This window comes from Lepidochelys kempii, chromosome 12 (assembly GCF_965140265.1).
Source record: "Lepidochelys kempii isolate rLepKem1 chromosome 12, rLepKem1.hap2, whole genome shotgun sequence".
In the NCBI taxonomy this organism is placed as follows: Eukaryota; Metazoa; Chordata; order Testudines; family Cheloniidae; genus Lepidochelys; species Lepidochelys kempii.
In genome coordinates, this window is record NC_133267.1 from 11,914,753 (window position 1) to 11,986,841 (window position 72,089).

Sequence of the window (72,089 nt, forward strand, 5' to 3'; positions counted from 1 at the left end):
TCAACATTTCTGTATTATTTCTGTGAGTGTTGGGCTTATTTAAGCCCATATAATATGATCTTTACTCAGTAAAGGTGAAATTCATTGACCCTGAATAATGTTTTGAGAGTGAGATCCTTAGCTCCAGCCTGCTCCTTTATGCTGAAAAAAAGGGCCAGAATAACATAAATAGGTCCTAAAAGTCCTATATAGGGCCAGAGGAAGGTTCCCTCTATGCAGGCACTGTGAAAGTTAACCATGAGATTGTTCTCTGAGGATGTCCGAGGAAGCTGGGTTGCAGGGCGTGTGCTCGGGTGGGAGGTGCATGCCAGGGGCAGGGCCACAGTACACATTATTGTGACCCTAGGGCAGCCCGGGGAGGCTGCTGTAATTTAGATAGATCCCCAGAGGGCCACTCCCAAGCCCCTTAGCCTAGGATAAAAATGTGTCCAGCGTGGCTTAAAGCCACCTTAGCTTCCTGGTTAAATTCTCAGAATCTGCACAGAATCTCATTCCAGATATTCCAGGCTGTGTTTGATCCAACATCCACTGAAGTCAATAGAAAGAATTAAGTGGAGTAGCAGTCACTGTGCCTTCATATTGTTTGGGTGTGAGGGTAAGGATATCCTCACCTTTATCCCTGCACATGCAGATCTATGGCCCCTCCTTTGTCCCCACCCCACACACACACGCACACACCTCTGTAGCCTTCTGCACAATCCTAAATTATGCTGGCAAAAAGGGGTTCCTCGGGAAGCTGCCTGTGGTGATTGTGTTTGCAACCTTCACCTTATAATAAGTACAATATATGTTTTCTTTATGTGACAAGCTGTGGTTTCTTTGTTCCATGATACAGCCCAATTGTATTAATGTACCGGGTCTAGGGCCATATTCTGATGCTGCTTACTCACACTGAATAGCACCAAGCAGTCTCATTGTGTACTATTTAACGTAAGGGTAGCAGAATCTTATTTACTTTGATTTACAATACACACACAAGGCTATACACCTACCACAAGCTTCTGATGCCTTTGCCATAACGTTTACACATACAGGCGCTCCCCCTTCCCTCCAAACCAGGAAATAATTGACCAAAGTGAGAATCCTAGCCTAGCCAGTGTCGCTTCACCACCAATACCAGACCTTCCTATGCCCCCACATCACCAAAAGCCTGAGTAAAAAGATATCGAATTTGATTCTCCTTCCATTGACTCGAAACTGATTCTCCTTCAATTCACAGTGTAATCACAGCGGCTTCCGTTGAATTAGTCCCAGTCTGCACCCCTGTAAATGAGTCCAGAACTGGACCCATTATGTAGTTTTCTGAGACTGGAATTGCCGAATGTTCATAATGTAAATCAGTTCAACAAATGACCTATTGTATGCCTGGTTTTCTTCCTGTTGTAACTGATATTTTCTCTGGTCTTTCCTTCCATTGTTATTTCATACAATACTTAATTCTGTGTGATACATCAGAGGCAGAACCTTCTCTGGTGTATACCATCTGCAACACACTACTCTTGGGAAACTGGGACCACTTGTGATTTCACACACAAGCACCACTAATCTACAATAAATCTTATAAAATCAATAAAAATATAGGAAGTATATCATTTTTAAAGAAAAAATACACGAGACATGGCCATTAAGGGCATAGCCATTTTAATACCTGTGTCTGGTTGAAACTGCAATTAAAAACATGCCAATAATAAATCTACCTTCAGTCTCCTTTAATGCTTTTAACTTTCTTGAAAGTTCAAACTGGTATCCAAAAAATGTGCCAGGATTTTCACAATGTATTTTATAGACTCATAAATAAATACGGCAATTAATCTAAGCTATATTTCTATCATAGTTGATGACAATTTATTCTGACATTCACTCATTCAGTGCACAAAAACTCTAATGCACTTAAAATAGGATTTCAAACCAAGCGTTTTATGGGAAAATATAGTATTGATCATCCATTTAAAGATATCATGGTAATGATTCATAACCTGCTGTAAAAAGGATCTTAGGAAGACATTCAAAATGAATTTTGTCGAACAGTCCCGTCACAAAAATCAGAGCTACCAGATCTATAGATCTAAATGTTCTATATTTATTATTCACCTTTTAATATTTATATATATTACCTTTGTTGCCCATCACAATTATGTGTTTCAGAAATAAAAGTTTTAAAACTGAATATATAGAGGTTTGATTTTCTGCTCATTTAAACTGGTATAAATCAATTGAAGTCAATGATAAATGAATCTCATTCACTTCCCCTCCCCACCCCCAAAAATGATAGAGGAACATATTAAATCCTATATTCCACTTTGGGATGAGTACTACTGTTTGGGACATGCAAACTGGGCTGCCCAACCTTTGTGGATTTGCTACCATGCCCTGTAAGAAGGAAAAACTGAGCCTAGTAGTGATATGATTTTCAAATGGTATCCTTTGCTATTTGCACCCTACTGTACTCACAAACATTGTGGGGGCCAGAATGTTTCATTCTGCGTTCTCCCAAGGTTTTCCAAAGAAGAGAAGTATTACAAAATGGATCAAAGCTATGTAATTGAAGTCCTGTCGTTTGTAATAATTCAGCTATACTCTATAACATGAGCTTGGGTGCCAGAAGAAAGAAAAGAGGATTGCAGAATATTGCTTATGTTGCAAACATGTTAATATCCCACACTTATGTTGTACAGTGCTATGGCTAGGTTGGTATGTAGCAGAGGTTTTTCTAACCTTCATCATGATCCTCTAAGTGGAGTGCCACATCACAGTTAGTTTTGGGTGTGGATCAACTGTGCAAGTCCCATCTTACGCTGGCGCTCAGATACCATGGTGATGAACATGGCATAAAATGTGAGACACAAGGAGAGGAGGGCAGTAACACTAGGCTAAAAGAAATTTTAGTTATCCCTTCGAAATGGGGATACAGCAGCATTTGTGGAGTATTTCTGCTTTTCTCCATAATGAACTCCTCGGCACTCTATCTCACTGAATTCCCATTTGGTTTCCTAAAACCACTAACACACACCTTCCTTGATTTGAGCTGGGTAGTCTGTGGCCATTCTCAGTCTGTTGACACATTCACAGTCCCACAGTGCAGATTTCACAGGAGCACTTGGGCACTTGCTTTGGTTAATGGCAGTTGACTTTATATATCTTTTGCGTTACTCCTAATTTTATAATACCTTCATGTTAACCCTTCCATGCCTATGATAATGTTGTCATAATTATTTTCCAAATCTCCTGCTTTAATGTCAAAAACCCTGGATTGTGATACAAATACATGGAGGGAGAGAAGAAGAAAACAGTTAGTGAAGGATAAAGCATTTGTTTTAAAAATGGTCTCATTTATAAATCAGTGTTAATAACATATTTAAAAGCTCTCACATTTGCCTTTAATGAGTTTCCATTTTCCCCCTTGATCATTAAATTTTAAAATATTTTTCTTTACTGATTTTTTTCTATTTGTGTCCTTCCAGATTTCCTTTCTAATTCATAAGCTTTTATCTGCAATACTCCAGCGTGTTTCCATAGGATATATGCATAGTTTGCCATGACAAAAACTGCTATGCCATTAAACAGATTTCAAAGGAGCTGAAATAATTGTTTTAAAAGCATTGAAAATGCTGTATAATTCAGAAAAGGACATTAATTTTAATTAATGAATTTCGTTAAGTTAATTCACAGAATTGGTAGAATGTATTTTACTTTTTTTTTTTTTAAAGCTATGGGTAAAATTTTCAGATGCACTTAAGTGATGTAGGCACATACTCTCATTTTCATAAGGGACTTAGATATGTGGGACCCTAAGGTGTGGTCTACACCTAAAGTTTAGGTTGACCTAGCGATGTTGCTCAGGGGTGTGAAAAATTCACACCGCTAAGAGATCTAGTTAGGTCATCCTAAGCCCTGGTATAGATACCTCTAGGCCAACAGAAGAATTCTTCCATTGACCTGCCACCTCTTGAGGGGATGGATTTACTCCAGCCGTGGAAAAAACCCTTCTATGGCTGTAGTAAATGTTTACCCTACAGGGGCATAGCAGCAGCTGTGCTGTGGTGGTGTTTGTAGTGTAGACATAGCCTGAGTCTCACTGAAAGCCAATGGGACTTGGACTCCTAGGTCATGGAGGGTGCTTCTGCAAATGTAGCCTCTGAGGTTTGTTCCAGCTCTTCAGATGTGAATGATAAAGAAACCAAGATGAAGATGAGAAGGAGGGTTAGTTAACTAATGTTTTCCCCTACCTCTTGTATAAATAGCTCACATGTGTGCTTTGCAGGATTAAAAACATATTGCATCCCATCTCCTGTACTGTAATAGAGAAGACAAGATCGCACAGTGTCCATCCTTACATTCCTCAGGTTCCGTTTGCCGTTAGTGGGAGCTTTGGGTATGCCAGGATTGGGATCTATAGATAAAGACAGAAAGGCGACTCCATTGGCCTGATGCTAGGCAGGCACATACAATATCTATTACTAGAACTGAGCAAACAGAGGCAAATCCTGCCTCTGTGGCTGGGGAGGCACCTCCGGCAGCGTTGCTGGTGTGATTTCCCTGCTCAAGGGAAGACAAGATCCCAGGGGGCTGTGCAGCTGTTGTGTCATCCTCTACCGGCCAGAACTCCTCTCTAGAGCATCCCCCCATAATCAATGAGTTTAGAGGAGGGAAGAGGATGGAGGATCCGCAGGTAGGTGGGTCTTCTCTCCTATGTGAAGAGCTGCACAGAGGAAGTCATCTGCAGTGCACAGCAAGTCTTACTGGCCTTAGAACACCCAGGACTTGACTCTACATATTCTTGAGCATCATCTACTGGTTTCTTACCTATTTTTCCTAACTATTTACATTTACACAGCACTTCTGTAACATCCTCCTTTCATTCTGCTACCTACGGCCTCTGTGGATTGAATGCAAAAATTTAGAATTCAAGCCGTGTTACTTATTTGAGATGGATCTCGTTAGTCAAATGATATTGTTTTCTGTTCCCGTATTGAATGAGCCATGCAAGCACTTCTGGCACAAGGACGGGTACCTGCCTGGAGTGATTTAAGATTTGGTTTCCACATGTACCTACACCTCCTGAAATTCAATTTCATGAACATTTACACCAAAGACAGTAGCTCAAATCTTCCTGTAAAATGAATGCATAAGTGGCAGTAGTACGACTGATGCAAATCTGTTAAAAAAATTAAACAAATATTTATGGAAAGTAACTCCTAATTCCCTGAGGTGCTGTCAAAAAATGTCAAAGTCCTCCTGAAAGTCTCTGGAACTGGTACTTCTAACTCCTTCGGTTGTTTTGAACATCTCCTCCAGAAATTTCTTATTACATTATTTGGTTGGCTGTGTTTTGTTACTCAGAATAGCACTAACCACTAGGACTTTAAAATATATTCATGCTGTTTATTAATTCATTTCAAACAAGGATGTATTTGCTAGTTATAGACAATATAGATCTGATAACACACATTTATATTTACCTAAACAAGTGGTGTTTTAACTTCAAAAAATGTATCATCAAACAGAGAAAGGCGAATACAACGTATGTTTCTGCCAATGATTTTACATATAATTTAAAAGAAATATTATTTTCTTTCTAAGAATCTAGCCTTAACTACGCTTAGGGTCCAATTCTATTCTCCTTGAATTCAAGTGGAAACTTGCATTGACTTTGATCTAAGTAGTTTTGGGCCCTTAGAGAGTCTGGTTCATATCCTGCCCATTTTACAAGCCAGAGCTGGCCATCTAAAACAATCAGTTCTGTTGTTTTCAGAATGCATTGAGCATCAGGATGTTGTAGTTACCTCACCAAATGAAACTCTTAAGGAAATCAAATGGAATCTTTTGCAGCTGCAATGTCCGGTTTCTCTGGTATAACAGAGAGATTAATGGGAAATATTATTTGTATTGCAGTAATAACTAGATATCCCAACCAAAATTGTGCTAGGAGCTGTATATACACCAGAAGAGACGGTCTCTGCCTGAAGAATGTACATTCTATATGGACAAGACAAACAAAAGGAAAGAATGAAACACTAGAGTTTCTTAGGGAACCAGATAATGGCTGCTCATTAGTAACAAATCAGAGCTGATAGGAAGAACTTTAGACATTCAATAACATCAGTATGATTTTTATTAGAGTTTTATTACATTGTTGTCATTAATTTACTGTGTCTGGCAGGAGTTTATCCTCTTCTTAATTCATGCCAGCTAATTTTTTACCCTCAGTCCATTATTCATCTATGAATTCTTCATGATTTGTAAAATGGGAGACAAAGCGAAATATGAAAAAAAGAATAGAAATGGAAGTAGAAATCAACCACATTATGATTTTTTTTTTGTTTTCACAGGAAAGAGGAATATTTGTTGTGACCTATTACTGTTTTAATCACTACAGTGAACTTCTATTGCTACCATGTCCCTTTTGGCCACAGTATAGCTTCCTTGTCCTCTCACTTGTGCAGAATAGATACTGTCCTTTGAACAGAGTTAAGTCTAACACCCATTCCAATGGTAACAGACCAGATATATTTAAGAAATATTTGGGAGCAAAAGGATGACTAATCCAGCTACCAATGAAGTCAATGGCAAAGCCAAATCCAACTCCCATTGGAGTCAATGAACTAAATCTCACTTTCTTCATGCAAATAACCCCAGAATATTTGTCTGAGTAAGGGTTTTGTCTTTACCAGATGAGAATTGGGCTAAAGATCCTGATTCTGACCACATCTGGGTCCCAATATTCCATTATGGCTGACGTGCGCTCAACTCAGACATGTCAATGGGAAGGAACAAAAATGGCTTTACACTTCCCAAACTCAGGGGATTTGATTAGAGTAGTTCTAAGGACTGTTCTTAACCTGCACAACGGTACCATATCTGTCTTCATGCTGTTGCTGCAGCTCAGAACAAGCAGAGTACAATGCACATTTCTCTCCGTAGCCCACTTCCCTATTCCTAAGGCTTCTAGTGGCTTGATGTAGAATCATTCTGATAGCTCTCTACCGCCAGGGAACTCCCCTTATACTTGGGGTATTTGCCACAGAAAGAGATTTTGTCCTCGGTAGACTGGTGGAGTTGACAGAGCACATTTCAGGTTAGGTGGTGGATTGTTCCTCTAAGACAGTGGTTCTCAACCAGAGGTCTAGGGCCCCCCGGGAGGCCATGAGCAGCTTTCAGGGGGTCCTCCAAGCATGGTCAGCGTTAGACTCTCTGGGGCCCAGGGAGAAAGCCAAAGTATCACCGCATGGGGCTGAAGCCTGGGGCTGAAGCCAAAGCCTGAGCAATGTAGCTTTGCGGGGGACCCTGTTGGATGGAGCCCCAGGCAATTGCCCTGCTTGCTACCCCCTAATGCCGACCGTGGCTTTTATATGCAGAAAACCAGTTATTGTGGCACAGGTGGGCCAAGGAGTTTTTATAGCATGTGGGGGCGGGGATCTCAGAAAGAAAAAGGTTGAGAACTCCTGCTGTAAGATAAATGTGTGTGAGACACCTTGCAAATGTGGGTTCCCTCCATCTTCAGAACAGGGCAAGTTTTCTGTCTCTCTAACACTGTCACCCCCCACCCAGGGCTGATGAGAGTCAGGGAAAGGGGGACAAACTCTGGGAGGCCCCCAAAATTCTGTAACTGGAGTAAAATTGGGGTGAAATGGAAATGGGTGTGGCCCCAGTGAACATGTTGTCCCAGGGCCTGTGATGGGGTTTACAGGACCCCCCCCCCCAATAAGGTGAAAGGAGTGGTGGAACAGCATCAGGCCAAGCAGACCCTGCGCCTCAACAGCGGCAGGGCATGCTCTCTATGGTGGACTTGCTTAAAAAGGAGTTCTGGTAGTCTGGCACAGGGGAACATGGAGGAGAGACTGGCTGCAAGAAGGCAGACTGCAGCCACTGAGGCAAGCAATCTACAGAAGAGGGACTGGGACTGCGACGAAGACTCAGCCAGGATACCCTTTTCCCCTGGCTGAGGGGGCACAACTGAAGTCTGAGGGTGAGCTGGGGAGCATCCCAGCTGAAGCCTTGAATTACTGAACCCTTGAACTACTGAGACTGAGTAAGCAGAAGGCTGGGGCCATGCCCCAAACTACAGGGAAAATGGGGAAGATAGGAATGGCAGCCAGAAGAGATTGAGCTGGCCCTGATCTGGGAACTGGTGGAGAGGGATGACCTAAGTCCCTCTATCTTTCCCTTGTCTCTGGAGAGATCCCAGAGAACTGGGCAGGGAGTGGGAGGGGTGATGGACTGCAGCTTGGCTGCTGGGCCCCTGGACTGCCCAGGAAAGCAACTGCAAGGATTGGAGAAATTGTTTGGCTGTGGCCTGACCATTAGGCCTGCTGAGAGAAGCATTCTACAGGGCCCCAAATTTCTCTTGAGGGTCCTGTGATGTGTGAGTGTCAAAAAAGGTGATGGGAGGAGGAGGACATAAGGATGTGCATTGTCAACTCTGCCAATCAGGAGCAAATCTCCAAAACAACAACTGGATATATGACAACTTTTGTTCCAAGCCCCCACTGCACTCTGGAAGCCTCCTTCACATCTTAAATGAGGCTCTAGGAAGGTGGCTGAATCCCTAACATGACCATACCAGGGGAGCTGCCCTACCAGCGAGCTCAAGGGGAGGGTAAGGTGCCTCAGAGCTGTTGCAGGGGCCCAGGGTCTCAATGTGCATAACCCTACACCTCCAGTGAATCCCGCACGATCTGTGAACAGAACTGCTGCTTCTGTGGGGAAATTTGGAAGACTCTCCAGGAAGGGAACCTCAGAATTTTCTTTTCACCGCCTCACCTGTCTTGCAGTTAATGAACCTCTGTTAATTGCCCTGCAACTATTCTTGCCGTCAGTGAACCCTGCTGTTCTTCCTTTTAGATCCTCCCTCACTTCACTGTAGGCCAAATAACCCCTCCACTTTCTCAGGGAAGGAAGTGATCTGGCCCCAGGTTTAAGTTAAAAGGATTTTCAGTGTTCTCCTTCTCTCTCACCAACACGTTCCTAGATTGTCTGGAGGTGACTGGAGATTTATTGAATAGATCTGTGGAGCTGAAGTTCCTCTTGCATACCATTGCAATCACTGATTTGTGTTTCTCTTCACTCTCTGAATGGCTTCCTTTGTCAGCTCACTCAAAAAGCAGCTTTCCTTATGCATGTGACTAAGTTAGTGTACACAATCTGTGCATAAATAAAACAGAATGAAATGTACTATCCCACTGATAATATGAGCTGACAACAGAACTGGAAGTGCCTTTCCTGTCTGGGTGTGTGTCGTAAAAGGACTGCTGTAGGAAAGTTACATTCTGTAGCTTCTGTTAGGATATAATGGAAATAATTATGCCACAAACATACCTCAGCTAGTAGTATGGGTTCAAATCCAGATTAGGTCAATGGTGAGTGGATGTTACCATTTTGTGGCCGATTGATGGCTATGTGATAAGAGTTTGATTGCCTCAGTCCAGTTCCAAGTGGACAATTGTCATAAAAACCACTATCACAGCTGGCTGTCCACTTGGAAGTGAAGTCAAAGATCAAGTGGGTCATTGGGACTAAACTGCTCTCTCACATCAAGGCCTAGTGTACACTTGGAAACTGCATCATGCTAGGGCCACATGTTAACTAACACGGTGTTGAATACTCAGGGTGAAATCCTGACCCCATTGAAATCTGCCGGAGTTTTACCTTCGAGTCCAATAGGACCAGGATTTCACCCTTGAGGTAGACCGGAACTGTTGTGTTTAATGCTATGTTAGCTTGTCCGTAGTTAGTTCTAGGGGCCTCCACAACCAGCTCGTGTGATGTTAAATCTGACATAACTTGCTTATGCTGAGTGCTAAGTCATACGGAACACTGTACGAATTAACACATGTTCTAATCTTCATTGTAGACAGGCCCAGTGGAGAAGCTTACACCCCACTGTCTGCTCTGTAGAGGCTTCTGAGTCTAGGGCTTAGAATCTGGTGCCTTTCACAAACCCTGACATTCACACAGAGGAAAATATGGTATTTGTAAAGGTTGGTGGAATTTGTCTATCAACATACTCATTCAACAGGACCCTAATGAGCAGGCAGCGTTCACAGGATCCTGTAGCATGTACAACTATGCATCTGGCCAAGCTGTTTGGATAATTAGTGGAACAGTTTTTTATTTATTTATTTTTTATTCTCTAGGGCTGAGAGCCACATGGAAGTGGAGAGCACAAGCTTATCCTGACTGACCAAGGGGTGGTACTAGCTCTAAGCACCATAGCTTGTGTTTTTGAGACAGACTTTTAGAGTGTTTTGCATTTTAATGAATGTGAGTGACTTATTAATGGTCCTGAAAGTGAGGGACTAATAAGTATGGTTCAAGCAGACTTCATTCACAGCCTTAGCAAGGCATCCCACCTGTAACCTACAGTATCCTAGCTATTCAGAGCCTCTCTTGAGACAAGACTGTGAATTATATCAAATAATGTGGTGGATACGTGGTGTGCACCAATGGAGATTAGGATTCAGCCGACATATTCATTATCATTCGCGACCTAAATTGGCAGGACTCTTTAAATTAAAGTAGTCTCATTTTGGGGCCCGTACATTTTTCCAGTATCACCATATCATTCACAGACTATATAACCATACAGATTTTCCCTGCAGTACTGCAGAAGAGAGAACGTTTAGCATCAACAATGCATTTAATAGAATGATAGTGAGGAATGGGATTTTTATTTTATTTGTTAATTAGGTTAAAAAAACTGGCCAAAATAATGCAGAAACAGTTTCCTTTGTGTGGTTAGATGGGGAGAAAGGGTTGTGGTGAAGAGTTAAACCACTGCTTTTAAAACAAAAGGGCCAAATCCTGAACTTCCCACTCCATTTTTAGTCTGTCCTTACTCAGGAATAAATTGAATTGAATTGCCAGTTGTGGCTTTGCCTGTGTAAGGAAAGCAGGATACAAGGAAAATGTTTGGGATTTAATCCATAAAAAGGACTAAAAATGCCTTTTGCGTTAAGCAGAACGATCTGACATGGGCTAGCAGGTGCAGCTTGGATGCACATTTCCTTATACTCACTTGTATGAGAATCTGGTGTCTAGATATGGTGGAGACAGAGAAAAGAGCATTGTACAATGACGATATATATCATAGTAGATGTTAGAGTGGTAAGGAGCTGCAAGGGCTGATTTTTGGGACAGCTGATGGATAAAGAATTCTGATGGAAATCAGATTTAACCTGAGATATTTACACTCAAGATGTCAAATGAGTTTTTGGGCTTAGTCCCAGGAATAATATTCCTAATCATTATCTTAAATAGTGCTGTCAAGACACACAAAAGGCTGTGATGTAGCCAAGTTAATTTTTATATGAACTAAGGATGCCTTACTTTGGTATTTAAAAATCCTACTTTACAATGTTCGCCAATACCTAGTAAGTGTATCACAATAGGGATGGACCTTGTGAAGGGCAGCATGCTCTCAGATCCCACTGCAGCTAATGGGCATTGAGAACACTCAGCATGTCACAGACCAAGCCCTAAGTGAAGAAGGAAGGTTCATTCTTCACATGACTCTGGACAACCAATGTATCTTCGAGAATGCAAAGCATTGATGAAATTGTATAAATCAGTATACACAAGACATTCAGCAACACTGGTATAACCTCTGTCCAAATTCCTTGCACTATTTTTGTGCTGCTCATCCCTTTTCATTTAGTTTGTTACAATACTTTTCAATAAAAATGTTTCCCCACACATCTCTGCACCCACATGCATCTACTTGGTCATAGAATCATAGAATCATAGAATATCAGGGTTGGAAGGGACCCCAGAAGGTCATCTAGTCCAACCCCCTGCTCAAAGCAGGACCAATTCCCAGTTAAATCATCCCAGCCAGGGCTTTGAAGCATATAAATACATATGCAATTTTGTTCATACAAATACATATGCAATTTTGTTCATGTTGCTCCTGTTCTAACCCTTTTGGCCTGTGCTGAAAGAATAGCTGACAGCAGTGCTATTGTGGAAATTAGTCTCTAGTGAGTGATGCAACTAATAACCTCCGCAAGAGACAGGATAACTTCCCAGATGGACTCAGCTATTGTTGTGTGAGGTGTGGATAGGAAATATTCTTACTAAATCCTTCAGTGAACTCCTACATTTAGAGTACTACAATACTTACAAAAAAAAACCTCTGGGACATTTCAATGTATAAATGTAAGTGGCACATTTTCCTTTCTTCCACACACAGAGTATCCATTGGTAGCAGTCGAGTAGAATGTGCTTTTTAATATATCCCAAATGACCACATAAAAATAGGTGAAATGGTTCAGTGCTGTAGTGGAGTCTATTGTCTCTTTTTGTCACCCTGATCCCTTCAGCTCCAAAAAACCCGCCTAAATAAATAAGTAAACATCTGAAAGTAAGTACCGAGCTGATTTTGAAGTGAGCACATTTTATTGAATAAAAATAATGCATCCCAAAGGACCAAACACTACATTTAGCCTGTGCACAATCAACTCTATCTAAAATTAATGGATGTTGTCATGTGCAAACGTCAAGGTCCAAATCCTAGAATGATGTCAGTAAATCCTAGAATGATGGTCCAAGCAAGTTGGCAGAAGAATGCCCCTGCAGTGTAAAAGAGGATACCTTCCTTTGGTAGAAGTTCCAGTGCAATTTGTCACTCATCCTTCTCGTGCCATCAACACTGCCCTCTTTTCCTGTCTGCTCCCAGCATCTACTATGCAGGGTACCTATTAATCACTCTGTGCCTTGATAAAACATCTTTGAGAGTAAGGGGGAAGTAATGGGGAAATTGGGGTTACTTGGAGGGTCTCTGAAAAAAACAGTTATGGAAAATATATGATTGAATTTATACCATATACCAAAGTTCACCATTAATGGACGATTGCCATCCCTACAGCTTATGGATCTTCTCTTTCCCGGCAATGTCTAGGATCACAAATCCATGATATGACTCAGTCCAAGAAAGTTGAATTTGGGTTTCTGAATCAGCATGAATGTTAACTGTGGCTCAGGTCAACACATCACATTGTCATAACAGCATGGCCAATTGTGACTTACATCAATGAGAGTCATTGTAAGGTCAATTGTGAACCACATCCTTAAAGTCAATGCAATTATGCAAATATTGACCTTTCTATTAACACTTTTGCCCTAATAGCTTTATTGTATATTTTACAAATGAAGTTACTGTCACATTTCATTATGCTGTTTACTGACCCATTGCTTAAGAGGCACTATTATAGCTATCCGAACTGGGTCTTTCCATCCTGATGCTGCAGTATACATTCCCACAGTTAAACCAATATAATTCTAGAGTAAGTGCAACTGCCTAACAAAATCCTTTTAACTTATCTGTATAGCTGTTTGACATGTTTCATTGTAGGGAGTTATATTTATATTGGCAAAAAATATATTTTCTCCTAAACATTTAATGGTGAAACGTCACCAACTTTCAGGAACTCTTCAAACCCTTCATGTTTTCTTTCCTCTCAGTGTTTTCTCTTTTTGATACAATTACAAATTAAGGGGAAAAAAAAGGAATGATTTGGGGAGTACAGTGGGAAAGCAGGTGACTGAGAGTAGTGGGCTTAACCCTGGATGGAATTTGTATACAAGGGAAAAACATTTATCAAATTTACTTAATTAAATTTGCAGCTATACATTGACTGAATTAATCAGTGAATAGTATTCAACTAGCTATAGAGATGGTCAAATACTGCCTATAGGTGCTGGATTAAGATTTTGTATTCAACAAATAATGCGAAGATCACTGCATAACATATTCAAAGAATACTCTTTAACCAGGTTGGCTAGTAGGTTCTAATTATGGCAGCAGGGATGGAAGGGTAGGGCAAACATCAGAACAAAAACAATGGTAAGGCAATCAGTGGCCGAGAGACAAGAAAATGTGTAGCGGTTGGGTCTGGATAAATACCTAAAGCCTTGATCTTGCAATGAGCTCCACTCAGGAAGACCCCCTATGCCTGGCAGAGATCATTGCAGCTTGGGTCTGTAAAATAGCCTGAAAATATCAAATAGTCTCATGATCTTTCTTGGGCTTTCTGTTTCTGATCAGACAAAATGTTTGGTCCTGCAGCAATAGCTGCTTTCCATTTATTTCAGCATTGCTGCTTTCTATTTGAACCAGACTTGGACAGTGCAGTGGAACACAAAAAGAGGGTGGATCCACCCTTCCCTACAAGTAATAGCACCCAGTATGAAGTGATCTTGTATCCACAAATGTATCTGATGCATTGCTTGGGGGAAAATGATCAACCACTGATGAAATGGAAGAATATCATCTATCTGACAGCTAGCATAGGGCCTCCACATAATATCGTTTTTAACAGTGTAATTAACTAATGTAACTACTGAACATGTCATATATTTTTAGGAGATGACTATTATGGTAGTTCTTCCGTTCTTGATAAACTTTTGTTTCTGAAAGTCTTTCTGACTTGATTATAGATTTTCATTATCTTTCATTATAGATTTTGTATAATATCCAGTTTGCTTACCAGCTCCAGAAATAGTCAAGCAAGCCCTAATTGACTTCAGTGAGGGATTCCTGCATAGAAGGCAGGAAGCTGCCCATGTCACAAGGGTCAGAAGTAATTGTAAGGAAACTTCTAGGATAAGATTTTTCCAAAGTGCTCAGTCTTGGCCAAATGCTGATTCCATTTAAGCAATGAGAATTTTACTACATACAAATGGCCATACTGGGTCAGACCAATGGTCTGTCTAGCCCACTAGATGTCTTCCGAAAGTGGCCAAAGCCAGATGCTTCTAAAGGAACGAACAGAACTGGGCAATCATGAAAAGATCCATCCCCTGTTGTCCCAGCATCTGGCAGTCAGAGGCCTATGGATATCCAGTGCATGGGGGTTGCATTCCTGACCTTCTTATCTAAAAGCCATCAATGGACCTATCCTCCATGAACCTAGTTCCACAGGTAGACTGTGTGTTGTGTGAAGAAGTACTTCCTTATTTTTGTTTTAAACTTGCTGCCTATTCATTTAATTGGGTGACCCCTGCTTCTTGTGTTATGTGAAGGAGTAAATAGCACTTCCTTATTTGCTTTCTCCACACTATTCATGATTTTATAGACCTCTATCATATCCCCCCTTAGTCGTCTCTTTAAAGCTGAATAGTCTCAGTCTTTTTAATCTTTCCTTATCTGGAAACTGTTCCATATCCTTAATCTTTTTCATTTCTAATATAACTTTTTTAAGATGAGATGACCAGAACTGCACACAACACACAAGGTGTGGGTGTACCATGGCTTTATACAGTGGCATTATGATATTTTCTGTTTTTATTCTCTAGCCCTTTCCTAATGGTTCCTAACATTCTGTTTGCTTTTTTGGCTGATGCTACACATTGAGCGGATGTTTTCAGAGAACTCTTCACGATACCAATTACACTAACGATAAAAGACAGTCTGTTTGAATCAAAATCACTTGGGGGAAGAAAGGTACTGGAAGCTGCCCTGGGATAATGCTTGGGGTATGCTACAGACCCCCAGGATCCAATTTGGATATGGATGGAGACCTCTTTAATATTTTAATGAAATAAATACTACTGGAAATTGTGTGATTATGAGAGACTTTAATTTTCCAAATATAGATTGGAGGACAAGTGCTACTAATAATGGTAGGGCCCAGCTTTTCCTGGATGCGATAACTGAGAGATTTCTTGACCAAATAGTCATCAAACCAATAAGAGATGATGGCATTTTAGATTTAGTATTGGTGAGCACTGAGGGCCTTATAGAAGAACTGGTTGTAGGGGACAACTTTGATTTGAGTGATCATAAACTAACTCTGTTTAAACTAAATGGAAGGATAAATAAAAATAGGTCTGCAACTAAGGTCCTTGATTTCAAAAGGGCAAACTTTTAAAAAAAGTTAGGAAATTAGTTAGGGAAGCGAACAGGACTAAAGAACTCAAGGATCTGAATGTGGAGGAGGCTTGGGATTAGTTTCTGCAATTTTGACTTGAAATATCTGAAACCTAAAAGCAAGGGGAAAAATGGTATGGAAGGGTTGCAGACCAAACTGGATGAGCAAGCATCTCAAACAGGTTATTAAGAGAAAGCAGAAAGCCTGCAAGGAATTGAATATGGGATAGATCAGCAAGAAAAGCTAGTGTAAATGGTGGATTTTCTGTAACTTGAAGTCTTTAAATCATGATTTGAGGACTTCAGTAATTTAACCAGAGGTTAGGGGTCTATTACAGGAGTGGGTGAGTGAAGTTCTGTGGCCTACGATGTGCAGAAGGTCAGACCAGATAATCACAATGGTCCCTTCTGGCCTTAAAGTCTATGAAAGAGATCTTGGAATCATTCTTGAGCGTAACAGCTAATTTAGACCCAATCGTTTTGTATGCATAGTTGGGATTATGTTTTCCAATGTGCATTACTTTGCATTTATCAACATTGAATGTCATCTACCATTTTGTTGCCCCGTCACCCAGTTTCATGAGATCCCTCTGTAACTTTGCAGTCTGCTTTGGACTTCACTATCTTGAGTAATTTTGTATCACCTGTGACCTTTACCACCTCACCGTTTACCCCTTTTTCCAGATCGTGTATGAATATGTTGAATAGGACTGGTCCCAGTACAGATCTCTGATGTCACTACTATTTACCTCTCTCCGTTCTGAAAACTAACCATTTATTCCTACCCTTTGTTTCCTATCTTCTAACCAGTTACTGATCCGTGAGAGGATCTTCCCCCTTATCCTGAGCTCTTCTCCTTTGAGTATCCTTATTCTACCCTATGCTCTTGCAAATCTTCCCCTGACCATTTTGAACCCTTGGAATTCCAGTCATTGGGGTGGTCTTTGGCCTTCTGATAGGTGAAAGCATTCTTCCAGCCCCCAGGATAAGGGAGACCCCCTCCACGCTGCACTTAGGGGAATCCTAGCCCCAACTGTGCTGCAACAGGAATGGGGCTTTTCTCCAGAGAAAACCCTGGTACAGACAAGTAAAGGTCAATTATACCAAATTTTTGGTAGTTCCCTTTACCAGCAAATATTAAAAATAGAGAACTTTAAATCACTACAAGCGGAATTGTCTCTACACTAATATTTAACCGCCTTGGAGTTTCAATAGCACTAATCTCTGAAAATAGAAATATCCCCATCAAAACACAACAAAACTTGTTTTAAGGCTAAAAAACCCTGGAGCAAACCTAAGCAGAGCCTCAGCATTCATTATTCATTACAAGGCACGTGCTCCCACTGACGCATGTAATCCAAGTAGTACCCCACAGAGACACTAAGTCACACACGGAAATCATTTGGTCCTGATTCCCATGCAGTCCAATATCCCATCCAGTGCTGTAAAAGGCTGGCCTATAAGCAACCGGCCCGAATGACTTCCAGCTATTGGCCCACAGAGGTCCATTGGCTCTGACAGGATTTTATTTTCACCTTGCATTTCATCACTTAAATAATATTTGGCTGTATCTTTAGGATGATAAAACAATAAGTTAAAATGCTAACATTTTAAAGTAAAAACAAACTAGCTAGGTTGAACTAAGCCCCAGAGAGACTTCACGTGTGGGTCAGTGTAAGGAAAAAACTGTGTCAAACTTCAGGCCTCAATCCTGCAATGAGCTTTATATGGGAGGACCCTTTAACTTTAACTTTAGTGGGGCTATACACTACATAGGGTTTTGTCTGCATTGTTGCAGGACTGGGGACTATGTGTAGTTTCAAATGAGGTGCTAGATGGGTGTCTTATAGGCAACTGTGGATGAACACTGCCCGCAAGACCTTGTCTATAAGACAAGAGTGACATTAGTTTCAATCGATTTTAATTTGAAATTTAAACCAATGCAAAACCCTTATGTAGATGTACTTAAACTGGTTTAACCTTTTTAAATCCGTTTGACTTACATTGGTAACTTAGGGCATGCCTACACTTGCTATGTAAAGCAGAAAAAGTCTCTTGTTTGTGCTAAAACCGTGGGAGCATCTACACTTGCCAATGACTTTTTGCAGTGAAACGCAGAAGTTTCACCACAAAAAGAAAACCACCTCCACGAGAGGTGTACAGCTCTTACCGGAGATGCTTTTGCAGTGATGTGCAAGTGAAGACACGTTCTTCCTGTTTACAGAGCTTTTAGCCTCTGCAGGATCTCCCACAGTGCCGAGGTGACCACTCTGGCCAGCAGCTCTGATGCCAGGTAAACAGACATCTGACCCTCCCTCTGTAAAGCCCGGGAACTTTGAAACTCCCCTTCCTGTTTTCTTGGCAAGTGCTCACTTATCTGGCCAGGTGACAATGGCTGCTCCGTGGAGCAAACGATCCCCTGCTTGCAGCAATGCTGAGCTACTGGAGTTGATCAGTGTTTGGGGAGAGGAGGCTGTGCAGGGACCCAGGATGCCCTGCGATCACCTCCCATCCCCCTTCCTACAAGACCCATCATCAAACTGGAGAGAGCTGCACTGTGGGATAGCTGCTCTAGAGCACTGCTCTCATCCAGGATGGAAATGCTGCTAACGTAAACGCTATCTGACACCTGAGGAATGAAGTGAGTACACAAACCAGCACTTTACTTTCACCGGTTCCCTATCACCGGTGAAACTTACTGCGCAAAAACTCTGCAAGTGTAGACATAGCCTTATTTAAGCGAGAGTTAAACCAGTTTAATTGCGTCTACAGAAAGGGTTTGCACCAGTTTAACTAAGTCAATTTAAAATTGATTGAGTTAAACTGGTGTAACAATCTCTTATAGATGTGGTCCAAGAATTACTGAGCCCCCATTTAGCAGTGATGCTATTTGTACCATCATGAGCTCGTCACCACTATACATTTATTACTAGACCCTGAGCACTTCGAGACTCTGTTTGAATTCATAAATCAGGAGAAAAAAATAAAAGCAGAGATTCATGTAAATAGCAACTCCCTTTCATGAATCCAGCCCATTGTTGAAAAGCACATCAAACTGCTGGTAGATAAATATTTTTCTGGAGTCAAGAACAGAGAAACGTGTGACATTTCAATTACCAGTGTACGTATTTAAATATAAATAAGTGGCTTCTTTCTTTACTCTATAATTCAACAAACCTTATAATTATGATCTTCTTATGATATTTTCATAGCACTTGCAACAACATATGGCACATCAATGAGCACCCAAGGCAAGAAATGAAATTGAAGAATTTCTGTGATGTTGTTTGTGTGTTTGTGGCTACATTATAACCTCTTTGTACTTTAAATAACTCATTTCTTAATTTACCCATTTATATAATTGGAATGAATTTACTTTATATCCAATAGTTAGATGATCATGTATATCCTAAATCTGATATAAAGATTTTCTGCTATTAGAGTGGCATGCAACGAAAAATATGGGATGGCCAGAGCTAAAATACCACTAAGAACTGCATTGGTCATATTCCTCAGTCGTGGAAAATTCGTTTAGTTGCCCACATTTATTGGTGTATGGAACAAAGTGGTGATGAGGTCTCAGAACTTGCTGATCTGTGCTGAGGCTATGAAATTTGATCCGACTGGTGACTTTTAAAATTATTTCTCAGAGTCTATGAATCAATTCACTAGACCAGTGTAATAACAAAGCTTGAAATGGAGGATGTGGTACCAGAACATACAGGCCCCAATTCAGCAAAGTGCTTAAGCATCTGTCTAACTTGCGGCATGTGAGTAATTGCATTGGAGGCACTACTCACATGCGCAATGTTAGACATGTACTTAAGCACCGTGCTGAATTGGGGCTGCAGACATTAAATGGGCGAACTGAACACAATAACCTAACATAAATATATTAATAACGCATTTACCAGCATCAGAGTCCACCTACCTCGCTCTGCTATTGTTCCAGCCCAAAGCAGCTCATTTTAGATCATGTGTTTCTCTAGTTAATATATAAATAGCAATGATCGCTTTCAGTGAAGTAAAAGACAAAGGATGTGATATACCCCGGATTGGGAACTCCTAAGGGTGGTGATGGTCTTTATACTGTGTGACTGTACAATGCTGAGCCCAAGGGGACCCTGAACTTTGATTGGTGCCACTAGACACTTCCATAATACAAATCATATATAATGAGGACTTTGAATAACGTTAAAAGAATTTGCAGATATCTGTGTTTGTGACTATTGTGGCAATAATGTTGATATAATACTTGGAGCTGTAATTTTGTCAGAGAAGTAAAATCTGGTCTGATCTGTGATGCTGGTAGACAAGGTACCAGCTCATGCCAAGGCCCCAGGTCTCACTGAACATTGACCTATGCATAGCTGGAAACCAGTCTGGCTCACCTATGTGTTAGCACTGTTAAAACAGATGTTAAGTTGATAAGAATGTGCTTAGTGTTTAGACTTTGTGAAACACTTGTAGGATGCTGCATGTATTGATCTCAGTCATAACAGCTGTATCCCATGGTAAAACGTTATATTGAGTGTTTGCATTGTAACTGTAATTGTGTAACTCACCAAAGAAGCATTAGTTAAAGTAAAGTGCTAATCCCGTACACAAGAAGGCCCATTGAAACCAAATGAACCATTGTGAAACATCACGTTAGAAAGACTTTGTGGATTGCCCCCCACCCAACTTCACCCCCACCCCCACCCAGGAAGAAGAGATAGGCACTGCCACTTATTCCACCAGTTTGAACGCTGTGGGAAGGGAATAAAAATGCCTGACCAGAAGGAACTGTATCACGAGGTTGTTTGAAATTTGGAGAGGGCAAGCATAAGCAAGGGATCTCCAAACTGCTTAGCTTGGGTTAGCCTTAAAGGACATAGAGAGCTTGCATGTTACAACAGCTCTGATTATCTTTTGAAATTTAAGACTATAACTCATTTGTGTATGTATGTTTACCAGCTATAATTTTATAAATAACTCTCATGTCTTTTTCTCAGCTAATCTTTAGTTAGTTTATTGTAGGATTGGTTACAAGCATTGTCTATGGCAAGACACCTAAGGTGAAATTGACCTGGGGTAAATGATTGATCTTTTGGGACTGGGATTAACCTGAATACTGTTGTGATTTTTGGTGTAAGGGACCATCTGTTACAAAGGCAGGCTTGCCTAGATGGCAAGATAGACTGGCATATCCAAGGGGACTGTCTGTGACTCCATATTAAGGCTGATGTAATGTTTGAGGATTCACACTTAATACTTAGTTGCTGAAAGCTAATTATCGAACATACAACCAGTTTGGGTTTTGTGCCCTGTGTCTTAACAACTTTCCCTGAAGTTGGCAGCCATGGTCGTGAGCCACTCTAGGCCGCTTGACACCATCAACACTTTAAGGGGGCATCTTCAAGACAAACCAAGATACAGCAAGGAATGGTAGTACGGCTATGGTAGATGGCACTCTTCTTTCTGAACCCACGTCCTGGCACTGCACCTCGAGGGCCCTGGACTGCTGATGGTCCCACGTTCGCCATGGGAAGTGAAGGTGAGGTCTTGCTCACGATTGAAACATCCCATGGTACTTTTCACAAGATCGCAGCGTTCATCTAGGTGTATTAGCCATATTTTAAATCCCATAATTGTTCAGCTAATCACTCACCTGGCAGTTTCAGTTGGATGACTTTTCAAATGACTTTTCTGGTTTTTTTACAGTGTTGCTGTGCAGTATTAAATAGCTGTGAAATTGGAGATGGATGTATTTCTGTAGTGAGTGAAGGGGTTCTTATATGTACAGTGTGTAAATCAGTTTGTAAAGCACTCAGAAATTTAGGTGAAAGATGCTGTATGATATAAAGTTATCATAATACTGGGGTAAAACATCAAACAATGATCCGTGTTGCTAAGTAGGAAGAAATTATATGCTTCCAAACCTAGGTTTGAGTCATGGCTTAGGAGAAAAGACCTTTATTCTGTTAAACAGTCCCGAACTTTTAACAATATAGATACATTTCTTGAAACTGCAAAATGGAGAAAGAGAAAATGTGCAGATTAGATGGCTTAATGGATAGTCAATAGGATACAGAGTCTTTAATCTCCAGGCTACTCTTTCAAATCCTGGACAAGTTATTATTGACCAAAAGTTGTCATTACCTGAAAGATGTTCAGTAGCTTGTGTGAAATGACTTAGTAACCTCAGTCACATACCTGGTGGACAGGTCTGAAAACTTCTCTTACTATCCATACCACCATAACTTACTAATTGGCAGTTTCACAAGACAGGCCTATGAGCATAGAAGGTGAGCTGCTTTCTGTACCTTAGGCTTCTGCCGAACAGTGTTATGGTACAACGTGGGGAAACCAGTTCTCTAATACCATCCCTACCTTGTGGATCTATTTAGAAGACTTCAGTTTCCATTCCTTTCATAATTGGTAAAATAATGTTAAAATTAAGATTAAAAAGTGTGTGTGTGTGTTTCTGTTTCTCAAATGAACTGGTGATTTTATTTCATACAAGAGCTTGTTTCTTGTAGTGCTTGTTTTATGAAAATGATCATTTAAGGGGTCCTGTTTTCAGGCTTTTGTGTGTGTCTGTTGTGGGGTCAGCCCTCTGAGACCCAAAATTACCACTCAATTTTTCAGCAGTGCTTCTTGGTTTATCCCTTCTTTTTCGGTAGCTATTGAATATAGAAGCTATAATTCAGTTGTGTTCCTGATTAATATGACATGGAGGAAATCAACTTGTGAATAAAAGTGAGTGTTACGATGATGAAACGTACATCACACAATGTAAATTAGTGGAATAGGATAGTAAAATTGCTACAAAGCTTCCAGGAGTACAATATTCTGTAATACAGGCTTTAGATTATGATACAGTGTTATAGTCTTACAGATGCTTACAACTTGCAGTGCATTTGTAGTAGAAACCTGCTCACACTATTTCATCGTGATACTCAGTGCATTAAGCTATTCTATAACTAATGAGTAATGTTCCAAAGAATTATACGTGCACTGATGCTCAAGTTCAGACCCAGAACTCAATTCAAGTCCAACTTTTCCCACATTCCTGGGGACTTAGATCTGAAGTTTCAAGTCATTCTTTGCAAAGAATGGCATTAAATGTTCTTATTCTGAAGGGGACTGACTTCATAGTTGCTTTTGTTCTTCTTGTCAAGGCAAGTGTTGTACATGATATATGAAGTACAGTGTAAATAATTTAACTAGCCTTTGAACATGAAAATTGCACATGATAAAGTAGCAAAAGATAACAAGTTTCTAGCCCAACATAACCCTGACTAGATGCTCTAGCTAAACCAAACTAAATTTCTTCACAAGTGAAATTTATTTAAATAATCCATCTTTTTACAAAAATAACTTCTGTGACTCTTTCCTATAAATTTCATTCAAAATGATTGGTGCAGAATGAACAACTTTTTTGGCTGCAAATTCTCAATATTAGAGCTGGTCAGGAATTTTCTGACAATTTTTTTTTGTCAAAAAATGCTAATGGATCAAAACCAAAAAGCTTGTTTTCAATGAATTTCCCGTTTTGAACAATTTTTGGAGGAGAGTTTCAAACTGGTCATAACCCCTCATTTTGACATTTTTGAAATTAAGTCCCATTTTTTCCGTGTGAAATGACTTTTTGTTTAGAAATTTAAGTTAATTTATAGTAAAAAATGTAAAAAAAGAAAAAGTTTAAAATTGAAATAAGTTTGATATGATCAAAATGAAAGATTTTGATCGACTCAATCCAACTGTTTTATTTCTGCCTGTGAAAATTGTTAATATTCTGACACTTCATCCCAATTCAGGATGAACACATTGTTTGAAATCTCAAACGCTCTTGTGAGACAGGAATGCTCTGTATGCTGCATGTTATCCTCCAATTCCAGGCAGAAAGTAAAGTTGAAAAATCCAGTGTTCTTCTCTAGGAGGATGTTTTTTTTTAATGATAACTTAATTTGTGAACAAATCAGACAAAATGAAAACTGCTGCAAGTTTATAACTGCTTGAATGGTGAAGCTGATAGCAAGGCACAAGAAAAAAAGACTCCTCTTTAGAGCCAAAATCTCAAGGAGGTGCCTTTGTGGTGCAGATCTCCATTAAATACATCTTGGTTGAATTGTCACAAGGATTCTTTGTGTATTATCCTGAAAAGCCTTAGGCACAAGATTATGTGTTCTCGCACATCTTATTTTAGGCATCGGCAGCAGTGTGTACGGAAGGCAAATTTACGATTAGAACTATCAATAAAACATGTTGAATTTCTGTCTGTTAAATTAGTAATCATGAAAAAAGCTCCCAAGGATTTTTTTTTTTTTAAATTATCACAACGCTACTTTTTAAATCTTGCCTTGGGTGAAAAGGTAGTCTCTAAAGACTGTCTATACTTAAGTATCTCTGAGGTACCTTACGGCCTTATCGTTGGCCCACAGTATCAAGGGAGACCTAAACTAAAATCTAATAATGGTTAAGTTAAATGCCTTCAAGTACTGTTTTGGGCTTGTTCAATCAAAGACGTCCTTCATGGGAAGCATATTTTATCAGAAAGCTGGGAGGGAGGGAAATAAACAAAAAACTTGTTTCATCTATTCATACACTCTTGTAATTTCCCTGCCCCCAGCTTGCTGATAAAATATGCCTTCTATGAAGAAAGTCCTTTATAAAACCAATTTTCAACACTCCCTTTATCTACCTCTGAAATAATCTCATCTTCCTGAAATTTTGCATGCTGCCTCTCTTCCAGGTATTTTTTCTGTGATGTTTGGTAAAAATCAGACAAGAGTGTTTTTAAATGATGATATTTTGAAAATGTTGAACTCCCTTGTTTGCCCTAGAAACTCCAGATTTGTTTTGATTGGCTGGTCTTGCTGACAAGAAGGGTGTTTGAATATTCTGGGGATGGGATATGAGCATTAAAGAGTTATTTTTAATGTGTAAAAATTATCGTTTATATTTTAAATGGTTAGAAATATAAACTGAGCTTCTTCTGACTCCAGCTGCTGAGCTGAGTCATGGTAGGTGGGGAGACAGAGAAATATGGTGGGACAGGAGTCTGGGAAGGAGGTATCTGAGGAGGAGGTCCAAGAAGGACGCTGACTGGGAGGCACATGGAAGATTAGGCATGTTTCCTGGTCTTGGGCATGGGTGGCACAGGCAGGAAACTGGTACTGCATGAAGTGGTGGTGACCAGTGGTGCAAGGGACCCCGATCATAGAAGGAGGAACAAATCGATGGCATGGGACTGACACTTGACTCTCTCCTTCTGCAGCGTATATACAATTTTAACACTAGACTACGCTTTCTTGGATACAGAAACCAGATGGAAAGTACAATAATAACAAACTGCTGATCATATTAAAAAGAATGAATTCAAATACACCCCAGCATGTTGATGCAAATAGTGAACCACCCCAAGAATTTAAAGGGGTCTATGTGAGGGCAATGCTCATCTCTCACATCTTCCTGACTTAGGCCCCAGTTCAGCAAGGTACCTAACTTTGCAGCATGCAGCACTGGTGTCAAGCCACTTTGCTGGGACGACTCTCAAGCTTAGAGTTAAAACTGTGCTTTGTCAGCTGGCTAGTTGGCATCGCTGTGAATGACACTCGTAGGGTTGTGGGTCATCATAGACTTGATTTCTCATGGTACGAGGCTTAAAATGAACCTCATGGTCATGGTGCTCTTGGTGTCCAATGGGAGCCCTCTGACCTTTACTTGCAGTCTGCTTCATTCAAACAACAAGAATGTTATGGAAATCTTGAAGTACAAGTTATTGTTCTCTTACATAAAAGTGCCTGGAATGTCAGTGTTCGCCAGTGAGAATCCCAGTCTTGGATCGGATACAATCACAGATGCAAGGCACATTTATTTGTTGTAGGTAATTTTCTTTTTCATGTTAACTCTCTTTCTGGATAAGGTATTTGAAGCGCATATAGAATGTGACTTCTGATGTCTAATTGCTATGGTGATTGATCTCATCATATTCTGGTTATGTAGTAGGAATGGAGGGTGATGATGGCTGCAATAGACTTTTAAATGCAGAAGGTTAGATAGTGGCAGCAAAGCCGCAGGCCCATGGCAGCAGAAGTGCAGAGGTGCTTCATCCCAGTGCCAGGATGGGTCAGGTCAGTTAGTTCTGCCGGTTGGTGCAGAAAGGAATATGGGTAAGGCTTTGCCTTCACCCCCATCCTGCTTCCTGAGTAGGCTAGCTCCACTGTCTGCACTCGCCTGGAGCAGTGCATGGGAATTCAGGAAATGCAAGATCAGTTTGATTGTGACTAAACCCCACCGGGACACCTAGATGGGAAGGTTTCTTTGCTCCCTTATACTTGGGCCTCTGAGCATGGCCTCGCTATAATTTAGCTCAGTGGAAATGAACCATGTATGGTTGACCACAGAATAGATTTCAGAGATCATATTGATTGATCGGGGATAATATATTTTTTAAATTTGTCAGCAATGCTACATAAAACTTATTGCTGCTATGCTTTAATAGAAACTCAGCTGTTTGCTGATCAGCAGTGACTATTTAAATTGACCAATCTACCTCACGCTGGCGGGAGATCAAGGGATCGGCACTTAATTTCATTCCTTGAATAAAGATTTTTTATATATATGTCTGCATGGAAATATCAGAACATGAAAGGTTAAATCAATATGGAGTTTTACATTGCTTAAAGGGCATTTGCATCAAAGCAGCCATGAATGCAATTCACTTGTTTAATGAATTTTTTATGCTTATTTAATGAATTTCACAAAGGTTTGGTGTTTTTCATAAAATGGATAAGGACTTCCAGTTTTATGAAATAATAAAAATGGAACTGAAGTTATGAAATGAGCAATCTCATTAGTTAGGCATGATATATTCATATGAAAGTGTACATGTTTCTGAATTATTGCAATGTGGTTCCCTTGCTATAACTGTAACTTGTTATAATAGTATTGCAAATATGCCTTTAGTTAAGATATCAAGAAGTGACAGAAGAAAATTAAATTTTTGATTGCTAATAATGATATAATTAATACTTACTGTATTTAACATAATTATAGGTGCATTGTTTCCTTAGAGGATGTGTGCTGGTATACTTTAACAGTAATTGTTTAGTGAAGTAAAATGCTATTCTCCGTCACCTCCTTTTTCTTACAGTTCTAGCTTAATTTTGTGTCTGGTGGCCTCTGTACCCTTCCAGTTTTATTATCTTGGTGAACAGAGGAAAATATTACATTCATCTGTCAATGCTAAGAACATGGCTTCTGTTATAACTTCCTTTGGTACGTCTATAATTTAATTTACTCTTTTTTCAGAATAGTCTTCTCACTGTTAAAAATTCTCCAAATTTGGTGACGCTTCAGGAATGAAAGGAAGTTGTGTGAGCATCTCTTCAATTTAAGTAACTTTTCTGGGTCACTAGTTACATTGTTGCAATGTCAGTTGCTTGTGGGAAATTCCGATCGGTTTCCTTGTGGTTTGAGTTCTTGAGTCCATGTGCAGGCTCAGAGTTTAGGAACGTGTCTTTCTGCTCCTACACCACTGTTTGCTCTTCCAGGAGCAGCAGGAAGAAGGTATTTTCTTTCCTGTTTAAAGGAAGGACATATAGATTCATTCATTTAAACGTAAGTTTCTCTTTCTGAAGCCTCTATCCTGACCTTGCACACAGGAATAGTCCCATTAAGTGCAGTAGCATTACTCAGCTTAAAGTTATTCACGTGTACGTGCGTGCAGGACCAAGGCCGCAGGCACTGCTCCTGAAGGTAGCTCTGGATTGACTGCCCTTGACTTCAGTGAGGTTCTGCATGGTCATGAGGGACCACTGTTGGCTGAATCTTAAATTGTCCGGTTTGAAAATGTACTTCAGTTATATTAATCAGCCAGATCTTGTGGAATTTAATCAGAATTTTGACTGAGTAAAGGCTGTAGACCATACCCTATTTTATCCCCCTACCCCCTGCAATGTATTACAAACAAATCCGCTTCTTTCCATTTCCTCTTAGACATTTTGGGATGTTATGTGACCACTATATACAAAATACAAAATAGCTTTTAACACGTCATATCAATAATGCTATAAATAGTCTAAAATCAATAAAGCACCTTATACAGGACCAAATTCATCTTATCTTCTCGACCCTGTTAGTTTACATTCTGCATGCTCTGCCAAGGCAGCATGTGATGATATTGCAGTAATAAAAGATAAAGTGGGACTTTCAAAATTAATGATCTCGCCTCATTAGGGAGCCACTGTACTGTGCTTTTATAACTAATCTTGTTAAGTATACGCATTAAGACACAACAAGGCATGCAACATGGTGGGATAATGGTCCATTGTCAGTGGTTATTAGAGGAAAAGAACAAACTAAGGCCTTTTTACCTAAGAAGTGTCATTGTCCCACTGTTAAATGTGCTCTGAAGCATCCCTTGGGATCAGGAAATTAACCAAATATGATACACTATTATAAAAAATAAACAGGATTTGCAAAGACTGCAAATAAAAAGGATTTGGAAAGACTCAGGGTGGATTCTAAAAACAGACACAAAAAGTACATTGGGGTCATAATTATTAATTTGTCTATCAATATATTTATTGACTAGGGATGAAATTCAGTCCAATGCAGAGGGCCCTTAGTACCAGTGCCACCCTAAAGGGTGCTTAGGGCCTTGTATAATTTCTTTGCATTGGGAACAATTTTATTCTGGGTGAGCAGCAACCACAATCATGTGGTCTAAAGGCGTCTGAGGCAAGGAGGCTTCAGGGGCGGGTGGGATGAATGAGAAATGTGGCAGGTACAAAGCTATCTTGTACTATGGGGATCCGGGCGGTAGGCTTGCTGTGCATGGAGACTAGAATGAATGTCATTTACACTGAAGGATAACACCATGTTTGGCCACACAATTCCAGAGGTTACAGAGAATGGGCAATCTAGTTTTTTTCGTGAGATTTGCTCATTTGAACCCATGGTGTTCTATTGAGTTCCCAGGCAGGATTACTTATTTATTGGCTTTCCCAGGGTGCTCTTTACTTTGGTATCTGACCACCTCACATAGATCAGTCCACATCCTTGTGAGGTCAGGTAATATTGTTATTTCCATTTTACAGATAGAAAAGTGAGGCATAGAGAGATTTATTGACCCTGTGTCAGATACAAAATCTGTGGAAAAGGTGGGAAGAGAGCTCAGGTCTTCTGAGTCCCAGTCTTTTGAGACCCATGATTGCATATATGATTATTTGTGATTGTGTGTAAACTGGGTAAATGCCCAGAAGGGGACTACATACATGCACACAGATTGTGAGGTGCTTAGCACAAGCATTGTGGTAATTGCACCCACAATTGTCACACACCTTTTTTGCCTGGAGACATCTGACTTTAAGTTTTGTAAATTTGATCCTGATTTTGTAAATTTGATCCTGATCCTGTAAGTCCGTTGTGAGCTAGAGAAGAATTTTGTAGAATAGGCAACTGAGGCATGGAAAAATTAAGTGATGTGCCTCTGCTCACAGCAAGTCAATATGTGAGCCAGAAAAGGTACCAAGGACTCCTGAAGCTATAACAAATGACTGATGGAGCTCACCAATTTTGGGGGTCAGGTTCAGATAAACATTCCAAAGTTTAGATGCTTATCCAGGCTTGAACCTCTGAACCCACGAGATAATCAGCATTTATTGTAGGTACTACGGCTATCTGAGATAGCTACTAACGGTCAAAGTAGGTTTAATAAGTAGCTGCTATTTAATTTGAAGTATAGAGTAACTGCCTTTTTGTATCTAACATAAACATTTATTTGAGAGGTTCAAATGAAAATATTTGCCAGCCTTCAAAGCCTATCAATTCCTGATCCAGGTCTGACAAAGGAAGCTTTAAGTGATTAAATTCATTTCTAGAAATAAAATTGCAATTTTCAACACTAAGGGTACTGTGATTCCAACCACTTTTCCTTTTCCTTTTATTGTGTTTGACAGCAACTAGCCTCTCAAGGTAAGTGGTGGAATATACTCTTATGTAAAGGTAAGGCATAAAATGAAAAGTGGAGGAAAGAAAAACATTTAAAGTAGGAAATTAGAACAGTTATTGAGTTCCACACCATGGTTAATGAGAGTGCAGAAAGAAAACACCTCCTTGGCCCAGTGAGCTGGAGCATTACAACTGTTGCAACACTTCTTCTGTTTTTGGAAGGAAATAAGTAATAACCTCGACACAGGGGAAGTCTTCAGTTTGCATTTTTTAATGCCTCAGGGGAGTGCAGTGTTTCTGGTTTAAAATCTGTTAAAATTTTCTTTAAAAGGATGGTTTTGTTCTGATATAAAAACAAAAATTAACATATTAAGAATATAAGTAGGTCAGGAGCGTACTGGAGAGTGTTCAACTGCTTTCCTGGGATGTTTTTGAAGAGTTAGAGAGAAAGTGAAAATTATTGTCATCTACTGAACTGGGTTCATGTCAATCAGGATTTATGTTTTGTTGTCCTGGACCTAATTAGAGCCAGGTTGTAAGTGCACAAGCAGGAAAGGATTCCTCATACAGAACTCTCCCCCACCATTGAGCACCTACAATGGTGCTGGGCATGATTATCTACCTTATACTCTTGATCTAAGGACTTAAGATGGGCTAACACCAAGAGTCTCCAGACAGCCATGACTCACCCCCTTTGTCCTGGCCAGCAGATCTGGTTTTGCTTGGTAAGGGAAGTATACACGACATCCTCTTCAATCCAATTTATTTGAGCATAAGCTTGCATCCGATGAAGTGAGCTGTAGCTCACGAAAGCTTATGCTCAAATAAATTGGTCAGTCTCTAAGGTGCCACAAGTCCTCCTTTTCTTTTTGCGAATACAGACTAACACGGCTGCTACTCTGAATCCTCTTCAATGTGCACCTGAGGGTTTTCTGGAAGGCCTATGCCTGTTGTCAGATACCTGGGCCTGATTCACCACTGCATTCTCCAGTCTTAGCTGGTGATTGCAGTGAAGTTGCACCAGCATAAGACTGGAGTAATGAGAGAGGCCTATGTTTATGGCCTGTAGAAATCACCCCATTTTAAAAATCAAATAGTTTGTTGGTGTGTATTGAAGTTATTTATATAATGACTTTTAACACTAGTTTACCGTTTCCTTATGAATGAATAAAAATAGTCATCAAGAGAAGAGTAGTAGTTACTTAGAGCTGAAAACCACGGCCTTGTATTCTGTGGTTCCTAACAGTAGAGCAGCCAGCTAGCTAAGCTGGACTTGGGCCTGCAGTCCTTCTGCACTTTGATGTCCGTGGGGTTTGTGCATGGAATTACTTCAGGACAGGGCTGATAAACACTTCACTAAAGAGACCATCTTCCATTGATTTCAGTCTATGGCCAGCAAAGACCATGGATGTTGGATCATGCTTCTGAAAATAGAAGGGGAAGGGGCGTGTCTAGAACTCGTTTGATGTGAGTTCTGGAATCCAGTTCCTGTTCCTTTTCGAAGTTACTGATGGGTATACTCTGTCACTAGTGCATACTGTGTTAACCAGTACATTTCACCTGCAAGCATCAATAGAGAAGGTGTTGTAAAATGATCTAGGCAGAGCACTGAGACAAGGAGAGGAAAAGTACAATCAGGAGTCGCTGCTTTATCATTTAGATGCTTCAGTAGTAGTATTTCAGACCCCTTGTCATGGGAAGATATAAGCATTTTCCTTGAAAATCAACCCCAGATGCATTTGGTAAGCAAGCTGACACAGGGCACCTTCGAGTGAGTAGTTCAGGTTTTACTTTTGCTTGGATAATAAGCTCCATAGCACACTACGGATCCTCCATCAGCCTGAAAAGTGTGAGTCCCAAATCCCTTTACAACCCAGTCTCTCCTATTAACTATATTCTGTTTTCCTCCTATGTAGGATATTCCAGACAGTTCAGAAATATTGAAATAATTGCGCATACGTACAACCCTTGGCAGCTCACAAACATGAGGGCTATTTTAAAGTTTACATCATTCTCGTTTCAAGGTTCAGCTTAAAGTTGAACAGTTCAACTCTGGATAGCGTTTAGGTAACATGGGTTTGGGTGACAGCCCCTGCGATGTCCATAGGAAATGCATCCTTGTGGTTAACCCAATCAGCCGTTGTATGCTACTGCTGTTCCACACAATCCCGGCATTTTTTCTGCAGTAGGAAATCTGAGTCCCAATAAGAAGTAGGCTGCATTTGAACTGCTCTTGAGAATGGTTTTACTTCTGGTGTTTAGACAGATTTAAAACCAGAAGCCAGGTTTACTTTCATTCAACGCTGAACGACAGCAGTAAAGTTGGTTACTATTCTGTACCATAATTTGTCAGTTTTTAAGTATCGTGAGGTTCCAATAAATGAAATAGCACAGAAATAGCAAACCCACAAATGTTAGTCAAAAACTGAAATCAAACCCATACGAAAGCTTACTTTTTTTCAGGAAAGTTTGGTTAATTTTCTCTTTGTGAATCTGCACTTCCAGATTGCCAACTCACATTTTTGGTATGCTTTGGATAAGCCTGTCTTTTGTGTTGTTTGTACAGTGCCCAGCACAATGAGGTCCTGATCCAGGACTAGGGCTCCTACTTGCTATGGTAATACAAATAAATAAATATTAATAATAATCATAATTAATAAGCTGCCAAGCTTCTGGATGTTTATTAAAAATGAATGTCTGGAGGTTAACCCACAAGGAGCAAATTAAAAAAATGAAAAATCAACACTGTACCAAACGCTGCCCACAAACAAAACCCTGCCAACTCGAGACACAAAAACAACACATACCACTCAGGGTAAATTGTGCAGATCTGCATAGTGGGTCAGATTCTCCACTACTTCGCATCATTTTAGCAGGCGTGTAATACTGCTAGCTGAAATAATGCAGTGGAGAATCAGGCCCATTGCCATGCCTTCTCCTTTCTTGTGTGCTTTGATCAGCAGTGAAAGGATTAATAATATTGATAAATAAACTGTATCAGCATTAGGCTCCCAAAGTTACCACCACGTTCACATGGACAAGGACAGGTCAGACCTTTCAGAACTGTTGTTTCAGGCTATCTGCAGACTCAGGCAGATGTCACTGCCCTGGTTTACACTTAGTTCACATTTGTAAGATTATTTCTCTAACCACAAGGACTGGCAATGTTTTTAGAAAACCTAAAATTTTAGATTCTTCTGTACAAGACAGGAGCACCCCCAAAACTACTGTTTGCCAAACTGTCACAGACTGACCCAGTAAGATTCTTGTTCATTACTAATTACAATTAGCTATTGAAATTGGAAAAAGGCCTGTTCAGCAAACTTAGCATCTGGATGTATCAATAATTCTACATAGTACCCACAAATATCAGTGCCCTGAACAATAAACAACCACCAAAAGCAGCAGCCACACATATCGGACAAATGACATAAATTAACCGCAAATGAAGTGAGAAGTTACCGTCTTGTTGGTTTAAATGCAAATAACACGAAGGAGTCAGTTGCACAGATATCTGCAGGGACTGAGTTCAGCTAAACTGAGGCAACATGAACAAGAGATCAATATTCAGAATTAGTGGATTACAAAATATGGGCAAGTTAACAAAGGGCAAAAAAAAAAAAAGAGAGAAGGGACAGGGACCCAAAACATATCCTGCTTGTGTGATATTCTCATACAAACTCTTAGTCAGGGACCATCTTTTTGTGCTGTGTTTGTACAGGGCCTAGTACGATGACATCTTTTCACATGTAAACCAAACGACTACTGTGTCCTACAGTAATGTGGTATGTTGCACTATATTTTGGTATAATGAGATGCTACCTACCCCTCTCCACCCACACCCACACACATTTCGATGGACCCAAATGGAATTTGGGGGGGCAGGGTGGATTTTTAGTTCATGAAAATTTTTGAGATTTTTACATTTTGTCCCAATTCAAGACAGGAAAATATTTCAAAATCTGGAAAATTATCTCAGGATGGGAAAACTGTTTCCCACCAAGCTCTAATTTTTTCTTTCACTGTTCAGAGTGTGCAGAATAAAGCTCTGACTCCACACCCACTGAAATCAATAAGAATCTTTCCATTGATTTCAGTAGGCATTAGATCAGGACCTGACTGTCAAGCTCTGAGCACTGGTATGTGTTTGCTTAATGGTGGGGCCAATAGTTTGCAATGTTAGAATGTAAAATGTAAAGGCATTTGGATGTCACATAACATTAGCCGTTTAAAGCATGAAATCTCAGGAAAGGCTTCATCTTAATCCCCAATATGAAGAAATCTGAAGTGAACTTGAAACTGGCTGTTCAGTTTGGATATTACATTACAGGGGTCAGATCATGAACTTGAAAGGAATGGTACCTACCTTCTAATTAGTTTAAACTACACTGTGATGGTACAGATTTTGAAAAATCGACTTTTGAGGTTTTGGTGTTTTTTCTAAACAAACCTATTAAACCTACAAAAAATGAAAGAAGAGAGAACATAACATAAGAACATAAGAGGACAAAGCTTATTCACATTTCTGTGCTCCTGCTGCTTTCCCTGAGACATCTTCTGCTCAGCAGCCAGACTGTTAGTTTAGCTTTATCAATCCGCTTGAATTTGCCTTTCCTCTTCCTGTAGACAGATGAGTAATGGGTAAAGCTAAGTTTAAAAGGAGATGCTGTAGTTGAATCGATGGGCCTTTGCCGCTGCATCTTGTCATATTTCACTCTGGGCAAAATAAAAGTTTAAAATGTATTATTTTATAGATGGGGGAAATGTTGTTTTAATATGTATCTTTTTTTTCTGGGTGGTATTTTAGACTTTCTGCAATACTAAGTTATATAACAGAAGAAATGTACAGTATATGAGGGTTAGCAGTCATGGCTCATTGATCCAGCCAAAGAAAACAGCTTTGTTGGCTGTTATCCCCAGTACAGATCTGTTTTCACATTCTCATTAGCTGATCCATAGAGAGACAGGAATTACATAGTGCTGTATGGAATAGAGTGTATTCAACTGAGATGTTAAAAGGTGCTTTTAAACTGTCAACTTTGCCTACTTTATCCTTGAATTTGGTCTATCAAAACTAAAGATGGTTTTAGTTCTTGTAATGCCAAACCCTTCCATATTGGTCTCTTCCTCTAGCTAGGCTAATGCTTTCTGATAGTACCTATTATTTCAAGATGTCATGCTTGTGGCTGGGCTCTTGTCAAAAGTTCCAGATTCACTGGTTTTCATGTTTGTTGAGTTTTAAACATCATAGTCCATATTCATCCCCAGTATAACTCCAAAGGTGTCAAAACCAGGGACTGATTTGCCTCTGACTTCTGACAGTGGGAGTTTGTGGATGGATGGTTGGCTTGATGGAGAGAGAGTTGGATAAACTTCATCAACATCTGCTCCTAGATGGCAGACTCTGAGAATAAGAATTTGGTGACAATACTGGTGGTGAAAGCATACCCAATAGTGGATTCCTCACGAGTTAAATTAATGAAGGTGTTAGTAAAAAGGCATGTATAAAAACTGGAGGTCTGGGATGCGTTTTAAAAAGATCAGTTCAGAACTGTTCCCTGGTGTCACAGCATATGCACCCATCTTTTTTATTTGGTAGCAAAATGGGAAAATACTGGTTATGTAATTTACAAAGAATTCCAATGATTTCTGTCTCATTTCTGTGATTCTTTTCCTCTCCATTTTCAACATAATCACCTCGTGATATTTTTCTAAAATTTGTTATGCAGGCAGTATATTCCTCCTCATGATGCATCAGCTATATTTTGGGCAGATAATAGTTCTTTTGATAGAAGATGATCCTGCTGTAAGGTTTTTAAGGGGGTTGACAGGGGCCTAAGGGGTTTAACAGATGGTAATTCCATTTTAGTAAAAGGAATTGGGACAAAACTCAGAGTTCTGATTCTGCCACACTTACTCTGGTTTGCTAGTACTTTACTCATTGAGTTATCCCAGTGAAATCAGTGGAGCTACCCACAGATTAAGGTACTACTAATTGTGAAGAAGGGAATCTGGCCCTTGAGTTGTACACTGTTCCTCCTTTCCTCATGCTGAGTAGATCCTTAGTACAGAATAAGGTCCTATTCAGTGGAAGGGTGTCAATCTGTCCCATAATGAGTTAAATGGGTAAAAAGGCAACTCTATATCGTATGATACCATTAACTGCAGTAAGTGATATATAATGGAGGCAACTGTATGAATATTTAAACATGCAAAACCAAGAGGATTTTAAACAAGGGATGGGCAGGGGGATCAAGGCAACTATGGATTGTTAAGTGTGTGCCTCAAAAAATTTGTCAATCCTTTGTACAACATCTGCATGTTGTTTTGCTTCCTTCCCTGCCACTTTACAGAATGCCGGATCAGTGAAGGACAGATAGCTCAGTTCATAAAACAGCGCTTCTGTAAACTGTACACAGTTGGGGAATGTGCTTCTGGTGGAATTGTTCCATGAAATGCAAGGGAAGGATTCATGAGTACATAAAATAACAGCCTAATCAAAGAAATAAACAAGAACAAGTCTGTAATCTTCACAAAATTGGGGGAAAAAAGTGCTTCTGATGGACTTGCTCCTACTGTTTTCTTTGTAGCTGATTCCAGAGCTCAGACCATCTGTTCCTTGTTGTAGGTTGTTAAGTGAAATGTGCTGCCAATACAAATAGCTCCGCTTGATGTTTGTTTGCATAAATTGTTTTGAAAGCTTCATGACGAATTTTAAGTATTACTTGCAGGGGTAGGACTCTGTGGAGGAGGAAGTATAAATTTGATGATGCATGTTGGAATCCATTAATTTGTTTGGAATTTATTATAAAGGAGAACCACCCTATGCAATTGCTGAGGAAACACAATTTCATCTGGAGCCCATAAGGTCTTTAGGTTTTGGTGTTGATATGCTAACTTGGCCGTGTCAGAGGAAAAAAGATAGCACAGCTAACTGTGATCAGTCTGCTTTCCCATCTTTCTGAAGTGTAATTGCCTTTACTTATCCAATCAAACTAGGTTCAGTTACTTCAAAACCCATACATTTTCAAAGCAGTACTAGCCATTTGTTTTCTGTCTGCATTAGGAGTACCAGAATCAGTTTATTCCAGTCGATAGGAAATGTAAGCATAGGGGCTGGAACTAGGGGTGCTGAGGGTGCTGCCATACCCCTGGGCTTGAAATGGTTTCCATCATATGCAGGGTTTACAGTTTGGTTCAATGACTTTCAGCACCCACCCTGTACAAATTGTTCCAACACTCCTGAATGTAAGACTATTGTATGCAAATGTTGACCTTAACATTAATGACAAAGATAGGAAACTAGGTGACCGGAGTGTGATTAATACATGCAATAAATAAAAATGTTTCCAGAAATTTGTAAAAGCCCCAACTGAGATCAGGGCCCCACTGTGTTTGGCACCATCTAAATACACAGGGAGAAATAGTCCCTACCCCAAATAACATACAATCTAAATAGACAAGACAGACAAGAGGTGGGAGGAGAAATGGAAGTATAGAGAGGTGAAGTGATTTACCCAAGGTCATACAGCAAGTCAGTGGCAGAAGCCAATCAAGTGCCCTATTTAGATCATGCTGCCTCAAAGGTAAACTATTTGCAGATAGTGGATTTAATACAGCTTATACAGTGCCCTTGCTTCCCACTCCATTTTATGCAGAATGATGTGTCTGCTTTGGGCACCATCCCCTGCCTTTTTTTTTTTTTAAAGAGCGTGCATAGTTGTCTAGCCAAGCGATGCGTCTGCAGTGGCGTGATGCAGTTCTAGGCCACGGCTGAACCTAGTCAGCAGGCATTCCTCGACAATGTGCGTGATCGTCTGTGTCGTGCCGCAGCTGCACAAAGGGCTGTCACCAAGGCCCCAGCGATACTGGCTGGCTGCACAGAGACCTTGCCCAGGCCGGAACTTGTTCAACAAGGACCATTGGCGATAGGGCAGGCAAATTGTGGGGTTGGCGACGTGGGACTGGTTGGGGATTATAACAGATATCCGTTCCTCTCGCCAGAGTGTTTCTGCCCTAACATCCTGGCATGGCAGATGAGACCATAATTGGCAAAGTGACCTACCATTGATCTAGTTCCGAAGGATAAATGTGAAACCATCCTGTCTGAAAGGGACAAAGAAAGTTTGACTAAACTAACAAAAGATGGTTAAGTGCCTTGCACATTCCACTTTGTATAAACACTAGATTTCAAGAGACCAACCATTCAGATGTTGCTCCCTTCTTGTCTTCTAGAATATGGATCTGTCTATTTAAAATATATATATAAAGACCCAACACAATTGCTGATCATCATTGCTTAGCAGTGGTAATTCTTTGGTTTTAAGTGAATTGACCTGGCTGCTTTCATCTTCAGGTAATACAGCCCCTGTTTATAATTCAGACCAGGAGCTTATGGAGATTTAGAAAGAGGCCCAGAACTTTGCTTTACTGTGCCAGTTAAAGCATTTATACTGATGACAGTTAAATTGTTGAGGGCTCTGTTATTCATTTACATCACAGACACTAAGGTCCTCTGACGACCTAGTGCAAATGTAAGCCAGATGTACCTAAACATATCTATTGTACATTTTACTTCATTTCAAACACTTCTCCTGACTTTCAACTCAAACCTTCTGTCTGTCTTGTCATGCTACAGTGTTTAATGATATTTTATTGCATTAGTTCACAAAACCCTTGAGTTTTTCAGTTGTCCTAAGCTAATGGACTGGATCTGTACCCATTTGCTAATACAAGATCTTTTTTAGTAGGTAGCAGAGCTATTAAACATAAATCAAGGTTTCCGATAAAATATTAGGTTTCACTGCATCTTATAAAAGGAGAGTCTGCAGTTTTACCTGATTATTATGTCTTACAAGCTATAGTTAAAGCTTGTTTGGGGATTTACTGCATTCCATACCTAGTAATTTCATACAAACCCGTAATGATCATTTTGTATGTTCCTTTCATTTAGCTCATAAAAGAAACCACAGAGTTTGCTAGCAGTAGGAACTGGAGCCCCCTCCTCCTATTCACTTTGGAAGGATACACCAGAGGGTGGTGGTGGTTCAGAGGGAATATCACAGTGATTCTTCATCATCTGATCTGTGAAACAAGAGTTGGATAAACTGTAACAGGATATTATGCTGTAAAGGTACAACACACTACTGATTGGCTACAAACTTGCAAACAACATTCTGTGATGTACATTCAGACGTCCCTATCCTTTTGTATGTGGGGAGGAGGAAAAGCCAAAAATAATACAAAAAATCAGATAGTATTAGGGCCCAATCCTGCATCAGTAAAGTAGATAATTTTCTGTTGACTTCAATGCAAGCAGAATACAGGCCTTTCAGAAGAAAAAACGGATAGTTTGTGTTTTGCATATACTCTAGTCCCAAGTCAAGAAAACATCTCTCTTTTGGGAAGAACTTAAGCACACACTTAAGTCCCATTGAAGTCAATATGACATCAGTCAGACATGTTTAAGGGCTGTCCTGAATAGGAATGGATTTAAGCATGTGCCCAAGTGCTTTCCTGAATAAGGGCCTAAAGTGCCAGCCATGCTAACTATCAATTGGATAATTCAATATAGTAATAGCATAAGAAATGATGAACAAGAATCTGATCTTAATTACATTGATGTAAATCTGAAGAAACCCTATTAAAGTCAAATGGAAACTCAGATCAGAATTTGGCCCATGCTTTCCAAGACTGAATGTAAATATAATGAACTAGAGGTGGTTGGGAATTTTTTGACTAATTTTTTTTCATTGGAAAATGCAGATTTGTTGAAACCAAAACTTTCTGCAAAAATGTGTCTGTTTCATAGGAAGTTGTCTCAGGTCCAGGATGGAATTTCTGGAGAAAGTGAGGGAGAGAAAGAGAGATCCACCCACGCTGTAGTAACCAAGAGCCCAGTGAGCAAGGCACTTACCTGGGATATGGGAGATCCAGGTTCAACTCCATGCTCTGAATCATGACTTGGTTTTGTTCCCCTGTGGAATGAAAGCAAACTTTGAAACCTTGAAATATTTTGTGAAACAGAATTCTTGTTTTCTGGCCAGGCTTAAAACTGACTCTGTGTTCTGAAGTAATCCTATCATCCTTGTAATTCTATTGCAGTGTCTAGTGTACTCTTAAACAATGTGGTGTAGCTAAAATTAAAGCAATTCATTAAAAAAAAACCCATTTCATTAAACACGAGCAAGAATCTGTGTGTGAAAGTCAAGTAAATGTTCAAGCAAGTTATATGAACATTTTCTTGAAAATAAGTTCCGTGTTCTGCTATGTAGATTAATGGACATATCATTAAGGAAATTCATATGTATGTCTATGGAGTGCATGGAGACATAATATGGTGATATCAGTTTCCTTTATGCTTGGTGATGACATAATATGACCTTAGAAAGAGCCTTATTTTCCAATGAAAACAAAGTTAATTGTTAACTGTTGTGGTTTACTGTAGATGATCAGTTGAAATACTATACTATCCAAACACATGGGATATATCATCTTGTATCACTGAAGAAAGAGAAGCAAAGTATGGTATATTTGCTAATCAGTGGATACAAATGGGTTATGTTTCAACATGTCCTGAACTGAAAAACACATCTAGGCTTCACTAGAAAACCACCAGAAATAACAAGTGATCATTGTAATGAGAATTTAACCGGCAAAATAATTATGCTATAACCCCAGGTCATATGGTAACAACTTCATGGACTCCTTTTATTGAAGTTTGCTATTGTCTGAATGATAAAAAATAATAGTGTGTATTTATAATTCAAGGTATTTTCATGTTGTTATCTATCTGACTACTGGAGCTCTTCTCTTTCAGTTGAAAAGCTTATATGGGATCAATTTCCTTGACTCTGTAAGGGGAATTCACCCCACTATTGACCCCAACTCACCACTGGATGGCAGTGTTCCACAGGAATGCAGCTGACAGAACATTTATCTGGCAGTAAGAAAAAAAGTAAAAGAAAAACCCTTGACTCTTAAAGAAAGCAGTTTAGAAATGACAGTTTTGTAATTGTTTAAATCAGCCTTAATTATAATGCGAACCTCAGCAGAAAGATTGTTTACAATGAAAGACATCGTACATGACTTCCAGTCTCACATGCCAAAAGGAGTCGGATTTAGTTTCAGAAAAAACAAATGAACATTCTTCACTCATCTCCCCATAGTCTAGGAAAGTGACTCCGTTTTTATTTCTGACAGTTTTTTTCTTTTTCTAGTGGCCACAAAAAAATATTTTTTCAAATCAGCAAAAACATGAACATGTCACTAAATGATTGATTGCGTGCTGGGTTTCAGCCTTTGATAATTAAGCTTCACACAATGTCTCTTCTGCACTGGAGAATGATATTGTGCCAGATCCAAATGACACATGAAAAATTGAAATCAGAAAATAAAATCCTTTTTAAAAACCAAATGCTCCCCTCTGCTGCTCAGTGAAGAGGGGAATGTCATGGCACCCCTCCCCCCCCAAAGTGCAGAGGGCTTGAAAACAAAGGGGGAGGGGGGAGTGGTGGGTGCCACAGCAAGCTACTCCTCCTCCTAGAGTCATGGAAACACCTTTGTGTAAACAGTGCATTCAATCTTGATGGCCCTACTCAGTTTTTGTTCAAAGGGAATGAATGGGGACCCCAGCACACGCACAGGTTTATTAGGTTCTAGCTGAGGACATGTTGAGTGTGGGGACAGGGAAGCTCTGGATTCATTTTTGGATGTGTGATGCTTCCCTAGCAAAGAGACAGATTTCCAAGTAGAAATCCACAAAATGGTTTTTGCTTCTCTTTTGTCCCTTCCCTTGCAGACAGTGATGAACTATGAAGGAAGAATCAGTGAGAACAAGGTCTTGAAATGGGTCTGTAAGACCCGTACACTAATTAGATACCTTCCAGGATGGAGATGAGGGAGGGGGTCAGGGAGCAATACCGAGGAAGCAAGAACGCCGCATGGATACTACAAGATAGAGTTGGGAACTGATTTCCCCACAGATTTCTAGAATTCCAAGCACGTACCTCTGGACACAGTGGGCTTGATTCACCATTGTGCTACTCCAGCTCTATACTGGTGTAACTCCTACTGATCTCAGTGAAGTTAATCACTCTGGAGAAACACAGTGGTGAATTGTGACTACAAACCCTCCCTTTGGGAGCTGCGTGTGTTAGGTTCTCAAACCAGTCATTGAGTGAGGAGCTCAGTTTCCTCTCCCACTAGTTTCTTCTGGAGGAGAGTAGAGCATCTGGGCCCTAACTAACCACATTTGGATTGTATAGGATCATGTCATGAGAACAAAACATCTGTATCTGAAATAGCCATCGAATTGTTAAATGTTTTTTTTTAAAGCCCTACAACAGGCAGATTTCAGGGTTTGTTACCCCCAAATAACTGAAATTTCCTTTCTAAAGTCTCTTCTCCCCATGAATGTGGGTTCAGGGTGTGATTTGCAGAGGTGCTGAGTGCTCTAAGCTCCTACGGATTTGGGCTGGAGTGCTGGGTGATCCACACCTCCTGAAAATCAAGCGGTTAATCTTCTGTAGCTGTTTGATTACAAAAGGCCTCAACATTGTCCAGTGTTGTTGTTTTTAAATCTCTTATCTTAAGACTCCTGAAGGACTGAAACTGTGACAGTTCAGTGTTTTCCTGCTATTCTAGATGCTGCCCTATACTCTGCTGCTGGCAATACACTCTGACCCAGCTGTGTGACGGCTGGCCCGCTGGAATCTGTCTCTCAAGCGTCTGTACTTGCAAGCAAAACTTTGAATAATTAAGGAAGTATTGCAGGCTGGTTTTGATCAAATAGATAAAAACAAGTTGCGCAAACGTGACCTATGAAGAATTTGACTAGAGCTCAAGGTGCTAAAATGAAGATCACTGCATACACAATGGAGTTGCAGTCAGAGCAGGCAGACCATGCAGTTCGAACTGTATTAAGGAATCGGGAGCCCAAATCGACTCAGATAAGATATGAAGTTGCTTGACTTTGTTCTTCGTAGGCTTCTGGGTAAATTTTCACCTGGAAGGAAAATAAAGCAATGAGCAAACAGCATAAAATAAAAGAAGTGGAACACAGAGCCAGGGCTTGTCAAACTGATATTGAGACAAATTATTCAGATTGTTAAAATATTTTCTCAATTGGATACAACTGGGGAAACTGTCTGAAATGATGCTTCAGACTGAGCTATCCACATGTCTGTAGTCTAATGTGCTGAGAAAAACAAACAAAGACAACACAACAACATTTTGGAGGTGGGAAATACCTGCACAGCTATGAACATGACAGATTCTGATCCCACTGAAATCAATGTAAGCTAAGGTAACTGCATTTTAGTTACTGGTATCCAACAAAAATTACAGGGCCAGATCATCCATTGGTATAGATTGCCATGGCTCCATTGTCTTCAACAGATCTATGCCAGTTTCCACCAGCTGAAGATCTGGCCCAAAGTGAATAGTCACTTCAGATTTACACCAGTGTAAGTGAGATCAGAATCTGACCTTTTATTTTCAGCATGAGCCCATGTACAATGCAATCCTTACCATTTATTCTTTCTAATTCTATTTCCTTTGTGACTGCCACGTGGCCATATACTTGATCATATTGAGAATTCAAGTGTTATCAGGTTTACTAATTTCTGTCTTTTGAAAGAGATACTGACAGGAGAGGGAGATACAATTGATAAGCACCCTATTACCCTGTGTACTGTTAGTCATAGCTGAATATTAAAGTCCCACTTACTGCAGCAACCTTTACATTGTGAAATTGAAATTTTGTATAATCCTTACTGGAGCTGCCTTTTTTTCCTCTCCCTTCAAGAAAGATATTCAGGTTCCCCCACTGGGAAATTGATTAAGTTTGTACAGTGCATACATGAATTAGAAACAAATAGGCTTCATTTCCGAAGGTCTTAAAGGACTGTTAATGGTTAAGCCTTCCTGCGGGATTGTGCTTTCTTCCCTTTGTCTAGAAGAACAACATTTTTGCTTCAGACAATCTTGGAGGGGGGAAATAAATAAATAATGTTACTTTGTGAATGACCCTTGACTGTATTGGCTCTCTCTGTTGACCCTGGGTTAAAGGATAGCAAGATAGCTCAAGCCTGCTTTCTGTCAGAGTTTCCTTTCTACAGGAACTCCTGTAGATGGCTTGGTGGGAATCCAGTGATAAAAACTGGAACTCATTTCTCACTTACAGAAAGGAAAACAAAACCGAGGAAAGAATGTTTCCTGCTACTCTTCGGTCAGTCGATAAGCTTAATTGGCTAGGTCTGTCTGCTGTACATTGATTGTACCTACTAATAAAAGAGCTATTGATTGGCACTTTATTTAACAGTGGCTTGCATGGACTATAGTTCCTGCTAATGTTATTACTACATCAACCTTTTCCTGTTCCCTGGCTCTTTAGTGGTATAAATTATGTCAAATGCCAACAACATTTTCACTATTCTCGGACTTTTGGACACTTTCCTTTATAAGTTTTTGACCTCCTTAGTGCACACTGTGTCATCTTAATAGGTGTAAAAGATGCTTAATAGGATGCAGGAAGAGTGTAGCTGCTAAGTTCTTATTAAAAAGTACTATAATTGTTATGGCTACATTTTATGTTTTAATTGGACCTCAGAAATCAAATAAATTGATATTACTTGACATCTATTTAATGTGACTGTGATTAGTGGGCAGTGGTGGCAGATTAATGAAGATGAATACCTATATCTGGAAACTTGCAACGTCTTCGTAACCTTGCTAATGCCAGTAGAGGTCACTGTACAGAAATCCCGGTGGATGTAGGAGTCCAGCATGGTGTAAAGAAATGGTTGGCTAGGGAATGGAGATAAACTTGAGAAAAGAACAATACAACCAAAGAGGTGGTCACCTCCAGATTTTGTAGTTGTCGGGTGTTCAGCATAGTAGTAATAAGCTGCTTTGTAACCAGTCCGACAGCTGGGGTGCTGAAACAATTTTTATAGTGGGGGAACTGATGATGGAAGCCATGTATTTGATGGTTTTTATTACTACTTCAAGACGGGCAGCATCCCTAGTTCCAACACCAATGCCTACAGCTGTCCAGGCAGGTTTATTTGTATGGTATCCATCTTGCTTCTGTTAAGTCACTAGCAAAAGTCCAATTGACTTTACTGGGGGTAGAAGCAGGCCCTATTAGGAGCTCTCTTATTAATACCAGAAGGGCCAGTCTTGTGGTTTAGGCACTGGACTGGCACCTCTTTATGCCTCAGTTCTTGATCTGTGAAATGGGGATAACAATCTTTCCTTTCCCCTTTCCTTTGTCTTCCTCCTTAGATTATTAATTATTTAGTGCACACGCTGACTCATACTGTGTGTGTGCACAGTGCATAGCACAATAGGGTCAATCTCCATTGAGTCCTATAGGTGCTACTGTAATACAAATAATAAACAACGTAATAATAATATGGTCACTTCGTAAACTTTCTAAAGAAAATGTGTCAGAAATATATGTAGAAATTTACTGGAAACAGACCAGAACAATGGGTGCACATGAGCACATTGTCCCTCTTTTTCAATGGGCAGTAGCAAACGAATAATAAAACAAAACCCCAAAATGCCTATTTCTGTTGCAAAAGATGTCAGCACTTGAATTTAGAGGGAGTTGGCCATTGATATGGATTTATCAGTCAGTTTATATGTTTATAGATTCCAGGGCCAGTAGGGACCATTGTGATAATCTAATCTGATCTCCTATATAACACAAAAGTCATAGAACTTCCCCCAAATAATTCCTAGAGCAGATCTTTTAGAAAAAAAAATCCCATCTTGATTTAAAAATTGTCAGTGATAGATAATCCATTGTGACAATGATTATTTTTTCTCACTGTTAAAAATGTGTCTAGCTTTAACTTCCAGCCATTGGATCCAGCCATTTCTTTTCTAGCTTTAAGAGGTCATTATTGAATATTTATTCCCCAAGTAGGTATTTCTAGACTGTAATCAAGTCATCCCTTAACCTTCTGTTTTGTTAAGCTAAATAAATTGAGATCCTTGAGTCTATCGCTATAAGGCAAGTTTTCTAATCCTTTAATTATTCTCTTAGCTCTTCTCTGAACCTTCTCCAATTTATCAGCATCCTTCTTTTATTGTGGGTACCAGAACTGGACACAGGATTCCAGCAGCAGTTGCCACAGTGTCAAATACAGAGGTAAAATAACCTCTCTGCTCCTACTCAAGATTCCCCTGTTCATACAGCCAGGATTGCATTAGTTGCACTATGAGATGATATTCAACTGATTATTCACCATGATCCCCAAATCTTTTTCAGAGTCAGTGCTTCCTAGGATCGAGAGGTTTTTATTTGTTGTTTAAACCTTCCATGTAATTTCAACCAAGGGCCTAATTCTACAGCTCTCACTCACACAAAACTTACATTAAATCGTATGATCACATGAGAGCCTAAGTGGTTGAATGGAGGTAGCTACAAGGAATCATTACTGAATTAAGCATCTGTAGTGCATGGAATACACTTTGCAGTATCATTGACTAGCAATTCTGATGTTACTTCTTGAGTCCCGTAGAGTATTGTGACTGTAGGAGGACTGTACAATTAGGCCAGATTTCCAAAATGCTCAGCTGCTGTTTAGACATTGAAATAAGTGACCAAATTGGGATTGCGCTCTTTTGAAAATCTGGCCATAAGTATCACTGTGGGAGCTGCAACATACTGAGATCTTGGGAAATTGGTCCCGTGCTCTAGCGGGAATAAATAAATAAAAGTGCCCCCCGCTTTTTTTTACTCCTACCCTCTCACAGACTCACTTTGTAGTAGCACTTTCACGACTCTTACCTGTGGCAAGTTAATCTAGTAAGCGTCTCACTCTGTAACTACTCTTGAAGCATGTGTGTTAGTAAGGAGTTAGCCAAGTATTGCCAACATATACGCTTCTGATACCTTTCAAACTGAAAAGTGAATGCGGTTGCAAAGAAGCTCACCAATCCCCATTAAAAAACCCATAAGCTCCTTTCACCAGCAATTTCAGCAGGAAATTTCAATAATTTGTCTTTAAAGCCACGTTTTAGAAGGGCAGGAATGGAGTCTTCTAATCTCCATACTAGTAGAATAGATGGTAAGAATACAATTTTACAGTTTAAAACAAAGCAAAACCCTACTACTTTATGCTGAAAAAACAATCCCAACAAATTATTTAGCATCTCTCTGTTGTTTCAGATTGTAAACCTATTGGAACCTAAAGGTTGCTTAAAGGGGAGAAATGTTGAAATCTAAACGTAAATATACAGAGAGATCCAAAGTATGTCAAGATGAGTAATGGACAGGCAGAGAGAGAGAGAAACAAAACAATGCTTTTTTTGCATTCAGATCCTTTATCTCCACACCCTTGTTTATGTTCTCTTGCTCCTGACATAAGGGCATTCACATTAATGCACACTGTAGGAGAGTCTCAGGGCTAGCCAAGAAATTGCGATCACCAAAGGGAACAAGATGTTACCCTAAGCGGCTTCCATTCAAGCACAAACTCTCTCCAAAAACAGTCAGTTAGTGGGGATTCCAGATATTTAACACCAGTGAGACGCAGGGTATGGCTGGTACTTAAAGATCCTCAACATTTTCCCAACAAAAGAGCTTTTAGCTGGAAAATAAATTTGCAATCAAAACATTTCTGTTTTTTTTTCATTTAAGAATAAGAAACCAAACAAAATATTTTTTGTTGTTGGTTTTCTTTAAAAAAAGAACAAAGAAAAAGCAATTCACTTGTCAGTAAAAAAAATTTTGGTTTTTGAAAAATGAAAATTTTTTGTTCTGGGTTTTTGTTTTTGTTTTGGCAGAAAAACTCAAAAATGTTGCAGGAAATTGAAAAATAATAATTAGATTTCCCACAGAAAACAACTGGCATTTTTTGACCAGATGTACTGACATTATCCTATTAAAGTTAGCACATGAGGAGTATGAGTGTAGCAATAAAGGACCAGATCATCAGTTGGTGTAAATTGGTGTAGTTCCCTTGAAGTCACTGTAAATAATGAGCTCAATAGACCTGTGCTGATTTATACCAGCTGAGGACCTGTCTCAAAGTGTCTTATGCAAAGATAACATCCATTGTAGCAAGAGCTACCTCTTTTGTAATGCAGGGTTTTTAAGTGATATTTTTATTAGAGTTACCAGGAATAATACAATTTATTTTTAGTTTACTTCCTTGTATTCCTCTCTACTACTCATTTCAATTTGCTCATTGTAATGCATGACCAAAACAATTTGAAAGTATCTTTCTGCTTCACTGTGTCTGAGATCTCTGAGGGTGGATTGCACTGTACTGAAGTTATTGTGCTGTTAGGAAGCTTTAAAAATAGGAATGCAAGTTTTCATAAAGCCTTTTATTGTGTGGAGTCCATCTATTATTAGAACATCTTCAATATAAAACCACTACACTTTGTTTTACAACAACCGTACATTAAATCACAATATGATTACCCTCCTAACAACATTTGTCTATAAATCTTTAAATACTTGCCATCTGATGATAATGTAATAAAAAGGCTGTGATGTAAATTGATGTACTTTATTACATTTATTGTTGTTTAAATGACAGTGGGCGGGAGGGGAATTCATAAAAGATTTAAATATTCTTTCCACCCCGGGGGTTTGAATATAGCTGCTAGGAATTAGAAGGATTTTCCAAGGTGTTCACTAATGTCAGGCAATCTAGGATGTACCCAGAATGCAAAAACACATTCTTTATAGAAAGTGATGAATGTGTTTCTGGATGTGTATGTCATATACACAAAACTTCTCATGTTGGAGGTATGGTTTTCAGTGTCAAGGGGTCCCAGTCTGATCTCTGGTTACATGGGTGTAAGGATTTCTGCATTAAGACACGACTGATCTTCGACAGCATCTTTGCAGTCACTCTGTTTGTTAGTGGTAGAGAGCTACTTGGTGGGGAGACTATTTGGGGGTTTATTCCAGTGGGTTCCTTGTCCCTAATGTATGGAACTCTTTAGCAGGAGAAGTAGCCTCCGTTTTAGAGAAAAAAGGAAAACAAGAAATTTAATCATATTGTATCTCTTTGCTAGACAGCAATAGAAAGCTGTGAATTAGGATTCCTGACTAGGGGAGAAGAGTATTGTCTGTATAATGGTTAGAGAGGGGACTGAGAGCTGGGATCCCTAGACGTTTTCTGTTTTGTAATGGTGTTTCCCCACTGCCCTCTTCTCCCCCGCCAAAGCTTTTCACTGTTGCCAGAGTCTTTCACTACCGTGGGGCAAGGTGCCAGCCGTGGGCGGCAGCAAGACACTACCCTGCCAAAAATAGCAACATAGACGTGGTAGGCACTGCTTGGGCATGTAGCGAGCCATGTAGGGTATATAGCCTAGGGTTCTGGCATGTCTGTACTCTATAGCCTTGCCGCCTATGCTGCTGTTTATCCCGGTGCTAGCTGGGCATGCAGCGTCTGCACGCTGCACGTGGCTATTAATGTAGACCTGCCCTAAGTGGTGTGACTTGGTTCTACTGTATTAGAGACTTGAGTTCTAGTTACAGCTCTGTCAGAAGTGACCTCGTCCAATCTCTGTGGTTAGCGGCCTGTAAAATGGGGGAGTTTTGTTTCCCTTCTAGAGTTTGGGCATTTCCTCAGCAGTAAGGGCTGGGAAAGGCTAAGAATTTTTAAGGCCATTTAGTGGGAATCTAACTTATGCTCTCCCGGCTTCCAGGCCAGTGCTCTTTCCCCTACTATTATTATTTGTATTTCGGTAGAGGCACTAAGCAAGTCAGCACCCCATTATATTAGTAGGAAAACATGGTTCATGCCCTAAAGAGCTTACAGTTTAAATACAAAACTGGGGAAGGAAACTGGGGAAGGGGGGTAGTGATATGAACATGTCTCGTATATACTAGCTGCGTGCACAAATCATAGATATCATACGCAGACCAGCAGTGGCAATTTCAGCTTGCCACCAGCTTAGCCGTTACTTAGGTCAAAGGATATAGTAGTGGGAGTTTCTTCATGTTCCTGTAGCTCCAAAGGGCTGTTCTGAAATGCTGGAGACTCAGGAGCACGCGTGGTGCAGCGTGGCAGGAGCTGGAATGTGGCCAGAAACTTAAACAGTTGTAAGCGTTCTTCTATGCTTGTGCACATACTGATTTTCAGTGGCTTATAAATCAGTCAAATCTTGGCAGGTTTTCATGGTGCCAACGAAAAGCCCCCCTCTGGCCCTAGGACCACCCCACTCCGAATTGCAACTGCCTCTCAGTGTAGAGCTGGGCAAAATTTTTCAGCCCATGCGTTTTTTGATGAATAATGCAGATTCTGGATGACTGACACATTTTGCAAATTCGTAGTGATTCTGGGGATTCTAGTTTTCATTTAAAAAAAAATTAAAAACATTCAGAAAAAATCAGAAGGTTTCTACATTTTCTAAACAGAATGTTTTGATTTTTTTAAAAATTAGAAACACCTTTTTTGTCCTACATGAAAGAGTTGTGGGTTTGGGCTCCCCCCCCCCCAACGTTTTGGTTTGCTGAACATTTTGAACACATTTCATTTCAGGCTGACCTGAAATGAAACATGTTTTCAATTTTTCAGATGTGCCAGAAAACCAAAATTCAATTATTTGTGCAGCTCAGCCTCTAAGCACTAGCCCACCAGTATGTATGTACAGCAACCTTAACAGAATGGTCCGATCTAATAAACCAGGGGATACCATCATCAACCTCATCCTCAGCACCTCATTTACATAGGTGAGGAAGCACATACCCTTGGGAAATGTTCCCACTATGAGAGAAGTGCTGTTGATAATGGTAGTTGAGTGAGCGGGCTATTCAATCAGATTCAAAGCAGAAAGGCTGGAGAACAGTGGGGCATATCCAACAAGTTGAACACTTGAAAACAAAATTAATGACCTCAAAATGCTAAAATAAATACTTACTTAAAAGAGTGGTGCCAGTCTCCTCCCTAACCTACTTTTTTCCCTTCTGTCCTCTCCAGTGAAAATGCAGTTATATAGTCAGTGACAATGAAAAACAGAATCAACTAATTCCCAAATTACTTTTAAGAACCCAAATCGTTCTTCAACTGCACTGGGACACACCAGGGTGTGTTTTATAGGGCTTCCTAATTCACAATGCACCCAAGGCAAGTATTAATTGCCCCATAAAACATGCTCTGTCATTTCTTACAGTTCAACACGTTACCTGTCTATGCAAACTTGATTTATCTCCTTAACAGTCCTGTACTACTTCTGATAAATGTTTTTAGAAAAAACAGTTAGAGATATTAAACTGGTGACATGGAAGAAAGATAACACTATAGAATTTCCATTAGCCAGGAAAACCTACTTCCAGATTAAGGTCCTGTTATAAATATGTATTATTTTTTTTACTTCCAAGTAGTTTTATTTGTAAAGAATTTTCCTATTTTCTCTAATTTCAGGTGTTAATTGTGTATATATTCCAAAGCACTCTATATGCTCACACTGTATACTCTATAAACTTATTGCACATACTTCTTTCCAGGCCTGCTCATCGCTGTGATATGATTGTTATGCATCTTTGATGTTTCCACAGTAAGTCCAGTGATTGACAACAACACAGCACACCTTTTGACTATTAAGAATTTTAATTATACTTCCCAAACCTCTCAGGTCCCAATCCCCACTGTTGCTGGAGTATAAATGAATGAACAAGCAAGCAAGCAAATCAAGGCCTCAGTCTCGAAAACATTTGCTCATGAAAGTAACTCCATTGAAGTCAATAGGATTTCCCACAGCATGCGTACAGATAAACACATGCCTGAGTCTGTGCAGGATTAGGGCCCAAATAAAAGACAGAGTTCCCGCCACGTAGTAATATGCACTGTCACTAGGTGCAACTCAAGTAGTTTTGTAATTTGGTTCAGCTAAGCTTACCCTTTGGCCCCGATGATCTGTCCACACTTTATCTGTTTTCTGAGTCCTTCTCCTTCCTTCAAATCCTAACCTTCTTTCTTCCTGCTTCAGACCTAACCAAATCTTGTCTCCCTATTCTTGCTCTATCTTTCCATTCCTTTCACCAATTAGTAAAAATCGTTCTCTGGCTGATCCCTGTGACTGGGACTAGGTAAGGGCTACTCTCCATCCCCATCCTTTCCTCCTCTGAACTTCCACTCATGGGGAGTTCTCAGTCACTTGTTCTAGGAAGCCTAAGGTTATCCTTTTCCCTGTTCTGTTTTGAACTATCGTTAGCCAGTTTGTCCCTTATGCAGAGAGGAGTTACTTTAACCCTTTCATAATGACAGGTTTCAGAGTAACAGCCGTGTTAGTCTGTATTCGCAAAAAGAAAAGGAGTACTTGTGGCACCTTAGAGACTAACCAATTTATTTGAGCATGAGCTTTCGTGAGCTACAGCTCACTTCATCGGATGCATACTGTGGAAACTGCAGCAGACTTTATATACACACAGAGAACATGAAACAATACCTCCTCCCACCCCACTGTCCTGCTGGTAATAGCTTATCTAAAGTGATCATCAAGTTGGGCCATTTCCAGCACAAATCCAGGTTTTCTCACCCTCCAACCCCCCCACACAAACTCACTCTCCTGCTGGTAATAGCCCATCCAAAGTGACAACTCTCTACACAATGTGCATGATAATCAAGTTGGGCCATTTCCTGCACAAATCCAGGTTCTCTCACCCCCCTCCAAAAACACACACACACAAACTCACTGTCCTGCTGGTAATAGCTCATCCAAAGTGACCACTCTCCCTACAATGTGCATGATAATCAAGGTGGGCCATTTCCAGCACAAATCCAGGTTTTCTCACCCCCCCACCCCCATACACACACAAACTCACTCTCCTGCTGGTAATAGCTCATCCAAAGTGACCTCTCTCCCTACAATGTGCATGGTAATCAAGGTGGGCCATGTCCAGCACAAATCCAGGCTTTCTCACCCCCCCCCCCCCCCGCTTTTTTTTTTCCCGGGACACACACACACACACAAACTCACTCTCCTGCTGGCAATAGCTCATCCAAACTGACCACTCTCCAAGTTTAAATCCAAGTTTAACCAGAACGTCGTGGGGGGGTAGGAAAAAACAAGAGGAAATAGGCTACCTTGCATAATGACTTAGCCACTCCCAGTCTCTATTCAAGCCTAAGTTAATTGTATCCAGTTTGCAAATTAATTCCAATTCAGCAGTCTCTCGATGGTGTCTGTTTTTGAAGTTTTTTTGTTGAAGAATTGCGACTTTTAGGTCTGTAATTGAGTGTCCAGGGAGGTTGAAGTGTTCTCCAACTGGTTTATGAATGTTATAATTCTTGACATCTGATTTGTGTCCATTTATTCTTTTACGTAGAGACTGTCCAGTTTGACCAATGTAAATGGCAGAGGGGCATTGCTGGCACATGATGGCATATATCACATTGGTGGATGTGCAGGTGAACGAGCCTCTGATAGTGTGGCTGATGTTATTAGGCCCTGTGATGGTGTCCCCTGAATAGATATGTGGGCACAGTTGGCAATGGGCTTTGTTGCAAGGATAAGTTCCTGGGTTAGTGGTTCTGTTGTGTGGTATGTGGTTGTTGGTGAGTATTTGCTTCAGGTTGCGGGGCTGTCTGTAGGCAAGGACTGGCCTGTCTCCCAAGATTTGTGAGAGTGTTGGGTCATCCTTTAGGATAGGTTGTAGATCCTTAATAATGCGTTGGAGGGGTTTTAGTTGGGGGCTGAAGGTGACGGCTAGTGGCGTTCTGTTATTTTCTTTGTTTGACAGGCCTAACAAAGCTGGTAAAAGCTGAAAAAAACAGCTTACCTGCATGGTTATACTACATAATTTCTGGGTCCTAATTGTCCACTGCCAAACTCCTACGGAATTGATTGCCACGGATAGGAGTGTTCAGTTATTGCTAAATCTGGCAGATTTTTTGTGCTTTTACCAAAAGAATGAGGAAAGATCCAAAAATTTACTAGTCACAAAACCACAACAGGGAGATCTAGGAGAGTTTTGTTGTTTAAAAAGCAGCAAACATAACTTTCTGTAAGCCGTTACAGAGACTTCACTTCTACATTTGAATTTTGGGCAAGAATATTCCAATTGCCAAACTTAGCTATATGCTTGCAGGCTGTTTCGAGGCTATTCTTGGTTCCATCACAAACTTGGTTTTGTCTGGTTGGTTCCTGCATAGCACTTGAGCAGGAAATTGTTTTGATTCACAAGTAATGTGATGCTAAATTAAGGTATACTTTGAATTTATAAGTAAGTTAGTCTATTTCTTTCTGTTATAAGAGTTAATTCCCATTATGTAAAAATGGTATTCATTTTACAGCTGTAAAATCAGGTGGAACTTAAGAATTGAATTCATAAACAAATGTATGGAAGATTTATGAAGTGCTCACTTTGTGTTTTTCCTCTACACAAGCAAGGAACTCACTTTTTTTTCTATGTAAATTATCCACAGTGAAATCCATTTTTGAGATTTATCAATCCTTTCTACCCTTGCTTTCAGGCTAATGTATCTGAGAGCTACAGTGCATGACCCAGAGTCAACTAAATCAAGGGAAAATAAGGAGGTTTGCCAAAGTAGATTAAAAAATTATTTTAAAGTGGCAATTCTACAAACCACTACTCATGGCAGATGAAATTCAGTGTTGATAAATGCATAGTAATGCACATTGAAAAATAATCCCAACTATGTATACAAATGTTGGGGTCTAAATTAGCTGCTGCCACTCAAGAAAGAGGTCTTGGAGTTATTGTGGATAGTTCTCTGAAAACATCCTCTCACTGTGTTGTGGTACTCAAAAAGCTAACAATGTTAGGAACAATTAGGAAAGGGATAGATAATAAAACAGAAAATATCATAATGCCAAGATATAAATCCATGGTACGCCCACATGTTGAATACCGTGTGCAGTTCTGGTTACCCCCATCTCATAGCAGATGTATTAGAATTGAAAAAAGGTACAGAGAAAGGCAACAAAAATGATTAAGAGTGTGGAACAGCCATGGGCAGCATGACTAGTCCACTGCTCCACCCCTTTCACCTGAGACCCCGCCCCCACTCTGCCCATTCCAACTCCCCCTCCCCACCACTCTCACCTGCCAGAACAGCCACGAACCCCGGCTGGCACCCGGTGCTGCCCTGAGCCTGGACCATCCTGCCGGTGCCCGGAACAGTTCAGAGGAGCCCCGAGCCCAGACCATCCAGAAGACCTCTGAGCCCCATCACAGCCCAGCCCTGTGGGCTGTGGCAGGGAGCATTAGCTGGGGGCTTAGTCTCCCCCAGCCTCCATTACCTGCTGCCCATTGGAACAGATTCCATACAAGGGGAGATTAAAAAGACTGTGACTATTTGGTTGAAAAAAGAGACAACTAATGCGGGATATGATAGAGGTCTATAAAATCATGAACAGTATGGAAAAAGTGAACATGGAAGTGTTGTTTACCCCTTTACATAACAAAAGAACTAGGGGTGGGGGTCACATGATAAAGTGAATAGGCAGCAGGTTTAAAGCAAACAATAAGAAGTAATTCAGTCAACCTGTGGAACTTATCGCCAGAGGATGTTGTGAAAGCCAAAACCATAACTGTATTGAAAAAAGAATTAGATACGTTCTTGGAAGATAGGTCCATCAATATCTATTAGCCAAGATGGTTCTGGATGTCCACAGACCTCCAACTGCCAGAAGCTGGGACTGAATGACAGGGGATGGATCACTCAAAATTGCCTTGTTCTGTTCATTCCCTGTGAAGCATCTGGCACTGGTAGCCACTGTCAGAAAACAGGATATTGGGATAGATGGACAATTGGTCTGATCCATTCTTAAGTCAGCAGCCCCCCTGTTCTTCACAGCCCCACTGTCAGCAGTAGCTTCAGAGAGGTGTGAGATGGGGTTTTGGATTCCGTCTATTGCTACTCAGGCTAGCAAAGGCAGACATAGTAAGATTCAATGCAGATGAAAAGGGGAAGAAAATGACCTTGTTTGGCCAGTCATAGTGGGGTATGGACTGAAATGGTTGGAACAAAAAGCTGGACCAGCACAGGATCTTTCGGGATAAAAGAAGGGGAAAGTGGGGAATATTAATAATAAAAGGCACTGTCTTTTCCAAAAATAAATTAAAAGGCACTATTCATTTAAAAAAAATGAATGAATTAATAAATATACTAGGTCCTAGCTGCTGCAATCTGATCTGCAAATCCTCAGTGATTTCAGTGTGATTCAATGCAGGCAGAAGGGTGGGACAGATTATATTGGAGAAACATGATGTACAGTGCAGTCGACCACACATTAATTTCTAACGTTAAAAAAAAGCTAATTACTTGATTCTAGATCATTTTGCTTAAGCCTCAGCTTCGTTGCTGGATCTCCTGAGAACCTTCACCAGTTTTACTCATTTATTCTAACCACTGTAGCTGCCTCTCTGTGTCAGAGCTGTGCGAGGGACAACAGCTCCAAGACAATGCTGTGGACAAATCTTTGAGATCTGTGTTCAATGATCTTCATTTTTAATAACGTATCTAAAAGTAAGGGCTTGTCTCCACTTACCGTGGATTGGCGCTGTGGCAATCGATCCACCGGGGGTCGATTTAGCGAGTCTAGTGAAGACCCACTAAATTGATCGCCGATCGCTCACCTGTCGACTCTGGTACTCCACCAGAACGAGAAGCGTAAGGTAAGTTGATGGGAGAGTGTCTCCCATTGACCCAGCATGGTATAGATACCGCAGTAAGTCAACCTAAAGTACTTCGACTCCAGCTACGTTATTCATGTAACTGGAGTTGCGTAACTTGGTCGACTTAGCCCCATAGTGTAGACCTGCCCTAACATTCCCAAGAATGGTTTGGTTTTGCCGGTCCCTATGATTCAGCTGATCACTATAGACTGTAAAAAGACGCAGCCTCCTAGTTTGCAGGCATATATTGTGGCACCACATTTTCCTGGGCATTGGCGTTTTGGCACATCTTGCAGATGCAAATTTGGTGACGTGATGCACAATAACCGACTCGTGGTCACTGCTTCCACAGCCGCAGTTCAAATATGGGTCTACAATTTACAGGCACAAACTGTACCTGCAAGCAGGAAGGCAGGGCCTGGTGAACATCTGGCTGGTATTGTATTACAAAAGTTGCATTACGGGGATAGACAAGAAATGAATTCCTACTGTGAATGTCAATGGGAATAGCCGGTGCTCATCACTTCCCAAGATCAGGTGTAAAGTGGGGATATTTTTTTTTTCATCTCCTTGTGTGCTCATATCACTCATTAGCAATGAGAGGAACTACATAGGTGTGGCAAGAGGAAAGTATCCTGCTCAACTTATATGTTTCCTGTCTAATATTGTACAGAAGCAAATACAGGTGGATCAAATGTAGGTGATTTAATATCGATTTCCAAGTAAAGGAGATGAATTCTTATATTGGGGAGTTAGCAGATTCATTTAAAATTCATATTGCTATGGCTTTTGTGACTATACGTTCCATCATGGTAAATGCATGTGCTAATTAGGCATGCAAATACATATGCGTTTATGTGGGAACAAATGAATGTAAAAAAGATGTAAAAATATGTTCCAATACTTCTGAAAATTATTCACACCCCTGAGTGACATAAGTTTTGCCGATATAAGCTGAAGTGTAGACATAGCCTTACTCTTTGTTAATAAAAATGTACATTTGAATGTAATTAGGGATAAGACTAGGCAAGAAGGCAACATTTTGCTGCAATAATTCATTTGTTGGGGGAGAATGGGAAATGAGCAGTTCACAGATAAACATATGTTTATGAATAGGCTTGGAAGGGTTAGATTTTTATCAGTAAACGTTGATTTCATCATACACACACACAGCAACCGAAAAACATTGCTATAAATAATAACCAGAATTTACAGATAGGTAAAGGAGGCAAAATGCCATTTGAGAATTTATCAGAGTTTGATTTAAGGATATTTACTTTGTATATTTTGACAATGGTTGACTATTTGTGTTTTAAATGGTTATAAAATTTAAACTTTTTGAATCCCGGTGTCCACAGACATTGAATAATTATTTTTTGACACCCCCCACCCTAATTTCTGCAACTTTGAAAATTTAAATTGATAAAAATTGGGAAAAAAATGTTTCATCTTCATCAATATTATATGTTGAAATTATACATATATAAAAAACCCTAACCCCAAAATCCAGTTCTGCCAAGCCTACTTATGAATGAAAGCAATTATTGACTGGAATGTTTAAGACATGTACAGATTTAAATCACTGAGATGGTCTTTTAATATTGATTAGGGGAAATACTTCACTGATAGTATTGGTCAATATAAATGTATAAATCATGAACGTGTGATGTTTTTACTATATGCTTAATGTTTCTGTCTTTAATTGAGTTATGCTCCCCCATTTCTAAACCGATGGACTGGAAGCTGGAAATCATTTTGGTCCTGACAAAAGTGGTGCCTTTTTAAAAACATTTACATTTAAGGTAATTGGTAGCAGCACCTGACAGCACCACTATAGTCTAACTGAAGCCGTGTCTCAGCATTTCCACCATGAACCACATTTTTCAGGAGTTCATAACTGGGGCAAATAAAAAAAAAGTTTAAAGCTGCAATTTGATATATAAGGGCTCAGTAACTGGATCATTTTAAAAACATCTATTTAAATAAATCAGGTCACATGTAGGGCTGTAGGAGATGTTTAGCTAGAACCCTGAACCCAACCAAACACAGGGTGGCTTGGGTCTGAGTCAAATTCATGAACCTCAGCTGAGGTTCATGAATATTCAGTAGTCTTGGGCTAATAGAATTCACATGGATCCCTTCTGCCAACCATGATAGCTGTTCCTAAAGTCTGGCCCAGAGCATAGGCACTTCCAAAATGGATATTTATCATAAAGACTTCTGCTCTGTATTATACAAACATGTGACCAGAGGGTGGGGCAGTTTTAGTTGGTGGTTCATGCTAAGGGAAAAGTTCACCGTTGCAGAGAGTGGGTTAGATTAAGTTCACACCTCAGATTTGCCCATGCCTGCTCATGTGCCTAGATCTTTGTCAGCTTCACAGATTTGAATCTTGTGACTTTGAAGGAAAGCGGGATTTGCCCTGGAGGCGTAGGACTTTTCTGCTATTGATTCCTTTAAGGTGAGTCTCTGATAATACACTCCCAACAATGCAAGTTGTGGTCTTCCTGGAAAGCACAAGGAATGTTCCTTTTTTGTTTTGCAATGTTTGTTTGATGTAATACCACTTTGGAATAAAAAACAAAAGATGGTTGTAAACCCTTGCCTATCCAGAGTCTCTCGCTAGTCATTGTTTTTACGATAAAATTTTTCTGTTCAGTGGCATATTCATCTGCTGATCTATATCTGCATTAAATTTTAATGTGATGGAATTAATAAAGAACGAGGAATACTTTTTGCGTGGAAAAAGTAATGCAGCCAGTCTTACCAGTAACACAAGTGGAACTCTGCTTTAAAAAGTAACCATGGTTGAAGTGTCTGAGGAAGAATAAAGCGGCAGATTTTTTCTGAGCTTCATGCAGTTAAAAATAAATAAATAAATGAATATAAATATGGATGAAAACACAAAACCTGAGGCTGTCGCCACTGGTGAGGGTTAAAATTAGGGCTGTCAAGCAACTAAAAAATTTAATCCCGATTCATCGCGTTGTTAAACAATAATGGAATACCATTTGTGAGTTGCACTTTCATGATCAAGGGATTGCACTACAGCACTTGTATGAGGTGAACTGAAAAATACTGTTTCTTTTGTTTGCCATTTGTACAGTGCGAATATCTGTAATCAAAATAATATAAAGTGAGCAGTGTACACTTTGTATTCTGAGTTGTAATTGAAATTGATATATTTGAAAATGTAGAAAAACATCCAAAATGTTTAATAAATTTCAGTTGGTATTCTATTGTTTAACAATGCGATTAATCGTGACTAATTTTTTTAATCTCAATTTTTTTTAGTTAATCGGGTAAGTTAACTGCGATTAATTGACAGACGTAGTTAAAATATAAAAATGCTGCATCAGTTACAGTCCTTAGAAAGCCTCAGGCACCATATCACAAATGTTTCAGGCAAGTAAATAACAAATAGCAAAAAATATCTTCGGCCATCGCCTAGAGAGAGGCTTAAGAATATTAAGATGGATGACAAGAGCAATAGCACAGTCTTCCCCAGAGCAAGAGCAGGAATAATGTAATGAATGGAATTTTAAATCCGGGAACTTCTAGGCATGAATTGGCTTAGACAGGTGATGTTTCTATGACACCCATCAAAGCATAACTTCTATGTGTTAATTTGCCTGACACATTTTTAAAGTCTTCATAGGGTAGTTGCTGTTGTTATCAGTTAAACTCGAGAACCCTAATTACATTACATATGAAATTTGATGGCCTGTGTTATGCAGGAGGTCGCATTAGATCATAATGGTCCCTTCTGGCCTCAGTATCTATGAATTTAACAAGCGAAAGGCCTGATCCTGCAAACAATTATGTATCTGAGCATACTCATGTACAATAAGCAGTTACATTTATTTTAATAGAAGGTTGTATGAGTAAGTATATGTAAGACTGGGCCCTAAATGTCTGTCACCAGATTTTTTTTCAACTGCTGAGTGAAATCTTTTGATGATTTTTTTTTCAGGCTCCTTGTAAGAGATAGTTTTAAGATACTGTTTTGATTTTTTCTGATCATGTCAGTTATTTCCACACAGGTCAGGGTATGAAAATTTCCTTTGTTTTAGAAAACATTCATTTTGTTGTAAGTAGGTGCGATCAGCTGTGTTCCTTATGTTTCATAGTATCTCATCATATGTGGTTGTGCTGTGAGTCATCTCACAATGTTGGAAATTCAACTTATTTATAACTTTTATGAAAGGGAAAAGTGGTTTTGTCATATTTTCAGCACAAAAATATGTAACAAACTGACCTTTCACTTCTAAACCCCCCTGCAAAATCCATAAAACTTCAAGACTTGGTCTAATATGGACATCACAGTAAACTCACATATTTTGATTGTGCTCTGTTTAAGATTGTGATATAACTTTAGCTTTCTCCATCCTCTTAAGTTGTTGCCAAAGACTGGGAGAACTTAAAACACATCTTCCCTTTAGTGCCTGTTCTAAATTATTAACTTCTTTGATGCATCAATGTCAGGAAATAATGGCATAAAAATCTTCTTCAGGATGTGAATATTTTAGTTTAGAAACCAATTTTAAATATTGGAAAGGAAACTGAGAACGAGGGCAATGTGGAAACCTTGAAAGTGAAAATCCTACATCTTCCAATTCAGTATTCATCCGCCACTAATCTGATGTCTTCTGTGCTCATACACACACACACACGAGTTATCAGTTTTCACTCATGAAGATGAATTTCATACTAGAGAAAAACCATATTACTTTCTCTGCTTAGTATCAGGGGGCAGCCGTGTTAAGTCTGTATCCACACAAACAACCAGGAGTCCGGTGGCATCTTACAGACTAACAGATTTATTTGGGCATAAGCTTTCATGGGTAAAATAAATCTGCTAGTCTTTAAGATGCCACTGGACTCCTTGTTATTCTCTGCTTAGAAATCCTTGATAGCTAAGTATGTTTCAGCCTTTCCTGTTTGCACAGTTAATAATTGGTCAGGGGTGGTAATTCCTAGTAGTAGCCTTGTGTGGTAATTCCCATCAGATCTCACAAGTTATCAGAGTATTAGACCTGCAAGGAAAATCTGCATGGTTCAGGAAATGGTACTGATAGTATTGGAAGCAGTGCATGTTGGCTGGGCACTTGACGCATTCAAAATTCATCAGCACTGTTTGTAATATAGATGTGTAAATCTGGTTGTCTTGGGCAAATTCTCGGGTGATCACTTCCTGTCTACCTATTTCCATCTTCATTTTTAATGGGGTATAGGATTTTTCTTCACTGCCTTTCTCCAAACTATCAAATATTTTGCTTTGTATTGTCATGCAGCTGATACACTTTGTCCACCAGGCAGCTATTTTTAATTGATAATAGGTACATTGGCATAGATTTTCAGATGTGACTAGAAAGTCTGGATGCTTCCATTTTAGGTACCCAACCTGAGACGCTTATAAGGATCCTGATGCTTCAGAGGGTGGTTGTTCACGAATGGCACCTAAAATTACCAGTACCTGCTGAAAATCTTGGCCCAAGACCTAAAATAGATTAATAAATAGAACTAGTAAAAATTCCTAAATGAATACCTAGTTATAAATAAATGAACAGAACTAGTTTCAGACCAACCACTCTTCATTTGGGCTGGGCAGTTTTCAACTTTTGAGATTTGTGTCATGGAAATGCAGATGTTCAATATTTTGAAAAATGACTTTAAAATTGCTGAGTGGTCTTTTAAAGTTCTTCCAAGCAGAGAGAATCTTTGCAAGGACATAGAGAATATATTGTATTTTACACATTTTATCATGTGTGTCTTTTGTATTTTATGTGCAATAGTGACAAATTTCATATATAATTTTAGGCTGAACCAGTAGATTTTCTGTTTTTTGTTTTTGTTTTTTTTAACCGTTTCAAAATGTATTTATTATTCTTCAGATTGTTACACTTGAATCACAGTGTGAAAAATCAAACACTGGTCAATAATAATAAAGTCAACAGAATAACCACTAATGCCAACAATGTAACCAAAACATTAAATTTAATGTTAATTAAGGATACATGGTCAAGATGTTCAGCATGCTTAAAAGGATGTACAAGAGACACAGTCCAACAATCCTTGAAACCTAAGTCAAAAGCAGTGTGTGTTTCATATGGGGAGAAGAAATGTACTAAATGTTTAAGACCATATTCCACTCACACTTATGCTCAAGGAATGTCAAAGGAATATCAAGTCATTTAAATTGGGAAGTTTGGATTTTCCCCATTTAGAATCTGTTTAAACAGGAGTAAATTGTAACCTCACAGGATCTTAACTCAAACTCCTCCTATCTCATCCATTTCTAAATAGGTATAAGTGTAAATTGTGCTGATGGGAACCTGAAAGAATCCACATAATTTACAGATAATGCTGACCGCAGCCAAAATGGAGGAAAGAGAAGAGAAAAGAGGGTGGAGACAGGGCTGGCCCACAACATTTTGGCACATGAGGCGGGGAGCTCAAATGACGCCCCCATGCCCCTTCGCTTGGGCCAAAACTTTGAAAGGTCTCAATTCTGCCTTTTTCCTGTTCTACTCCTCTCATGGTACTGCTCTGCTACCTACCCCAATAAAGGAGAACTAACAACTTAAAATGCCTTGTTCAAAAATTTTAAGTAACACTTACCTTTCAAAAAGAAAAGGAGTACTTGTGGCACCTTAGAGACTAACCAATTTATTAGAGCATAAGCTTTCGTGAGCTGCTGTAGCTCACGAAAGCTTATGCTCTAATAAATTGGTTAGTCTCTAAGGTGCCACAAGTACTCCTTTTCTTTTTGCGAATACAGACTAACACGGCTGTTACTCTGAAACTTACCTTTCAAACGCCTGAACAGCAAATGTAGCTTTTGTTGTCTGCATAGTAAACACTGGCATTTTTATCTGTTTGAATAATCAAAGTGGTGCTTTCCGTGCCTTTTTGGTTGCAAAGATTTGAACCGCTTCCTGCTGAAGGTCCACAGTCTGGGCCAGCTCATGCTCTATTGAGCTGGTTGCAAGGCTGACCAGCCTCTCCTGTGTCATTGTGGAGCGTAGATGTGGTTTTATTAACTTCGGCTTGGAGAAGCTGCGTTCTCCACTGGCAACTGTTACAGGAAGTGTTAGAAGTATGCACAGAGCAACAAAAGCATTTGGAAAGAGGGTGGTCTTCTTATTTGTGCACATATATTCTGGAACAGCCTTTGGAGTTGATCCTGCTGAAATGTATCTTGAAAGGGTTTTCAGTTCATCACCTAAATCACTCGCATCAATATTGCTTGTGTAGGTCTTCTTCAGGTATACTGCTGTGCTCCTTGAGCTGCATGAAACATTCTTCAACTGACTGTATTGCACAATCTAGCACCTGGTTAAAGAATGCAACTTTGAATTGTTGTTTGGGGTCTCTTATGGGATTATCCCATGCCTCGTAATCAAAATATCTTCTTTGGTGACTCTTGTATTCTTGAATGGGTGGGAAAATAGCTTCAATGTGAAGTTCCTCTGCCAACTTCTGTGCACTCTTCAGAATGTTTTGAAATTCCTCATCTGACCAGTAAGACTGTAAGTATGACTTTGTTTTGTCCAGTTGTTCCATTGCTCCAGATATATCAAGGTTAACACCTTGGAGTCTCTTGCTTACAACATTTATTTCAAACAGTATGTCATGCCACAACACTAAGCCACATAGAAATGTGAAGTTATGTATGTTTCTGCTGATTCCATTTCCCTCTGCCACTGTTCTCCCATGAACAGTTCCGGTCATAGCATTCTCCTCCATAATGGCAACGATCTATCTTCCCAACTTGGTGTTTGATAGGCTTTATTGCCTCCACTTGACTTTCCCATCGTGTGACACTCAGTGGTTTCATTGTCAGAGAGGGTGTTCCCAGATGTTGCTTCAAAATTTGCCATCGATGAGTTGATGCAGAGACAAATATATAGATGCTCTGAATTACATTAAAAAATTCAGCAGCCTCACTAGAAGCAGATGCTGCATCACTGACCACCAAGTTCAATGAATGAGAACTGCATGGGACAAAAAAAGCTCGAGGGTTTAACTCTTGGATCTGTGTCTGCACTCCTCTGTTCTTTCCTCTCATGTTGGCACCATTATCGTAGCCCTGACCTCTCATGTCAGCTATCGCAATTCCCATATCTTACAGCTTTTTAAGAAGCACATTTGTCATACCAGCTCCTTTAGTATCATCAATGTCAATAAATTCTAGAAAATGCTCTCTGGCAGTCACCATTGCAGGGACATTTTCACTAGGTTCTGTTGTTACAAAACGCACCATTAAAGTCATTTGTTCAGTATGGCTGGTGTCAGGTGTGCAGTCTAGAATAACAGATTATAGCTTGCCGACTTCAGATCTGCCACAATCTTCTGTTCGACTTTTGTTGCCAAAAGTGTATGATCTCATTTTGAATAGTTTTTCCAAGGTAGTGGTGTGTGGTGACTCTCCTTAGATGCTCCTGGAGTACAGCATCAAACTCAGCCATCAGCTCCACAATTTTAAGGAAGTTTCCATTGTTTGGCACATACAGCTGATCTGAAGTGCCACGCAATGCTCAGTTTTGCGTCGCAAGCATTCTCACAATGGCAACGAGCCTTTTCAGAACATTTTGCCAGTAAAGAGACTCTGATGCAATCTTCTCTTGATTGCTGATCATCTATGGTGGCCTTTAATCTTAGTGTCATCTCAAGCTCTTTCCACCTACGGAATGCTCTCTGGTGACTTGCTGCCTTCTCATGGCATGCCAGATTTTGAGCCAGATTTTTCCAGTCCTTCATTCCTGTAGAACCCAATGTGGCTGGAACATTAGACTGGAAGAGTTTGCAACAAAAGCAGTATACAGCATTCTGGATTTTTGAGTACATAAGCCATGGCCTCTCCACTTTGTCACCATTGGGGATTTCACGCCAGTAATGTGTTGGATGGAAATTTCTATTTTCATTGTCTTTGGGGAACATGAAGTTTTTCACTTGCTGTGGCCCATGCAGTACGAGGAAGTCCCTCAGGCTACTGCTCAAGTGGGTCCACAGTCCTGGATCATCTAGACTTAAGGAACTAAACTCAGCAGCAGCTGTTTCTTGCACCTCCACCACACTCTTCTCTGATCTACACTTTTCTTCAGGAATGTGCATGGTTACATCCGTTTGAGATGGCAATATGGATGCTGCAGTAGCTGCCAGGTCACCAACACTCTGACTAACTGGAAGATCAGGCATCTCCTCACCACTCACATCCTCACTGGGGCCAGAAGGCTCACTGTGAACACTTGTGTCTATGTATCTCAGGAGAGCTCCTTCCTGCTTAGATAGAAAAGCTTCCTTTCTTTTTCCGAATGCTGCTCCAGAGGGGCATTTTCTTCTTTCACTCATGACTGCTGTTCTGTGCCAGCTAAAGTGGCTCTCAACACTCAGTTGAAGGGGACAAATAAGCAGGCTGGTAGCAGGGTCTAAGTGAGGGAAGATATCAGCATCTTAAGGGCCTAACTGGCTCCTACTACTTCAGTTGACTGCCTGTTCTCCTCAAGCGGGTTCAGGGAAGCAGCAGGAAACAGGAAGCTCCCTGAGAAGCTCGTGTTAATCAGTCCAGGCTCCTCCTCCTCCTCTCTGTCCCTGCAGCTCCTCCTGCTTTCTGTTATTCCCTCTCACCTTTTCTCCTGCCTGTTATGTCTCTTGCGCCCTCCTACCTCCAGCACAGCACTCCACCATCTCTGTGCATCTAGGGCAGAGAGAATACATATGCACCAGCAGCAGACACAATTTTCTACACTCTGGGTCCTAGTGGTGCCCCTCCCTCCCCCAACCACCAGAGACTGGCATCTGAGGCGGCCACCTCAGTTCGCTTCATGGTAAGGCCAGCCCTGGGTGGAGAATCAGTTGAAGGGACTGAGTTTCTGAGTGCAGGAGTTATAAGATTAGGCCAAAGACATTGCAAGGTCCTATATATATAGTAGGAGTGCTGGTTCTTTCTTGGTGATGGCTCAAGGTGTAAGAAGTTTTCCCCTTCCCTCTTTTCACTCTTTCCAAGCAGGAACTGGACACAACAGAAGTCCTTGTGCTTAGGGAATGCAAGGCCTCCATGGGACTGAACCCAGTTCTGGCCTTGCAGTAACAGGAACAAGGTAGAGGTTTCGCATGAGGGGTAATGGATACTGCAATCTCTTTAAGGGTGGCTAAGCAACTGCATTCTGAAGGAGCTCCCACTCCATCTCGGAGCTTTGGCTGGGTGCCACGATCGAGGCCTAAATAATTTGTGACTGGATGACAAAAGCTCCTTTTCCTTTCATGCTACAGTGTAACTTTTGAATTTTTTAGAGATTGGGTCCTGGCTGTATTATATGTAGATGGTTTTACATTTAATGAGGGAGTGATAATTTTCAGTTTAGTTTATTTCTTCTTCACTATAAAATGCAGAAGCAGCCATTAATTCCCCAGGAGACTCTCCATGTATGGTACCTGCACCCACCCTTATAAATGGTTCCCTGAACTAAAAGGAACTCTGTGTTCATTTATTTGCTTTTGGCAGATTTAAGTGGGAATATAAATCTGCATCTGCTTTTTGATTTACAAATGCATTTTATTCCATAAAGAATTCATGTGGCCACACATGAAAACTGCACCTCTGTTTCTGCTAAGCTATATTCTCTCCCCTCTGTCAGATGGTTTCTTTCCACCACCCCTTTCACTTGCTCCAAGATTGCTAAATAAAGGTAGTTTTAGTGCCCCCAGAAAAGAATATTCACTAGCAAATCTGAATTCTGACATCCCAAAGCCCTAGAGTCATATTTCAGGCCTGGATGGCACTTAAAGGCCTATAATCTTTTGCTGAATGGGTTTTGCAATATGCAAGCTGAGGCAAATTATGCAGTTTAAGGACCTGAGCTTCTCCGGGAATTCAGGTCTGGAACATGGCGCACGCCATTGTTTTTAATTATTTATTTATTTATAAAATGTTTGAGCAGAAAAACCTACAGGGATGAAACATTTCACATATCATTAGTTCCTGGCAACTGTGGTATTATGCATTTGCACAAGAAAAAACAACCAGTGCTCCAATGTGGCTTTCAAGTGCAAATGTGGTGAGCAGAACTTACAAAAACATATAAACAAACAAACATTTTCCCCAGCCCCCTCCAGTCAAAAACCCTGAGGCTTAGTCTCTCTACAGAGGCGGGAAAGGGGGCAGAAGCTGACAAAAGGTGATTCATTTTAAAAAAAACTTTCCACAGAGTTTTCTGCTCAATACACATTGATTGGCTTGACATCTAAAACATTTTTTGAGGAAGATGAATAGAAGAAACTCTGGACTTATTCAAAAGAGATGGAGGGTAGCAAGGAAAATTTTTAAATTGTCCATGAGAAGAAGATTGTGTTATCATATCTGCCACCAGGCTACCAATCTTGTCAGATCACCCAGGCTTAGCAGGGTCGGGCTAACAATTTATATTATTATTAACTGAAGATCCACCAAGATGCTTCAGTAAGTAGTTTGGTGATTTACTCTAGTAGCTCTTTGCTCTCATTACTGAGCCAGTAACACTGCATAGTATTTGAATATCATATTGATGGAAGTTCATCCTTCCCAATGAGACATAAAACTGAAGGCCTGACTAGGGCTAGCAGGAAAACAAGAATTTTATTTTGTGAAAAATTTTGAGGTTTCAAAATTTGTTTTCATTCTTTATCAGAACAAAACTGAAACCTTTCAATTTTTTTCATGAAAAAACACGAGAGAAAAAGAGAACCACCCCAAAATAGTCAATAGTCTAGTGGTTCGGACAATCCCCTTGAATGTGGGAGACCGTTTTTCAAATCCCTGATTGGAATAGGGACTTGAACCTGGGTCTGCCCCCATCCCAGGTGTGTGGGCTAAACACTGGGATGTGACTTTTCTGGGGTGTCTCTCTTTTTGACTCTTTATTTGCTGAGAAAGTTTTCTGCCAAATTTCCATTTTTTGTTGAAATCTTAAAAACAATCTCTATGACATTCTTAACTATTTCTCTACCCATTTTTGTTTGATTTAGTCCTAATCATATTTATATAATTAATTTGATCATTAAATATCCTGTAGTTTGCATGTGTATGTGTGCGTGTGTGTACACCAGTGGTGAAGTCTTAGTCCCAGTATCCTGTCCAAATTCTCATTTGGGTAGTGGGAACACATTCTCAACTGGTGTAAATTAGCACAGCTCTCTTGACTTCAGTGGAATCCTACCAGGAATCTAGCCCTAAATTTCACGTGTAGCTTCAACTGGATATAATATTCTCCTCCGCTAAAGATGCGGTACAGGGGTAAAGAGCTACTGCATTCCACACAAAAGGTGAGAGAATGTGAGGTGGATGAGTAAAGCACTTTTGTGCATTTCAGTTTGAAAGGTCCCAGTGAAATTAGATAATCTTACATATACTTTTCAATGTAATCATCTACTGGCTTAATATGGAAGTAAACTACAAACCAAGTACTGTAAAGTTACCAAATCTATGATACCAATCCTTCCCCTGCTCAGCTTCCATTGACTTTTACTGGAGATTAATGAGCCATGAACCAGAAGCCATTCTTTAATGTTTTCAACAGAGTCATTGGAGAAAAGATCGACACCTAAAATCAACGTGGACAGAAGAGGATGGATGAAAATGTGTATTCAAATGACAGCACACACTGAGTCATATTGGGCGAGAGCCTCAGCTGTTGTAAATATATATAGCTCCGTTGAAGTTGCGGAAGTTAAGCTGATTTGCACCAGCTCAGGGTCTGGCTCAGAATTCACACCCATTTAACATGCATTTGCCTTGGCCTAGCAGTTCTGTTGCTGTTTAGTCACATGGTGTACATCTATTTCCTACACTAAATTGTTTCCTGGTTTCCAGGAATTACCCAAAACTAAAAAAAGGGAGCATTCTTTCTGACTTATTACTCTTATTCCCATTGCCACATCTACTCAACCGTGTCTTTCTCCCCACTCCTCGCTCCCCCTCCCCCTAATATTGCTGACTATGTGCACTATATTCCCCCAGCCTACTCAGGGACAGACTTCTTGGAACACTCTACAGCTATTTTTTTGGCAATGCCAATGTAGTTTAACTTCAACAACCTGGAGGGCCATTTCTGCCAACAGTTTAAAAGCACCACTCTCATTGAACATGAAATGTTTAAATTAGTATTGCTTTCTACCCCCTGGTAAGAAAGGGTTGGCAGCATCCTCCACCTTGGAGCCCTGATGATCTACTCATTTCCCCTAATTTCACAGATTCTAGGCCATGGCAGACATGAGGCAGGAGGCTCCCTTTGGAGCTTGTCAGAGTCACTTCTTAATGGGCCCGCTGTTGTGAAACAAGAGGCGCTTCACTCCCTAATTGCCATGCAATCTGCCTCTGCAGCAGTTCTCCCAACCTCTGGCAGATTGGGGAATGAGAGTCAAGGACCACCAGAGTTCAAACACTGCCCTCTTCAACTGTCCCCATTTAAAAAAAAAAAGGAGGGGGGGTATTTATTTATTTAAAGTGTTCCATTTCTTCTGCTATTTTGTTATCACTTTGGATGAATTTAATACCTCATTAAGATGAGGGCTAGTAGCACTGCTCAGACCGTAAGCTAGTGCATGCAGGTAACATGTGTCTTTGGCTTCACAGCTCGGCAAAGGCTGCGTCAGTTATGGTCCACCGCACCACTCTAAGCATAGCTTGGCTTCTTTTGAACTGACCCTCTCAATCATGCTGAATTGTGTGGTAGTTTGCAGCTATGGACAAATGTCCAGGAAGCACCAAGTCAATGGAAAATAACATTGTGACCATCTGAGTTCTTTGTTCGGCTCCCACAGAGTGCTAAGTATGTTAGATGACATACACACAAATACAATGGACACACTTCCTGCTTGAGAGATCTTACATTCTAAGTGTAAGCAGGGGAATAGTCCCGCTATTGTGAGGAACTTTCCTGGCTTCTGCACTACCCCGTTGAAGTGGGCTAGTGAAAGGATCTGAGTCCTCGCTCCCACTTCCTTTCCCTAGAGGCCTCCCTGCCCTTGAGGACTCCCCTTCCACTCTCCTGTCTGGCAGAGTCCTCGTAACCCCGACAAGTCTGGGCCCAGGATTCCTGGGGGGCTCGACCCCCAACCCTGCTGCGGTCACCTAGGATAGGGGCTAGGGTGTCCCCACTCCAGGGTACTCTCTCTGCACTGGGCACTTCTCTGACCCACTGACCATTACATACAATTTAAAGCAAATGCAAGTTATTTAATGAACAATTAATTTAAAAAAGAATAAGGAAAAATGGGAAAGGTTCAAGGAAACACATCACCCTACTCTGTGGCAGGGATCATCACGAACAGTGTCTCTGGAATGTCAGGGCAGTTCACAGTCTGTTCCTTGTAAGTCCCAGGCCTTCTTCTCAGGCCCTGGCTGTGCTGTAGGGATGCTGTGGGTTGGACACTTGCTCTGGTGGTGGCCACACGCTCTCAGGCTCTAGGTGGCAAGGCCCTTCTTCCCAGCGTTGCCCCCTCCCTATCGGGGTTACCAATCCCCCTCCAAGTCTGGCCTGCAGAGCCTCCTGGCCGAGGCGTCTCCCTGTGCTGGGCCCACTGCCCAGGGTCCCCCCCTTGCTCTCCCCAGCTGCTCACGACACCCGGCCCTGGACTGCTCCAGCCCCAGCTGCAGCTCCACTCTGCCTCAGCATGGCTGCTGCTCTGCCTCCAGCTCCCTGGGCTGCTGCTCTGGCCCCTTTGGCTCTGGTTGCTGCAGCTCTGCTTCCAGGACAGGTTTGCTCTGCAGGCTGCTTCTGCAACTCTGCTCCCAGCACTGACCTGCTTCGAAGGCTGCTTTCCTAGACCCTCTGGCTCTGGTTGCTGCAGCTCTCCACTCTGGCCTGTGCCTCTGGCTTTGGGGCTGCAGCTCTGCTCCCAGGACACGTTCTGCTCTCTCTGGGCTGCTTTTCTGGTCCCTCTGGATCTGGCACAGCTCTGCTCCCCAGCTCAGCTTGGTCCCCTGCTTTCTCCATTCTGTCTGACCCAGGCAATTCCAGCTCACATGGAGGACGGGACCTCCCTGGCCTCCTAACTCCCTGATTAGCCTGCCCACCCTGTCATTCAGGCTGACCTGGAGCATTGGCCTCTCCCCATTGTTCCTAGGGACTGGCAGTCTCAGGGTCCTGATTCCCCGTCAACCCTTCCCCCTTTTAGTACTGGGAGCTAGCAACTAAAACATCCCCACTGAATGTTAGTAAGGGGACAACAGTCCCCTTACATAAGGGCCACTGCTAATCAGTAATAGTCACTGGCTTGTATTGGGAGTGGAGACGAATTCCAACACCAGCAGAGCAGCGTTCAGATGCAAGATGCTCCCCTCAGGGCCAGTCCCATTCTGTGGGCTGGTGTGGAGGAGGAGTGTGACGGAGCGGATTGCCCCGCACTGGTACCGAGAAGCCACGCCCCTGAGGCCCTGCTGGGCATGCTCCAACTGGAAGTCAGGTATAAAAGCCTGCAGAGCTGCTCAGTCAGGGCTGGTGGCCGAGGAGGAAGGACGCTTGGCAGAGGCTGCAGCCCAGGAGCCCCTACAGCCGTTGCCTAGGAGAGCTGAAGAGCCAGGAACTTGCCAGAAGCTTGCGGCTATCAGAACCCCAGGGAGTGTCTGGTGCTGGGGAACCTGGAGACCTCAATGCCACATGGACTACTGCTGCTCCAAACTGG